This window comes from Punica granatum, chromosome 8, assembly GCF_007655135.1.
Source record: "Punica granatum isolate Tunisia-2019 chromosome 8, ASM765513v2, whole genome shotgun sequence".
Classification (NCBI taxonomy): domain Eukaryota; kingdom Viridiplantae; phylum Streptophyta; class Magnoliopsida; order Myrtales; family Lythraceae; genus Punica; species Punica granatum.
Genome location: NC_045134.1, coordinates 16190481 through 16262373, shown reverse-complemented (window position 1 = coordinate 16262373; position 71893 = coordinate 16190481). Strand labels below are relative to the sequence as shown.

Below are 71893 nucleotides of genomic sequence, written 5' to 3'. Positions count from 1 at the left end.
CATTGGGCTCCGGCCCCACATTTATTTCATTGGGCTTCGGCCCCGCATCGGGCCCCGGCCCCGCATTTACTACATTAGGCTTCGACCTCACATCGGCCTCCGGCTCTGCATTTACTTTTGGGTTTTAGCCCTGCATCGGGTTTCGGCCCCACTTTTGGGCTTGGACCCCGCATCGGGCCTCGGTCCTGCATTTACTGCTTTCGGGCCTCAGTCCTACATTTACTGCTTTCGGGCCCCTGCCCAGTATTTACTGCTTTTGGGCTCCGGCCTCGCATTTACTGCTTTCAGGTTTTGACACCTCGCATTTACTGCTTTCAGGCTCACCTAAAATCCAAAATCGACTTGGATTCAAATTCATCCAAGCGATACTCCGAGGAGCAAGTCTAATCCTTCAACCGCAAAGGATCACAAGCAACAGCTCCGACGAACAGAGCATGGCCCTGTCCACCCGCCGCGAAAGTCACTAGCACGGTCACATCTCCGACCGGAGAATGATCCCTGCCCACCCTCCACTGTGGCCATCGACCAGTCACTGGGGCAACATGCACTCTTCCCTCAACTCTCTCTTACATTTATTCACGAATGGGCTCCAGGCATGAACAAACCCTTCAAGTGGCACTAGGACCATCCCAGAGATGCTCTATTGGTTCTGTCGGACCTATTCGACTCGCCTGTCCTCATAAGACCCGGCTCCTCGAGCCTTCCCTAGGACGGCTGCACATGCCAACCCGTAATCGGGGAAAGTACACCTATGTGGCCCCCAATCACGGTTTGCCCACTCCAGGGTGATGATGACTAAACTCTCGGAATTGAGTGTCCCTCACGCGCGGCACCCCATGGGTCGCATGTTGGACGATGGGACTTCCCATGGGATCACTTTACATTTCTTACCGTACATTCCACCGAACAATCACCTAATGCATCATCTTCTTTGTCATCTCTCAGAGGGACACGCCGGTCACAGGCAAAGAACGATACACGGGTTCACATCTCCCTGAGAATTCCTCTCGGACCATTTCCTCATACTTCGACGAGGGAGGTTTCCGACTAACATGTACCCCCCACGAAGCCGAAGACAGAGACAATCGAACAAACCGTTCAACCTCGACGCGTGCGTCTCCACCGAGATCGAGCGACACCCCGGGGCAAATTGGGCCTTCCCCACTGCACACCCATCACCAACAACATACAACGACAAGTCCCGGGGTAGGGCACGTTCGGCTTCAAGAGCACCTATCCCTCAAAAGGCACCCTCCACGAGAGCGACAATGCACGATCGGGAGAGGCGATCGCACAAGGCGCCCGACACAGATCACAAAGACCGGGGCATCCCCGTCCAACATTCACGCGGAGGCAACCTTGGTCACCCACACTCCTGGGGCAATTTTGTTTTCGTTTTAGACAATAGGGGAAATGACTTGTAAAGTTTGCAAGGACAAAAGACGCGAAGTTCGACTTTCGAGTGCATAAGAATCAGACTTCTGAGAAAACCAGCCATCACAAAATTGGGCTAGGACGACGAAGTACATCAAGTCTCCACGGGGCTAAGCAGACGAAAGTGGCCTCGGCAATGCAAAGTCGAGGAGTTTCAAACGAATACAAGGGGCACAATACAGACCCGAGCTGCAAAAAAAAAGAGCAAAAAGACGCGGGAAAAACCCGCCAACAAAGAAGAGAAGAGAGAGAGAAAAGAAGCGGGAAAAACCCGCCAACAAAAAAATGGGGCAATGCCGAGGTTCACCAAAAGCACCGGCACCCCCAATCCAAAAGAAATGAAATCCCGACGAAAAGGGAAGCAGCAGTCGCAACTCCTTGACGGAGACAGAACGTAATGCACTCGGAGGTCGAATCATTCGAACCCTCCGCCCTTGCAAACTCGAGAGACAAAAAAAAAATCGGGCCCGCTAGGTCGAAAACCCCTCGGGCGACCTAGGCAAAAGTTAGGGCAAAAGAGAGGCACGACTGAAAATCCCGAGACGGGCGGTCGTGGCAAAAGGAGAGTTTGTCCCCTTTAGATTGAGAGGTACGGCCCCGAGGCGGGTCGTGGCAAAAGGAGAATAAAATGAGAGATAAACAAAGCAGTCACCCTGGGCCTTCGCACACTGCGCGGACCAGGGATCCCCAAAGGAAATGGCCAGGTTATCTACTCCAACATGATCCCTGATCGGCTCTCCTACCGAACTCAACCGTCCAAGGCGGATTCTTCTTCAAGCACAGCGGGCGACCAAGCACGAAATCGAAACAGTTCAAGACAACCAACACCAATCGAAGGACGAAAGAGAATGGGGGTACATCTCACGGCAGGCGTGAACCCGTGTATCCTTTCAGTCTTGGGCAACGTGCTCCCCAAACTTTCTCTTTTCTCTTTGTCATTGCACAACTCCAAAATGGGTCACAGCCACCCTTCAATCGGCTACCACAAAGCCAAAATCCTAGACATTTCTTTCCGGGAGTCTAGTCATAACACTCTGGAAATGAGCAGACCGAGGTCTGACTAAATTTCAACAAAAAATGCCCCATGCGGGTTACAAATGCAGCCGCCCTACGACACCCTGATGAGAAGGGTCCTAAGCTCACGAGCGCGTCGAACAACCGATAGAGCCGCTTGGGCACCTTTGAAAACGTCTCGATATGCCCATACAAGGCCAACAGGAGCCCCGGAGGCCTCACATCGGGGCCTTTGAAAGCGGGACCCCCATTCCCATCACCAAAGCAAAAACTCTCTAGGGGTCGCCCATGCGACCCGAAACTGAAGAGCATGCATCGCAAACACTTCCTTTTACCTGTGCTTACAAATCGCTGGTAATCCCATGACTTACTATTGATGTCGAGATCACAGGTACAACAAATGCAAGAACTACGGCGGACTCTGATTTTCGACCCCTCGGGATACGTAGGCGCTCTACCCTAGAGCTCGAGTCCCTCATCGAGCGACCGGGGCATCCCCAGCAAACAAGCAATCGCCCAAGCAGCAAAGCCGGCTTCCGGCAGGTCAAACACACCGCCACCCCAGGGGCAGAGCACCGACGAAGCAATTTCATCGCGATGCGCATGGAACCCCAAGGGGCATCCCCGCCGACGGACCCATGGCTGCCTCGCACGGCAGGTCGTGCCCCCAAGGCGTTGGAAGTCGTCAAGGGATGCGCCACACCATTTGAGCCAACGATGTTCAAAGAAGAACAAATGATAGGAGATCATCATCAGTCACCGCGCATGAGGCGGTTCGAACCCAAACCCCAAGCGAGCCATATCACATAGCGCTTTCCAGACTAGATTCCGGTCATTCAGGTCCATCCTGGTCACATTCGGGTCCATCCCGATCATTTAGGTCTATCCTGGTCACATTCGGGTCCATCCCGGTCATTCAGGTCCATCCTGGTCACATTCGGGTCCATCCCGGTCATTCAGGTCCATCCTGGTCTCACTCAGCTCCTTTCGATCATTCAGGTCCTTCCGGTCTAAATTCCGGTCACTCAGGTCCTCCCGGTCGTTCGGGCTCATTCGGCCTAATTTTCATTCGTTCGGGTCCGCCCGGTCTAAATTCCGGTCATTCGGGTCCGTCCGATCTAAATTCCGGTCATTCGGATCCTTTCGGTCTAAATCCCGGTCACTCAGGGTCCATTCGGTCAAAATTCCGGTCATTCGGGTCCACCCGGTCTAAATTCCGGTCATTCGGGTCCATCCGGTCTAAATTCCGATCATTCGGGTCTATCCCGGTCACATTCAGGTCTATCCTGGTCCATGCATTCGGGTCCATCCCGGTCACATTCAGGTCTATCCTGGTTCATGCATTCGGGTCTATCCCGGTCATTCAGGTCCATCCTGGTTCATGCATTCGGGTCCGTCCCGGTCACATTCAGGTCTATCTTGGTTCATGCATTCGGGTCTATCTCGGTCATTCAGGTCTATCCTGGTCCATGCATTCGGGTCCATCCCGGTCATTCAGGTCCATCTTGGTTCACGCATTCGGGTCCATCCCGGCCACATTCAGGTCTATCCTGGTTCATGCATTCGGGTCTATCCCGGTCATTCAGGTCTATCCTGGTCCATGCATTCGGGTCCATCCCGGTCATTCAGGTCCATCTTGGTTCACGCATTCGGGTCCATCCCGGCCACATTCAGGTCTATCCTGGTTCATGCATTCGGGTCTATCCCGGTCATTCAGGTCCATCCTGGTTCATGCATTCGGGTCCATCCCGGTCACATTCAGGTCTATCCTGGTCACATTCAGGTCTATCCCGGTTCATAGGCATTCGGGTCTATCCCGGTTCTAATTTCCCGCACAATATCCCAATGTATCCAAGCAAGGCGCGAGCAGCCACGGGGGAGCGGCATCAGAGCAGTCGCCGGGCCCCAAAAAGGGGGTGCTTCTTATAATCTTTGGCTACATCCTCTAACCGAGCATGCAACCAAAGAGGGGCAAGCTGTCAGCACCCCATTTTAGCCCACCGGCTTCCTACACGAGAATCCCCGACCAAAGACCGGGTTACTATTCATCACCCGGCAATCAGAGGCGAACGTGCGGTCACAGAGTCATGAACGACAGGAGAAGAGCTGGGTCCATTAGAAAAGCATAAGAGAGCCATCAGAAGAACGAACGAACAAGGAATCCCCAAAACGACGGGGCTGGCACTATGGCACTATTCATCATCGAGTCACCGAAGCACCGAAAGGTGCCCAATATGGGACTCCAAAAATCCCTCTCAGTGCCAAAGTGACCAACGACACGTCCGGACGCATTTCCGGGGCAAGCCACATGAGCCGGGACACCCTGATCTCTCACGGACGCCTTTTCTGACAAAGCTCCCGGGGCCCGCTCCACTGACAAGAAGACGGCCCCCCAAAACAGGTCTACAGGCACCCAGGGACCACCAAGGTTGAGGAACAAGCTTCAGATGACCTTCCGGAACTCGACTCGGTTTCCCGAGGGACGTTTCAGTGGTCATGAACGTCTCCCGGCGAGCCTTCGGGGCACGTCCACGTAGAGCACAGATCACAACGAGCCCCGAGCACCTCAAGACATTCAGAGAACACTGAGAAAACCCCGGTTAAAGTCCCTAGGTCTTCCCGGGCCAACGGTCCTCGACCGAGGGCGACGAGCCAACGATCCCCCACGGGGCAAAAGGATTGCCAAAATGAATGTTAGGATGCACAAAGAGCAATCGGGGACTGGGGACACTAAACTCCGCTCCGAACGTCCAAACAGGGCAAAACCGACTCTCGAGGCGCCGAATCGCCCGGACGTTCGTTCACACAACGCATGGCGATATTAGGCTCATTCAAATTCTCGTCATTCAAGCATTCCAAATCTATAAATTAATTGGACATCGGAGATCGAATGCAAGCTCAATCAAGTTTCAAGCGTTTTCCGGCTTTTCTCTTATTCGAATGGGACCCACGGCTCAGCCAAGCCAAGCCACCAAGCCACGGCTCGCCCACAATCAGCCACGGCTCCGACATGACAGCCCCAAGCCGCGGCTAATCCCTAAGCCACCGCTCAATTCGGTGGCTCCAAGCCCCAATGGCTCAATCCCAAGAGCTTCCCTCAACCACACATTCAAAATATCTTCTTACACCCATCACTTCCCTTCTCCCATCCATCACCTCCCATCAACTTTTCAAGACAACTTCCCCTCCTTAATCCCTCTTAAGAAATTCGGATGCCTTAAGCACCATTTAATTACACTTAACTTCACTCAATCTTGTCATTAAGCTTGCATTTATAAGTCGATTGGGTCATTAACTTAATCACAACTCAACTTCCATCATCTCTCTAGCTTTCTCACTCTAGGAGAACCTCCAAAGCCCTCCCAAACTTCAGCATTTTTCCAAAAATCGTCCAGCTCTCCCTCAGCCCGTCCAAGGCCGAAAATGCCGGAAAACTTAACCGTTTTCCGGCGACCGCCATCCAACCTTAGCCAACTTCAACCAAACTTCATACCCCACATGTATTCGACCTCCCGAGTCCATTTCCGGTGTTAGTTTTACGATTTGAAGCTCCCAGCAGCCCAAACCAGCTCTGTCCAGAACCGGGCTCCTTAGACGGTTTCACGGCTTTCCGGGCTTTTTCGACGCCATTCCTTCCCACGACCAGGGCGAGTCGTGCCATCACTTTCTAAGGGTTCCTCATGACCCTCACTCTCTCCCGTGACGAGGTGGTCACGTGCCGAGAGCCGCTCAACCGCGCAAGGCCGCCCTTTTCCCAATCTTTTCCTTTACCAGGTTTTCACGGTTTTTATCGGTTTCTCTTTGCATTCTCGGTTGAAATCAGTCGTGTGCACACCACGAGCTGGTCATGAACACCAAGAGCAGTCCCTTAGGAATCGGAGAAACTCGAGCCAGCTCGGTGCAATACCCGGAGCCCCCTTTGCAGCCGTTTCTACCCAAACAGCCCAGTCGGGTCTGTCTCTCTGATTTACTTTTCTGACCGGAACTTTGCAGGAGCATACAGGTCAGCTCGGGTTGAATCTCGCTACGAGCCACCTATCACCGTGATCCTCAGTCAGTTAGGAGTCCAATGCCACCGACCTCGCATCAAAAGACCACCGGGAGCCTCCTATGGACCCATTTCTTCATCGCGTGCCAGTCGGGTCTGTTTTGACCCGACTGGGTCTGTCTTTTCGTTACTGACCCTACTTCGTTTTTTATTTCCGGAAAATCTACGCGTGCTCTCCTCCCGAAACCACCGCAGACACGATCCTTGGTCTCTTGAGAATCCAATGCAACTGGTCCCGCACAAAAAGTCCATCCCGATCAACCGGTACAGGCCCGACAAGCCAGACTGCCAGTCGGGTCTGCCGCCGACCCGACTTCACTGATTCGGGTCTGTTCGTTCCAGCCGAGTCTCCCGACTCCCTTCGCCACTTCGCCGACTCTTTCCCGCATCCCGGCGCTAGGTGTAATCACTCCCGACTCAGAGAAGTTAGGACTTTTACGTTTTCTTTGCGTTTGTGGGGCGATAAGGCGGTCCATGACCGATTCACATGCAAGTTTATGTTTTTATGTGTTTTTACATCGTATTATGCATGTCTTCATCGTATATAGTGCTAGCATGTCGGGAAATAGCTTGAATCGGAGTCGAGGAGACATCGTTGGCTCGGGCGAACCAAGGGAGTCTCTCGGCCTCACCCCAAGGGAGGTGGCCGAGAGCCCCTCTTGGCTTCCTCTGGCCATGGATGGCCTCCTTTCCCCGACTCAAGTCATTTCCCGAGTTTTTACATTTTTTGCTTCCCATGAGTCGGTGTCGTTTTATCGATTCCTCTAAATATCATTCTTGTGCTTGTTTACATGTTTAATTGCGTTCCTAAGATCATGGCGGCATCGGCTATGTAAAGATGTACGTTGTCATCGTGTTTGATGTTTTATGCATGCAAGAAACGGTCAAAACCGATTCTTGGAATTGATTGTAATCGCAATTTTCATTTAATCGTTGGCTTCACGTTAATTCGTATGTTAGATGCGTTAGTATCGAACAATCATTCCATTGATCCATAACAATTGAGGTTTGAGGTCTCAATCATTAAAACACTCCACGAACGGGAAATGGGACGTGTCATTCGGTTAATTAAATCACTTGGATTAAATAATTGGACAAATTAAATATTAATTCGTAAACGCATCGATGGTTCATGGAACGGCGGGAATGCCCTTTTCCATTAAAAGCCCACAATTTCAAAACATCGAGACGCGTAACACGAATAGAATCAACGTCTAACGAATACTCGCGTGCTACGACTCGAGTCCGGGCCCGATTTGAGGCGGCTCAAGTCGAAACGCACGAGTCCTCCTTAGACTCCTTCGTGTCACACGATCTTCAATTTACACACGAGCATCACATGTTTTACTATCCAAGGGCATAATCGTCATTCCGTGATTCACCGATACCCTAGGCGTTAGGGGGTTGGAAACACCTTGATTTACGAATGGAAAAGGGCAACCCGTTCGGGTGCAAGTTTCATTCGCGCGGCCCATTTCGTTCATTTTCGGTGTTTCTTTCTTCCTATCGTAGATTCGGTGGGGAGCATTTTATTTCAGCTACAAAACACGAGAAACCGGATTAATCATACATTTGGCCTAATCAAACACTAGATAATGAATAGGAGGAATGATAGATTCCAATCTAGAGTCAAAACACGAGTTTGGATAATTCGGTGAAACCGTAGCGACACTTAACTGAATAAGAGTCTTAAAACAAACACACACATGTAATTGGCTTAGAACCCTATTCTAATCCACCATCTATGTTTGCCTAGGTTAGATACATTGTTTGCTAATCAACCCCGATTAATAACTGATTAAATCACGTACACTCGACTTAATACACCACTTGTCTGTATTCACTGATAGTTGTCAGTTATTTTCTGTATCATGTCAGTTTTATCAGTTTTCTTCTGTTTTATCCTTGCCTATGATGATTTATTGCGGTTCGGGCCCGAACCCATAGGTTACGTGTTGCACGGGGTTCAACGCCCCTAAATCACCGAACACGAGGTCCAACGCCTCTTAATTCACCGAGCGCGTGCAACCCGAGTGCGGAATGGGATCTAGCCTCGAGTCACCATCACACTCCAAATATAGCCTATATGGAAGGCAATTTGGATTGGATGTGTGAAACGTGTTTAGATGTCACCCGGGAGCTCGATCGGTCCAACGGTTACAGTGGGAACTAATCGGTTCTCCTGCAAACCGTCGGTTCGATTGGACCCGACCCCCGGCTCTTTGAGCCCGCGTTGCCTTAATTTATTTATCGGTCATTCAAAACACACGGTGAGCCGGAGCGGAATATTGGCCCAATGCAAACCGATCGGGATCCATTTACTTATTCGGTTACACTTTGTAATTATTCGAGAGAACATTGCGAGGATTTTATCTGTACACTCACTCATTCATTTGTAAGGATCCCCGATCGGCGAGCGAGAGGTCCGAGTGTCTAACTGGCTAAGTCGGTCTATTGTTACCAAGAGGTGAGTAAGCTCGAATACTCGCGGTTTCGGTTCGCGCAGGGAATCGACCATCACGGTTCGATGAACTGTAACGCTAAGATAGTGAACCACTTCCTCGACGCACAAGCCTACTCATCTTTTGGATTCTTGGCCCAACTTGATCAATTCATCGATTTTACGGTGTCAAAACGGGCGAGTCAAGTGCAACCTTAAATCACGCGGTAAATAAACTAAACGGCAAGCCTAGCAAACTAGAGTACCGAAAGGGCGTGCGGGATATAGGCCCGCACGTAATAGAACCCCCGAATTCGGAATTTTCGGTTCCGCATGACCATTGCCTTAGCATTTAGGTGTACCCCGTACCCCTAGACCCGGGCGACTCAACGGCCCTCGACCTACGGGTCGTAAACAGTAAGTGGCGACTCCTTCTCACGTGCGTCCATCGCGCGTCCCCGGGAAGGTGGACACTCCCAAGCCGCGTTGCATAGGCTCGCGCATGCGTGCCCCGACGAGATTAAATTCGGGTGCGCACAATGTTAATTTAGATGGGAAAAAGAAAGCTGAATTTGTCAAGCAGATTCATGAGAAAACAAGACTCAACATTGAGCGAAGAACGGAGCAGTATACAAAACACGCTAACAAGGGCTGTCATAAGTTAATTTCTGAACCCGGAGATTGAGTTTGGTTGCATATGAGGAAAGAGAGATTTCCGGCGCAAAAACGTTCCAAATTGCTTCCAAGAGGAGATGGTCCTTTTCAAGTCCTGGAGCGCATCAATGACAATGCTTATAAACTAGACTTACCTAGTGAGTACAACGTAAGTGCTACTTTTAATGTTGCTAATTTGCTTCCTTTTGATGTAGGTGATGATTTGAGGACAAATCCTTTTCAAGAGGAGGGGAATGATGCAAATCGTAGCACGACTTCAAGGGATCCAGTTCAAGTTCCAATTGGACCGATTATGCGAGCACGAGCAAAGAAGTTTAAAGATGAACTCAACGGTTTGATTCAGGAGGTTCGGGCTCAAGCAAATTCGTGGAGGCCCATTGGACATGAATCACGTGATCAACAAAAATCCATCAATTTGATTCAAGTTATAGAAGATTTCGGACAAGGCTAAATTCAGCAAGTGTTTAAGGAAGCTTCTAGAATATTTGATGATCAAGAGAATATATCATCAGATTTGTTTAAAATTTAAATCTCATGGAGATATTCTAGGGATATTTAGATTTCATATCTTTATAGATTATGTCATATCTCTATCGATATTCTAGGTTTTATTTTCCTTATCTTTAGGAGGAGATATGACCAGATTAGGATTAGTTTATGTCTATATATATTCATCTTAGTCAATTTTTAAAAAGGAACATTCAGAAAATTGTGAGAGTATTCTCTTTGGTTCTTGAAGAACTAATTCGAACTTATCGGAAGTTTCCGTGGCGTTCATCATCGACTTATCAAACGGCTTTCCACTACCGTTTGTGGCGTCTTCATCGACTTATCAAACGGCTTTCCATCACCGTTTGTGGCGTCTTCCTATATACCGACGTTCTTGTTTCGCATTAAACAACGGGTTGAGGTCAGTTATACCAAGGTTCTTGTTTATGTTGTAAACAACGGGTTGAGGTTTTCGTTAATCAAATCTGATTGTGGAACGATCTTGGGTTCCTTTAGTTGTCGGGTCTTGTCATTCTTGGCAGGAATCGCATCACCCCATATTTACACACACATATATACATAAGCTTATATATATACATATATATATATATATATATTATGTAGAAGTTCTGGAAAAAAAAAAAAAAAAGAGGAATGGAGCCATGGGCTCCACGTGGCCCAAATTGTTCCCCTCATTTTCCACCGCCATATTTGTTTCTTTCTTTTCTTCCTTGTCTTTTTTTTCCATTTGTTTCTTCCCTTCCTTCCTTGCCCTGTTTTCTCTGCGGAGGGAATCAAAGAAAAAGAAACAGAGGAGGGAGATAGAGAGAGCAAGGAAAAAAAAAAACGTGAGTCTAGTCCATTCCGAGCTCTGCTGCTTAAACTTGGTCTGAGTTGCACTTCAATTTCTTGCCCGATTCGGGATAGTTGGCCTAAGCTCGATACCTTGTTGTCATATTGATATACGGGTGAGTTGCACAATTGACTCTTGATAGAATTGAGTATATGTAGCATGATTATGGTGATTTGAAATTGAGTTTGAGATAGCAGCTAGGATGGGTGATAATTTATTAATTGACTTGTGTTTGGTTATTCAATTTCGATGGCTGGTAGTGGGGCTTGAGATATAGGCTGAATGGTATATCAATTATTTGTTTGATTTGGGGTCATTTGGAGTGATTTTGAAGGCTTGAGGCCGAGATTGAGAGATGGAATGAGATGCATGATGTTCCATTAATCGATTTAAGCATGTCTAGCTTGATTTTGGAGATATAATGATGAATTTTTGTTGTCGGCTGAATTGCTTGGTACTTGATTCTTTTCTTCCACTTTCTTGCATTGAATTGGATGGACAAAGTTCAAGGGTGTATTTAGTTACGGTTCTTGAGTTGTAGTCTAATGAACAAGGAAGTTAATTATATGGGGTTTATAGCTAAAATTGTTTTTCTTTTCGTGGTTCAGCTATTCTATTAATTCGTAAAATTAGAATTTCCTTTTCTTATTTGGTTACCGCTCTGCTAGTAACTGATTCAATGCTGTCTCTTTGTGATTGATGCTTAAATGGCCAAAGGAGCTTTAAATTGCCTTGTTCTAGAAGTTTGGGTAAATGTTCGTTACAACATATAACTACATATATATTATATATTTCGTGCTATGAGCTGCCTTACATTCTCGGTTGCCGTTTCTTTTAGAGGAATAGGTAATGTACATATTTGAGGAAGTTGGGAGCTAGCTAACTATGGGAGTTGGTGAGGTAGCTGAAGAATAATGATTGTTATTTAATTTGTATCAGCTAGAAATGGTGAGTGAATTCACTTATATATATTGTTGTTGTTAAGTTACTAAAGTTCTAGTATTGCTATTTTAGCTTAGATAAGTTATTATAAATTTTTATAAATAATATTGTGTAGACAATGCTAGGAGATTACGCTTTGCTGCCTTGAGTTTCATGATGTCGGATTCTTGTATAGAGTATTATCTGGTTGTTGCTATTACTGTGATTATATATTTTTGGTCTTTTATGAATCTCCCATTTACCTAGAAATTGACAAGAAACAATTAGGTTTGTTTAAATGGGAATTATGGAGATTGTTTAAATAGTTTTGACATAGATGAGGAATGGACATAATGAATATGATATATATGTATAGCTCGGGATTCATTGGAAATAATAAGTCTAAAGAAGATCGTGGGAGGTATTAAAAGCCTTGTAATGGTGTTATGCTAATTATTCTCTAAACTTATGTTTGCAAATCATAGGGATTAAGGAGACTGAATTCTTGTACTCTGAAGGCCCTACTCAGTGAGCCATCTTTCTTGGAATTGTCGGTGAGTACCTTATTTCATTGTAAAATAATTTATATATATATATATATATGTTAAGTGAGTACTATATTCCTTTGTAAAATGATGTATAATAGTTGTATAATTATTCAATAAGAATGTTATGATAGTTAGATTAAGGAATCGGTCGTGTTATGTAGTGGGAAAGAATTTGAGAGAGATTGTCCTTTATGTTTCACTTTGACTTGAGATATGCAGTGTGATTGTATATGTTAATTGTGTATGAGATATGTGCTGATAATGTGGTACCATTGTAATGTGATTGATATTGTGCTTGTGTATGATGATATATAAGGTGCGATGGCATGATTGTATTTGTTTATGCTTGTGATTGTTGTTTGATTATAGCCATGAGACCACTGATCCGGCGGGATACAAAAAGGGACGCCTAGACTGCTGATCCGGCGGGATACAAAAAGGGACGCCTAGACCGCTGATCCGGCGGGATACAAAAATGGACGCTTAGACTCTTACTGCCGGAGGATAATGGGCAGCCCCCGCGTATGGGAAAGGAAATGAGGAATTTGTGGATATGAGTGCGGGGTCACGGTACCGTCACAACTCTGTTGCGAGGAAATGCAACCCTATGGCTATATTGATTGGTTTGTATTGTATATTGTTTGGCTGGTATGATTGTTGGAGATGTGTTGATTGTTGAGATTGTTGGAGGTGTGATGATTGTTGAGATTGTCTGAAGTTGTTCTATGAAAACCGTGTTGTTGCTAGAGTTGGTGTGAAGCTAGTGCTCACCAAACATGCATATATGCTCATATACATATCCATATGCACATGCATGGTTACATAACACACATGTATATAATATACCATAAATTGTGGCTGAATCTTTAAATGTATATAATATACCACAACTTGTGGCTGGATCTTTATCTATATGAAAAAAAAAACGAAAAAGTGAGAAATCAGATAGAGATGAGTGTAGAATGGGCCAAGTGGCCTCCTCTTCAGCAGCCCTTTCCTTCCCATCGCCTTTGACCATCTTTGACCACCTTCTTTTTCTCCTTTTCTTCCTTATTTAAGCTATACCCTCCCTTGCTCTATCCCTTGGCTAAGGAAAAACGAAAATGAACCAGAAGAGAGAGAGAGAGAGAGATAAGTGAGCTGAGTTGAGAAATTCCAGGAGAAGAAGGCTAAGTCCGAAAATATTGATTGTAAGTTGATTGTTTATGATTTAAACATTCATACTCACTAGGTTTGGCATAGGTTATGGCTTTCCTTCCATTTATTCCAGTTGTTTTGGTTGAGAAGTTTAGTTGCTGAGATTGGTAGCTTCTCTTAGCTAATATAAGTTGAGTTGGATATATATTTGGAGTTAGTCTTATGTTGTGTTGGGATGAGTTTGGTCACCTATATGATCTAAATAATTCGGTTGTGAGGCAGATGGCAAATTCCTTGACATAATTAGTAGGTTTCTTATACACACAGCTATGCCCTTCTGAAAATCTATATATATATACATAGATGTAGACAAGTGTGTGTACATATGTATATATATGCATATATTTTGCTCTTTGAACTGACTATGGATTAGAAAAGGGATCTGATTTGAGAATTTATCATGCATTATAATGATATCATGTGATGGATTGATTGAATAAGCTCTTGTTTATTTGTATTTTGGAACCAAAGAAATACTTAGAATTCCTTGCACTCTTCTTGAATTTGGCTAATCAAATTGGTCATCCAGTTGATATATACTGCAATGAATCCTAAGTTGATATAATTTGAGGAATACATGTGCATCTCATTTTGTATCGTTCCCTATTTAAAGAGTTAGGTAGAAATCAAAAGAGATAGAGAAGGAGCATTGTTAATTATAAACGTCTTACATTATAGCTATTTCGATGAAGTAACACGGTGATTTAACTGATGCATATTTTCAATCTTATTTAGTATATTATCTAATCTTCGTGCTTGAATTGAATAGGGGTTGGGGAGACTGAGGTTTTACCTCCGGAAGGCTCGACTCATTAAGTGGTCGTTTCAGGGGTGTTTGTGAGTACTTTCTTCCATCGTAAAATGATAATAAATATATATATATATATATATATGTATGGTTATAGAGGTGATGGTGGCTGAATGATTGCGGAACATAGTTGATGTGTATGCTTAGTGTGCTTGTGATGGTTGGACTATAGCCATGGGATCGCGGGACCCGGCGGATTATAAAAGGGGCCTGATCGGCCGCCGAACCCGGCGGAATATAAATAGGGACTTGATCGGCCGCTGGACCCGGCGGAATACAAATAGGGGCCTGATCGGCCTCTGGACCCGGCGGAATACAAATAGGGGCCTGATCGGCCGCTGGTCCAGGCGGAATATAAGCAGGGGCATGATCGGCCGCTGGACCGGCGGAATATAAATGAAGGTCAACTCTTACCGCCATAGGTTAATGGGCGGCCCCCGCTCATGAGACATGGATATTGGGAGTTGAGGATGATATGAATGAGGTGTGCGGGGTCACGGTACCGTTATAACTCTGTTGCGAGGAAATGCAACCCTATGGCTATATTATTGTTGTTTGGATTTGGTTGCCATATGAGTTGTGTGAAAGTATGATCTTGGTATTGGATTCCATATCTGGTGGAATATGTATATAAATAGATATATGATTGATTGTGGTGAATTGTGATGTTAACATATTAATTCATTTTACGTTGGAATATAGTACTCACTGAGATGCAGCTCACCCCCTGCATACATTTTTTCCAGATGAGCTAGGAGCTGGACTAGCCGCACAGGAGGACTTTGGATAACGGGGATCAACGCAAAGGATTTTGGCAAGTAGGCCCACCCATAGTATAGGTAGTAAGTGTTCGTAAATGTTACAATCCTGTTACGACCTGAAACTTTTGTTAGTTGGTTTAGTGGTATGGTTGTAGCTGAACACACTATTGAGAGCATATATGTACATTAGAATCCGTTAGATTGATTATATATTCTTGTAGAGCATGCCGAGTTAGTTAAAGGTTGGATGTTGATGCGAACCTCACGAAGGATTGTGAAACCCGACGACCAACTTGAATCGATTCCCAGATCGCCAAACTCAGATTTAGATAAAGAGGATTATTGACCCGTTGTTTATAGAGAAACAAGAACCAACAATATCAAGACAAGGATTATTGACCCGTTGTTTATGAAGAAACAAGAACCAATAATATCAAAGTGTACCGAACAATCACAAGCTGTCACACTTGTTCGTTCGAAGGAGTTCAATGAAGAACAAAGGAGAAAAAATCTCACCAAAATACCAGAATAGTCTGCCATGATCAGCTACTCAGCCTCCTTTATATAAGCTTAGGAGAAACTGGAAACTAACAAACTAGGCAATTGGAATATCCTTAGTTTCCTAAAGCCAGAAATAACAGAGGAAACTAAATAAAGGCTATCTAGAATAGTTGGCAGTCTTTTATTCCATCTTCAGCATCTCATGGCAAGTCAAGTGAATAAAGGCCTTTGGAGACCCAATTGAATTAGACTCCTCTTAGTCCAAAAAGCCCATCAGCAAGCTCTCCATAGCTTGTTGGATTTGTTTGGCCTTCGCCCGTGTGATTGGCCCACTCGGAACATGCAAGCCTCCAAGATCTTGTGCTTCAATGTTTGCTCGAATCAGAGCTATTTCCATCTCTTTGTGGTAGTCTTCCACGCTCCTCGTCCCTTGCCTTAGACTTTGCAATTTTAAATGCAAGTCCCGATAGTAATACGAGGGAACAAATCGCCTCCGCATGACAGTCTTCATCTCCTCCCAGGTCTCAATAGGTCTTTCATGGTTCCTTCTTCTCTCCTTAACCAATTTGTCCCACCAAACGATGGCATAATCAGTGAATTCCACCACTGCAAGCTTCACTTTCTTCTCTTCCGAGTAATTGTGGCAATCAAATACAAGCTCCACCTTCCTCTCCCATTCGATAAAAGCGTCAGGGTCATTCCTCCCTTGAAAAGGTGGTATCGTCATTTTAATACTCCCAATATTTCTATCTACTCCATCTCTAATTGCTTGATCTCGCCTACCATGTCTTCGCCCCTCATTCCTAACTCCTCTGGCTCTCCTCACACTTCTCACGGATGCAATTTCATCATCTTCCCATAATCTTCATCTTCTTCATCGTGAGGATTTGCTGGCTGGCGGATTAGTCTCCTTGCATTGGGAACTTGCACATGCTGCCTGGGTTGCTCCCTTTGCATTTGATCAATTCGTTGATCTTGCCGGTCCATTCTATCACGGAAATCTCCAAAAACAACTTCCAATCTCTCGAATTGTTGCTGCATGGCTTTCAAAGTAAAAGCAACATCTTGCTGGCCGGCATTACTTCCATCCCCGGTTGTAGATTCATTGCCTTTTCCTGCGAAGCTCATGTTTGCACTATGAAAAGAAAATTGGTGTTAGGACCTCACAACCACTCGCTCACGTGTTTGCCCTCAAATTATCGTCACTCAACACTCGTGTTTCGCTCAGTTCAATGGCTTTTTCCCTCTGATATGCTCACCACTCTTGCCTCTTTCCACTCTAATTTCCTCCTCAAAGTTCTTTAAAGAACTCAGCAACTCACAAATCAAAGGTAACTAGCTCATAATAATTCAAAACGCAATTAATATATTGGCCCTAACTTGGACACAAACTAACAGGGAAATAAATGGTTAAAGGAAAGTTAACCAAGGAAAGATTTTGGGAATGAAGAAAGGAATATCAGAGTAATATATGGATGGAAAGATATGGAGGATGATATAGGGAAGGGAATATGGAAGATCAAGTATTGGGTAATTATGGGAGCAAAATCAACGCGGATCAACAAGGTAAATAGCAACTTTAGAATGATCTGATGCAAGGAATCCAGATCAAATTCACACCGACGGCTTCTTTCTTTTCTTTCTATCTTTTTTTTTCAGCTCTATTTTTTTTTAGCCGAATTTTTTTTTTTTTGCGCTCCTTTTTTTTTGCTCTTTTTTTTTTGCTACTAATCAATCCAGAACGAACAAGCTAGATGGAATGAAATTCAACGAATTGAAACGTAAAGGATAGGATAAACCTGATTTGGAGCCTGATGCTCTGATACCAAAATGATGCGGACCTCACGAAGGATTGTGAAACCCGACGACCAACTTGAATCGATTCAAGTTAGTCGTCGGGTTTCACAATCCTTCGTGAGGTCCGCATCAGATGTGTTATAGAAGTATACTATATATATATATATATGAAAACTTTTCGTTCAGTCTGTGTTACAAGACGGTTGCAACTGAGTAAGCTTTGAGGGTTTTATGCATATATCAGAATTAGTTAGGAGGTTATATGTTATATAGAGTTTGCTGGGTTGGTTCAATGTGTTGGGAGTTAGGAAAACAGATTACACATATATGAGTTGCGTATATGACAATGGATATTAAGGAATAGAGGGGAAACTCTGCTATAAGTTTCGGGTCGTGACAGTTGGATCTGTCAATTGATTGTGTTGTGAGTTGCTATGGAATGCTAATGAATGAATATTTGATGTTTATGTGATATTGGGTGTTAGAGAAACGGTTGGAAGGGTTGTGTGAATTGGTTAGTAGAACTTAAATTTAGTTATTATATTTGATATAATTATTATTACAGTTTGTGTATATATATATATACATACTGTGTATGTATGCCGAGTGAGTTGATAGTTGGATTGGATGTGATGATATTAGTTATTTGATTATTTAGTTATTTGCAATTAAATATTTATTTAAAAATGTCATTTTACTCTGGAATATAATATTCACTGAGATGCAGCTCACACCCTGCATATATTTTTCCAGATAAGCTTCTAGCTGCGCGGAAGAAACACTTTTTAATATTGGGGATCAGCTCGGAGAACTAGGTAGGGACCTTAGTTATTTGATAGATATCCTTTTTGGTATAGAATGGATTTGAAAATGTTACGACCTGAAATTTTGTTTAGTTATATTACTGATATGGGTGCGAAAAAGAAAATTTTTCTCTTTTGAGATGTATATACATATTAGAGCTTACTAGGTTGGTTTTATATTTTTGGGAATTTTATGGAAAGCCAGTTTTAGGTGAATAGTTATGTGGTAATGGATATCGAGGAAAGATAGGGAAAATCCAGCTGAAATTTCGGGTCGTGACAATTTTGGTATCAGAGCCTAGGTTAGGAGATCCTGTAGACTTAAGTTGATGCTTGATCCCCGAGAAATTTTTGATAATTGTGGAGATTTTGGTAGGATTTCTTTGAATTCCACGCTCGTTAAGCACGCGAGTTATTTATGCTTTGGATTTGTTAGGAGAACAAATGGAGTGACTTAGATATGCTTGTTAACAATTTATGCCTCAGTTGATGAATACGTATAGGACTTAGCTTGTTAATATTTGCATGAACGTTGCATAGTAAATGAGTTGGTAAGTGAAAAGCACTTCAGGTTCCCCAGAGGTTTAAGTTACTACAAAATTCGACCATGGTATTTCGTATGCTTAGAACACTATTCAAGTATGGAATTATAGAGGATGAGTCGTCGACAGGTATTTTAGATTCTGCAGATCAGGTTCCACGGGTTTTCTTCCCATAAGTTAATGCAAACCTTTTCGAATATATATACTACTTTATTTTATGGGGTTACAAGTGGTTTATATCTGATGGTGGTTGACAAGGGTATTCCATAATGGCTAATAATATGGTCTACTGTTCATCTTTAGCTGAACTATTCTTCATTGTAGTATCTCTGTGCTATATCTGATGGAAAGAGTAATTTAGGACCTAAGTTATTATACTTATCATCGATTTCATCATGGGTACATTATTCTAATTATTAGTGCTACGTGATTGTGGCATGAATTTAATTATTCTGAGTCATCAAGTGTAGCATTATACTTTGGATGGATTTATTATTTTATCATTATCTCAAGTTCGACTGGCCAATTCTACCATCGGCAGGGGCATATATCAATCTTTTGATCATCTAAAGCAGATTTGGAGTTTATTTCAATTTGTATAACAGAGCGACATGGCAGGAATTCGATTAATTAGGTTTTGGACAAGTTTTCGGAATTCAAACTCAGGAATATTAGAGGTATTGATTTCTATCAAAAACACTGCTGGAAGCCTTGAGAATTATTTTACATTGAGAGGTGCAATTAAGTGCAGGTCAGCTTATTTGATCTTTGGGTTAAAAAGTTGGTTGCCTTGCTAGGAACTTTTAATCATTTTCTTCATGGTGGCTTTTGAGATATAGATTTGGATATTTTATTAGATTTGGCTTTTGAGATAAGATTTGCATAAAAATTCTTTTGTTTTCTCTTTAATTTTCTCTCAATGGTCGAATTTTGATTTTCTTTATCTCTCTCATTTTTCTCGGCCTCTCTTTGATTTTCACTCGTTTTCTTTTGTTCACTCTCTTTTTGCAATCTCACTTGATCCTCATATACTTGCTGCGGTGTCAATGGTACAAGAGTAATTGATCGTTGATTAAGTACAAAGGAGTATTTGTTCGTAAAGCCATCATGCTTTACACGCCTATCAAATTGCCATGGACGTCCGAGCAACAAATGTCCCGCTTGCATCGGTACTACATCACACAACACTTCATCTTCGTATTTGCCGATTCGAAATGCAACTAACACCTACTTGTCCACCCTTATCTCACCACTATCATTTAACCATTGCAATTTGTATGGCTTGGGGTGCTTCAGCTTGGGTAGTCCCAATTTTTCCACCATTGTTATGCTTGCGACATTAGTACAACTACCATTATCAATAATCACACTACATACTTTGTCTTTGATGTAGCACCTTGTGTGAAAGATGTTCTCCCGCTTCATTTCTTCAACTTCTTTTATTTGCAAGCTCAATGCTCTCCTTGCCACCAATGTTAATGCATATGGAGCTAAATATTCCTTCTCGAAAACGTCCTCCAATGGGGGCATGTTATCGGGATCACTCTTTCTTTGGAACGATGGGAATTTCATCTTAATACTACCCAAGTTATTGTCTTCCTGATTCCTATCTTCTCTAAATCGCCCTCCATGTTTCCTATTACTAACAACTGAATCTTGATCATCTTCATCAAAACCAGCCCCATAATTCTCTTCATCTTCAACCTTCACTTCCCTCGGTTGAACTCTTTCCTTCCTACTTGCATTAGGAGCGTTTTGTGGCTACTCCACACGTTTATTCTCCATCAGATCTATCCAGTCATGAAACTGCTCAAACTCCAACCTCATCACACGCCTCATCTCACTCATCATGGCCTCTATAAGTATTTTTGAATTAGCCAATTCCGTAGCACTTTCGGGAATACTCTTAGCACTGTTGTGAGACATGATTGCTGCAAAATAAAGTTAGAAAAAAATGGACCTCACAATTCTCTCCCTTACGTGTTTACACTCAAGAATGTGAATCACTCTACACTCGTGATTTCACTCAACAAAATATGTGGCTTTTAACCCTCTAGTGTTCTCACCACTCTTGCCTTTTTCCACTCAACAATTCTCTTTCACTTCTTTTGGAACTAAACAAACAACTCCAAATTTTCCAGCCACAATTCACCAAGAACTCATCAAGGAAAATTAATGATCAAAGGAAATTTCAGGAAGAAAAGAAGCAAGAGAGAAGGCAAACTACTATGAAGGATTAAATAAACCAGAATGTTATATGAAATTATGGGATCAGAATCAATACAGATCACAAAGAACGAGAAATAACAACTTTAGAATGGTCTGATGTAAAGAATTTGGATCAAATTGACAACGATGTCTTCTTTCTTTTCTTTCGATCTTTTTTTTTTCAGCTCTGTATTTTTTTTTTGCCGATTTTGTTTTTTTTTCATCTCTGTTTTTTTTTTGCTGCTAACAATCCACAAAGAACAAACTCGACGAAGCGGAACTTAGCAAATTGAAACAAAAAAGGATAGGATAAACCCGATTTGGAGCCTGATGCTTTGATACCAAATGATGCGATTCTCGCCAAGAATGACGAGACCCGACAACTAAAGGAACCCAAGATCGTTCCACTATCAGATTTGATTGACGAACCTTCGACCCGTTGTTTAAACATAAACAAGAACCTTGGTATAACTGACCTCAACCCGTTGTTTAATGCGAAACAAGAACCTCGGTATATAGGAAGACGTCACAAACGGTGATGGAATGCCGTTTGATAAGTCGATGAAGACGCCACAAACGGTGGTGGGAAGCCGTTTGATAAGTCGATGATGAACGCCACGGAAACTTCCGATAAGTTCGAATTAGTTCTTCAAGAACCAAAGAGAATACTCTCACAATTTTCTGAATGTTCCTTCTTTCATTAAAAATTGACTAAGATGAATTTATATAGAAATAAACTAATCCTAATCTGGCCATATCACCTCTAAAGATAAGGAAAATAAAACCTAGAATATCGATAGAGATATGACATAATCTATAAAGATATGACATAATCTATAAAAATATGAAATCTAAATATCCCTAGAATATCTCCATGAGATTTAAACTTTAAACAAATCTGATGATATCTTCTCTTGATCATCAAATATTCTAGAAGCTTCCTTAAACACTTGCTGAATTTAGCCTTGTCCGGAATCTTCTATAACTTGAATAATGTTGATGGATTTTTGTTGATCACGTGGTTTATGTCCAATGGGCCTCCACGAATTTGCTTGAGCCCAAACCTCTTGAATCAGGCCGTTGAGTTCATCTTTAAACTTCTTTGCTCGTACTCGCGTAATCGGTCCAATTGGAACTTGAACTGGATCCCTGGAAGTCGTGCTACGATTTGCATCATTTTCTCTATATTCCCTCGATATCCATTATCACATAAACTATTCATATAAAACCTGCTTTCCATAACTCTCAACAACATATAACCAATCTAGCTTGCTCTCTCTCTCTCTCACACACACACACTCATATACTTTGTTGAGGGCAATCATAAAAAAGAACATGAAAACATGGGAAGAGTGTTTACCACATGTCGAGTTTGCTTATAACAGATCCGTTCATTCCGCTACTAAATTTTCACCATTTGAAGTTGTTTATGGATTTAATCCTCTAACTCCATTAGATTTATCTCCTTTACCTTTGACTGAGCATGTTAATTTAGATGGCAAAAGGAAAGCTGAATTTGTCAAGCAGATTCATGAGAAAACAAGACTCAACATTGAGCGAAGAACGGAGCAGTATAAAAAAACACGCAAACAAGGACCGTCATAAGCTGATTTTTGAACCCGGAGATTGGGTTTGGTTGCATATGAGGAAAGAGAGATTTCCGGCGTAAAGACGTTCCAAACTGCTTCCAAGAGGAGATGGTCATTTTCAAGTCCTGGAGCGCATCAATGACAATGCTTATAAACTAAACTTACCTGGTGAGTACAATGTAAGTGCTACTTTTAATGTTGATGATTTGCTTCCTTTTGATGTAGGTGATGATTTGAGAACAAATCATTTTCAAGAGGAGGGGAATGATGCAAATCGTAGCACGACTTCAAGGGATCCAGTTCAAGTTCCAATTGGACCGATTACGCGAGCACGAGCAAAGAAGTTTAAAGATGAACTCAACGGCCTGATTCAAGAGGTTTGGGCTCAAGCAAATTCGTGGAGGCCCATTGGACATAAACCACGTGATCAACAAAAATCCATCAACATTATTCAAGTTATAGAAGATTCCGGATAAGGCTAAATTCAGCAAGTGTTTAAGGAAGTTTCTAGAATATTTGATGATCAAGAGAAAATATCATCATATTTGTTTAAAATTTAAATCTCATGGAGATATTCTAGGGATATTTAGATTTCATATCTTTATAGATTATGTCATATCTCTATCGATATTCTAGGTTTTATTTTCCTTATCTTTAGAGGAGATATGGCCAGATTAGGATTAGTTTATTTCTATATAAATTCATCTTAGTCAATTTTTAATGAAAGAAGGAACATTCAGAAAATTGTGAGAGTATTCTATTTGGTTCTTGAAGAACTACTTCGAACTTATCGGAAGTTTCCGTGGCGTTCATCATCGACTTATCAAACGGCTTCCCACCACCGTTTGTGGCGTCTTCATCGACTTATCAAACGACATTCCATCACCGTTTGTGGCGTCTTCATCGACTTATCAAACGGCTTTCCATCACCGTTTGTGGCGTCTTCCTATATACCGAGGTTCTTGTTTCGCATTAAACAACGGGTTGAGGTTAGTTATACCAAGGTTCTTGTTTTTATAGTAAACAACAGGTCGAGGGTTCGTCAATCAAATCTGATCGTGAAACGATTTTGGGTTCCTTAAGTTGTCGGGTCTCGTCATTCTTGGCGGGACGCATCATGTGGGCTGATTTAGTGAATTGAATTGTTACCTCAATATATACACACGTTATGACGAATTATAATCTTCATAAATTGCCTAGAGTAAGAATCTAATAATAAGAATTTTGTTGTTGTCTTATATTGAGTGTTGGATTACTAGTGCTATTGTTGTGTTCATATCTTAGTTTTGTTGATCCTCCAAGGCCATTGCAGGACGATTTAGTATGAGAATTAGTGGAGAAAATAATTGTTAGGCATAACTTGTTTTTCAGGCTATACTCATGATTGATAGGAGTTGAGGACATTGATTGTGCACCCTCAAGGTCAAGTTTGGAGAAATATTTTTGGTTATTCGGTGAGTACTTCATTCCATTGTGAAATGATATATATATATATATGTATGTTATGTGAATATTTTATTCCCTAGTGAAATCATGTGTTATAATTATATAAACTATTTAAGATGAATATAGTGGTAGTTAGATTAAGGAATTGGCATTGTTATGTTATGTGAAAGGATATGAGAAATATGGCCTTTTATGTTCCACCTGGACTTGGGACATGCAGTGTGATTGAATATGTGGATTGCGTATGAAGTATATGATGATAATGTGATTTAATATGATTGGAATTGTGGTTGTGTATGCGGAGATTGCGATAATTTGGGAATAAGAATTGGTGTGGGTATATGATATGAGATGGGGTGGTTGTAGTTGATTGTGCTTGTGTTTGTTGCGTGATTATATAGCCATGAGACCGCTGGACCCGGCGGATTACAAATAGGGTCTGATCGGCCGCTGGACCCGGCGGAATATAAATAGGGGCATCATCAGCCGCTGGACCCGGCGGAATATAAACAGGGGCCTGATTGGCCGCTGGACCCGGCGAAATAGAAAAAGGGGCCTGATCGGCCGCTAAGACCCGGTAGAATACAAATTGAGGTCAACTCTTACCGCCAGAGGTTAATAGGCGGCCCCCGCTATGAGATGTGGATATTGGAAGTTGAGAATGGTATGAGCGAGATGTGCAGGGTCACGGTACCGTCATAACTCTGTTGCGAGGAAATGCAACCCTATGGCTATATTGATTTGGTTGTGTTGTATATTGTTTGTTTGGTTGGATTGCAGTAAATGTGATGATTGTTATGATTGTCTGAATTATTATGTGGAAACCGTGTTGTTGCTAATTTGATTTAGTTAGGCTATGAGTTCAAGATGATGTTGGGTTAAATGTTAATCCTAATAATAGTTTTATATGGTTATAAGGGAAAGTGATTGTTGATGAATGAACTTAGTAATCATTTGTACGTATTGTCTAATATGTCGTGTTGGTGAATTAATTGATAGACTTGGTTATGCGACTACTATCTATATGAATATTTGGTTGTCTAAAATATATTTATCACTTAATATTATTCATTTTGCTTTGGAATTTAGTACTCACTGAGATGCAGCTCACACTCTGCATACATTTTTCCAAATAAGCTTCCGATTGCGCAGAGGAACCACTTTTTGATATCGGGGATCGGCTTTGAGGACTAGGTAGGAACCTTAGTTATTTGATAGATATCCTTTTTGTATAGAATGGACTTGAGAATGTTACGACCTGAAGATTTTGTTTAGTTGTAACACTGATGTGAGAACGAAAAAGAAATCTCCAGAAAAGTGTATATACATATTAGAGTTAATGGATTGGTTATATACTTTGGAAATTTATTGGAAATCAGGTTTTTATGTGAACAGTTCTTATATGATAATGGATTCGAGGAAATATAGCAAAAATTTTATTGTAATTTCGGGCCATGACATTTTATTTAGTATCCTTTGTTATTTCTAGCTTTAGGAAACTAAGGTTATTCTAGTTGCCTAGTTTATTAGTTTTCAGTTTCTCATAGGCTTATATAAAGGAGGCTGAATAGCTGATCAGAGGTAGACTATTTTGGTATTTTGGTGAGATTTTCTCCTTTGTTCTTCATTGAACTCCTTCGAACGAACAAGTGTGACAGCTTGTGATTGTTCGGTACACATTGATATTATTGGTTCTTGTTTTTTCATAAATAACGGGTCAATAATCCTTATATTGATATTGTTGGTTCTTGTTTCTCTATAAACAACGGGTCAATAATCCTCTTTATCTAAATCTGTGTTTGGCGATCTGGGAATTGATTCAAGTTGGTCGTCGGATTTTACAATCATTCGTGAGGTCCGCATCACACTTCTTGAGAGTCCCTCATCCGGTTGAATTTTCCTTCCGACAATGTTAACTTCAAGTATAATTGAATTAACTGAAATAATAAGATCTCACATGCCGATAACATCAAATCAATTGGGTAATCGGGAGCGTACCTGGATTAAGTGCGAAAGCCAGAGGTGAGCAAAAGATAGGTAGTATGGTCTTCCAAGTCAGTACGTCAAGACGCGGGCTGTTTCTCTGTCCGAGTAATGAGGCCTCATAAGAGCATCTTTTAAAGTACGACTAGGGGACCATAATCCCTTAATTGCATCTAAGTGCCTGAGATTATTGTAATTTATAATCTCACCCATCATCAAATCAGAAATTACCTTATTGTATCTACACATTAGATCCCATATATACCGAGATATCGTTAAGACCAACTACTTAAAACTTTAGTAGATCTCTTAATCAGGCCATAACAAAGATAGCCATAATACATGACTAATTAATATATATGTTGGACCACAATTATTGATTAAAGTTCAACAATCTCACACTTGGGCCAACATTTATATCACCATACAGTTATTGATTTACTTCAGATTGCCGCCCAACACGTATTCAAATTTTCGGGTCTAAACGCATATTCTAGATGACTTCGGAATAAGAATTTAACTTAATTAGATATTAAGTTTCTGATATTGCTATAATATAATTTCTCTTAATTAGATATTATTTCATATGTTAGCTTGAGTTAGTAATCTTAAGTTTCCTATGCCATATAGTTTCCTTATTCTATTTTAGGAAAGAAATCTATACGAGAATATATGTCAATTTCTTATTCTAGAGTCAAGGGAGGTGTCTTCCCTCTATATATATATGCTAGAAGGAGATCTCAAAAAGACGAATTTGATGAATATTTGAATGAAATTGCTTAGAGCGTTTCCTCTATTTTCTTATCCAAACAAGTCCCTTGTTTAGTGGCAAAAATCTCAATTCTTATCGTTCATCATTGAGCATGGCGAATAAACCCAACTTTTCTTACTCGTGGCGAGTCATCTTATCGAGTGAGTTTTGTTGGTTCTACCATCCACCCTTCTTTCTTACCCAATTCTGGTTCGTGAGCCTATCATTTGGTATCAAAGCGAAGGTTCTATCCATGTTGGCTGAGTGAAACACGTGAACACACGTGTAATTGAGTAGATTTTGCTAAATATGCGGAGATAATGGCTAAAGACCACCCAGAACTAGTTCCAAGAGGGCTTACCTTCGACCAAGGCCTGCTCCCCACATTACAACGAACAGAAAAAATTTTAGCGTGGCTGGAGCGAGTTACCCAAACCCTTGAGAGTTTAGAATGGGTGCAGGAGGATTATCGCCCAAAGAGAATCCTGACTTTCAACGGAAGCATGAATGCCGAGGAATTCTGGGCGTGGATTTCGGATGTAGAACGATTCTTCAACTATTATGGCATCCCCGATGATGGAAGTCGAGTTGTTAGAGTTGTTTATTGGTTAAGGGGCAAAGCGTCTACTTGGTGGGAGAAATTGGAAAATAATCGTCTTCAAGATGGCAGGAATCTAGTATTTACGTAGAGGCGCATGAAACAACTCTTATAGGTCATATTCTTTCCTTTGGGATACGAAGAACGCCTCTATGAATCCGAAGACGATTGCATGAAGTCTACCTATCCTCTTAAGAATGGAAAAACGAATGCTTTTCCTATGATGATTGTTGATGTTGAGAAAAAAGTACAACTTGAAAATGCTTTTATGAAGGGTGACAAATTTAAAGAAGAAGAAGCGGAGTCCAAGAATAAAGCAGCTCAAGCGTCACAAGAGAATAATATTTTGGTCAAGAAGGATTTAGCGATTAGTAAGATTCTTCGGAAGGAACTAATTTCAAACTCTTAAGAGAAAGTTCAGGCTGAACTGTTTTTAGATCCAGGCCAAGTGGAACTTCAAGAAGAAATTGCTATTAAAGATTTGTCGATGGTGTTTCATCCAATAGAGGCAAAATTTGCCAAAGCATATACGACTCTACCAGGAAAGCAGCAGTAGTTCAGGCAACGAGTTGGTTGGCGAGGAAGACAAAAGAAGTCGATCTATGAAGAATTACTGGAGAGAGTTCGGATAGAAAAGTTGGTCATTAAATGTGCTTCAGATTGCCGCCCAACACGTATTCGAATTTTTGGGTCCAAACGCGTATTCTAGATGACTCCGGAACAAGAATTTAGCTTAATTAGATATTAAGTTTCCGATATTGCTATAATATAGTTTCTCTTAATTATATATTATTTCATATGTTAGCTTAAGTCAATAATCTTAAGTTTCTTATGCCATATAGTTTCCTTATTCTATTTTAGGAAAGAAATCTATAGGGGAATATATGTCAGTTTCTTATTCTAGAGTCAAGGGAGGTGTCTTCCCTATATATATATATATATATATATATATATATATGCTAGGAGGAGATCTCAAAAAGACGAATTTGATGAATATTTGAATGAAATTGTCGAGAGCATTTCCTCTATTTTCTTATATAAATAAGTTCCTTGTTTAGTGACGAAAACCCCGATTCTTATCGTTCATCTTTGAGCGTGGCGAAACAACCCAACTTTTCTTACTCGTGGCGAGTCATCTTATTGATTGAGTTTTGTTGGTTCTACCATTCACTCTTCTTTTTTATCCAGTTCTGGTTCGTGAGCCTATCAGTTATGTATTACAATATCGTAGGAGTGCTTTTAATTGCTATCTTTATCAAACATCTCAAACAACCTGGTCCATTGAACATATCAATATAGGATCAAAGCGATCTTTGTCACATATATGTTGTGACTAGACCCATCAATGATTACATACATCCATATATTCAATGACATAGATCAAGTATGAACGCACAATATGGAAATTACATACAATGTGATCTAAACATGCCTATTTCCATTTGGTCTATTGTAATCCTTAGTGAGATTAAACAATATTTAACTAGAGTGGAATGTCCCATAAATTGTATTCCTAACAAAAACGGTAATCAAGGCCATGTAGCCCAAATGGAATAGCCCAAACCGTTGAGAATTCTGATCATAGTTGAGCCGAAGTGATGAAAACAGTGATCAAGGCCGTGTAGCCCAAATGGATAGCACAACCCGTTGAGAATTCTGATCATAATTGAGCCAAAGTCAAGAATTACAATAAATAAGTGGGTGCGGCATGATCAATAAGTGCTCTGTCTTCTGTAAATACCATAAAACTTGTTTGGCTACATTTCAATGATCCACACCGAAATTACTTGAATACCTACTAAACATGGCAACTATGTACGCAATGTCCAGATGCGTACATACTTGTGCATGCATCACACTCCCACTGCATATGCGTAGCAAATCTGCTATAACTTTATCTGTTCAAACCTCGAGGCACTAATTGAGATTGAATTTGTCCCGATATGTATCAGAACTCAGATAATCTATATTTACTAGAACTCGGCGTAAATTATTCACAAATCCATATTTGCTGCATTAACTATTAAGGTTTACATGTATATGTAGAGAGTATGAAATCTAAAACTATGTATAATCCGAAGTTCCAGACGAACAAACAAATAACAGGCCCCGACAGTTTGAGCTGGCATCAGACTCCAGCTGTCTCTAGAATAATAGCCAGTGCTTTTTTCTGGGTTTTCTCATCGGAACATCTGCAAACAAAGGGAAATGTCTTTCGACATTCAATTGGGAAGAAGATAGAATCATCGGAATGCATCGCAGGTAAAACAAAACGTTTTTATGTATCGTTACCTCCTCTTTCATAGAGTGAGTTGTAATGGACTTCACTCCAAAAGCTCAGCCACAGCTCTGGAGACAGAACGATTAGTGGTAAGCCACCCAAGTTATACATCAAAGAGAAGGGAACAGCAGTTCTGTTCTGCTCAAAGGAAAAAGTTTGACACCAACCCTAGCAAGTAAGTACGTGAACTGAGAGGACAAGGATCCGATGGCAATCTTTGGTAATCTCATGGAAAGTATGAAGATTAGCTATATAGAGCCCAATTCCAAATGCGTGAGAAACAAGAACATGACATCATCAAGATCAGCTCGATGATACTGTTACCCCCGTGAGAAACAACCTCCTCTGTTCATTTGCCTAAAAGGAAGCCTCCATCTCACAACAGATCCCCTCATGTCCCTTACCTCGATCAGATGGAGATCTCATCTCTTCCCTTTTGTCTTTTTTTCCCCCATTTATTTCTACTAAAATATTGCTAGATTAAAAATAAAAAAGAAAATCAATAAAAAATTAATTTCGAATGTGATATGGTATGGAAGGCGTAAACCAACCTTTGCTTGTAATTTTCAGGACTCAAATTTACAAAAAAAGGTTAAGATGAATCAGAGCACGCAAAAGTTGAGGACTGAAAACTGTATTCTCCCCGTAAACCCATATACGTATTTCTATAACGAAAGTAAACCCAAAATTGACGTCTAATAGAGCAATGAGGAATTTAATCATCTATAATGCTAATACTTACGTCTAGTAGGAATCATGCCGTTTGGAGTAATCTCGATGTAACCACTGTCTCTAAAAGAGGTGACCAAACAAATTTTGGCTCCGAACTGCAGGAAATGCAGATAAGCCATATAATCAACAGAAACCTTTCACTAACACACCTCACAGTTTTCTAAAGCTACATCAGAAACCAGATTGCAAAAGGCCAGTTTGGAAGGTAAAAGAAACAATGAGAACACTATATATTAAGTTAGAGGGATGCTAGACAATGAGAAGTAATGAGGAGACATCATGCAACTCAGAAATGTATTCAACCTGCAGCATGGATGAAAGCAACCAACTCTATCTCTAAACCAGGACAACTTATTTAACAACCAAAGAATAAGAAAGTCATTAAAAACCCTATTACCTTCACCGACAGCAAGATGACATACATATACAATTGATAAAAATCCCACTGCATCATATGCTGCTCTTTTTTTTTGGTCCGATACAATGCCACCCCATTTAAAGAAATTGCGAAGAAGAAATTATTGAGATGATGCTGAGGATTTGTCACAATGATTTATTATTTACATTATATCATCACCAAGATTTTCTGGAATATAAGGGTAGTAAGAATTAATACATGTTATACTCCGAAAATCTGAACTTACATGATCTGCAGCTGCTTGCAGAGTCACATGATCGCCCCATTCTCCTGATCTACCAACAAAAAACACTTTCAAGTTAACTGAATTACAATCGCTAACAAGGATAAAACAGAAGGCGCTACTTCAGATGTCTGACTTTTTCATTTTCTTCACGTAGCTTCTGTACTTCATTGGGACATATCCTTCATATAACTTTCTATGGTGCTTCAACTGGACAGAAAAAATGGACAAGAAATTACACGTCATAATCTTAGAAAAGCAGAAATATTTCAACGAGCGCACCATTAAGGCCACATTGGCATTAAAAAGTGGAAAAGTACTAGAAATTGCAGAAAAGATTATTGCATCTTATTCAGTGATTCTCTCCAAGATCCTTTCCCTTACTTTGAGCAAAATGTGGTAAAAGGTCAGAGTCTGACAGGAATGAAATATCATAATAGCAGAATACTGAAAGATACTGGGAACAACTGATATTTTTCTCTTGTCAAGTAAACAAAAAGAAAGAAGACATTGCAATTCTCAAAGTCTGAACTCCTTCTACAACAACAGAGTAGTTGTATTGCTATCTCCATCTCCAATCTAATAGTTATAGTGTCACTTTATTTCTAAACCAATTCAAGCACATACTACGAAGGTAAGATTCAATGAGTGTTAGTGCACTATGGGATTGTCAGAGTCGAGCACTCATGATGCACACAGCAAACATTGTTGACCAAAACTTTTCTGAGATGAAAAAAGAGTTAGATGGGCATGGGATCATCTCAAGAATCTCGAAAAATCCAATCAAGCACATAGAGAGCAAAAGGCATAAGAATTAATGTGTGGTGTAGCAAAGGCTATTGTTCAATATGATGAGCGGCAAGTGCGATATTGCAGACTTCAATTATCAAAAAGAAATAGATAAATGAGTATCGATACAAAATTTGAAGTTATATCAATTCATGGAAAATAGTAACATTGACATCGTTTCTCCAAGCCTAACATGTGTATGTGTTTGTGTCTCCGAGCCCGATGGTTGAGAGTATCTGTAGCGGAACCTGTAGAGAGCATAAATGAAGTACTCAACTGTAAAAACGAAGAAAAAAAGGCACAGGAATGACAGGAATACCTGCTTCACAACTTGCTTTCTCACAGCTTTGTGATACTCTGGGTTGCGGAATAACTGATCAGCTAAGGCTCGAAACTGCACTTTCAAATAGAAATTACCATCACCTCTTAACAGTGAAAAATAGAGGATGTAAAAAGACATCATCACTGTAGCCAAACCTGACAATTTCCATCACCCTCCATTTGTAGTTCTTCTAAGTCATATGTGGCCAACCTAAACACGAGAAAAACTGCAACCACTTTAATTCGATATCTCTGATAAAGGGGGGTGGGGGGGGGGGGGTTGTTGGGGTGGAGGAATCATTTGCAGGCCAAATGTATATGTGGATTTAAGAAGTAGAGGATACATGAAAATGCAATATACAGTAGTCACGTATGGTCATATCTTTGGATAAAAAAATTATACTCCTATAATCAGATTCATCGGAGGCATGACACAAAATGCTACAGCATGCAAAGAATAACATTAATATGAGTCAATTTCATGAGCAGTATTTCTATGATAATCTTAATACCGATGAAATTTTTAAAAAAAATGAAAGAAAGAGAATTACTGTACTCTATAGACAAGGTAAGGGAGCAAAATCTTTAATCAAGAGCCTTGACAGGTAATTCAGGACTGTATGAATAAATAATCATCCACATTGAACAGATGGCAAGAATAACAAGAATGACCCAGGAAAGATTCAATAGTTGAATTTCATGCAGGTCTTAAAGTGGATCATGACCTTTCAGAAAGTCGCTCATGGTCCAACGTAGCTTCATTCACATCAGGAATCTCTGTAATAACCCGGGGCGTGTGCTGTAATTGGAGATTAATTAATATATGGTATGTCTGATCGGTTGCACAGTACGAGAGTATAAGTAACAAGAATTCGCATAGAGATAAAAGAACCATATGTTCATGTTTGTGTTTGCAGTAAGTCTCTTCATTGTAGAGAGTCTTATCCCAGAGGATTCAAGTATGAGCAGCTAGTCACTTTCAGTAACTACTTTTAGCATAAGAATATAGGCAACACTACTATATCACAACTCGCTTAGGAAGATATCGTGCATTTTTTATGTCCTTTAACCTCCAACATGAACAAAGATAGCCGAATTCTGAATAAAAAGTTTATGGAGTATCCAAAGTTCCTAATGTAAGATGTCATTGCATAATTGATGGGCATCTATAACATTGGAAGCCATTGCAGTCTTGACGATCACGGCAGTTTTTTTAATAATGCATACAGTTGTAATCCAAGTGACACAGGAAACAAATATGAGGGGCTATTTCGTAGTAGTTCTGTCATGCTTGATTCGAAAGAACAGAAGATGATGTAGCTGAATGGGCAAAACCCGGTAGCAGCTGACATCGTGATTCATTCAGTTCTATCCTCTTTCAATTTCACTCAACTAAGTGTGACGATAGATGATTAGAGATGCTCATGATGGCAACGAAAGACATGTTACTCAATCAACATTGTCAGGATGATACTGGCCTAAGACACAAAACACGGGCTAAAAACAAGGAGCCGAGTCTTACTCCACAAAGGTTTCTTGAAACGACCAATCGACCAAATATTTCTATGCAATTCAAAAAGGCAGTAACAATTTCGGGAAGCATACAGGGATAGAATCCAAATGAGAGAGCCTTCTCCCGAGCCTCCCATCGAGCTTAGAGGTCTGCTGTTCCTCGGCCAAGATGCTGGCGATGGTATGGTCATCCTCAGTATCCCTGAAGCTGCTGTTCAGACTGGAACTAGAGCTTGCGCTTGCGCTCGCATTGCTGCACCTCTCCGTCATGTTCAGTCACACCCCCACCCACAACCTTAATAACCAGGAAATTGCACCTGCTGAAGAAGATCACCAGCCGGTCATTCCTGTTCCAGAAAACCCTCAATATCATCCTTGTAAAGCTGAAGATTGAGTGGAACAAAGGGATGTCTTACCGATTGATTGATTGATTATGGATTGAGTAAACGAGAAGTCGATGGATGGAAGTATTCTTCTTGGAGAGGGTAGATGGATGCGTCCAAGGAAAGGAATGGGATTGGGATTGCGCGATGACGATGACTACGAGAGAAGTCAGTAGTCTCGTCTTGAGCTGCTCTACGCTGGCAGGGCGAGTGCCGTGGCATTTGTTCTGATCTTTGTCTTCCTTTTCCCATCCTACAAGGGAAAGGAAAAGCGAAAACGGCAGCGTTTCTCTATCTCAGCAGGTGGGCAGGCGGGCAGGGAAACTTCAATTGACAGTAGAAGACTGCCGTGAGCTTTGACTTTTCAGCGGTTTTTAATAATATTTTTATGACCCGGTAATGACAAAGATTAATTAATGAATTGTAAAATCACGTACATATATTTTATTTATAATCCCACAGAAGTATGAATTTTCAATTTTTTTTTGTAAATCACAACGCATCATATTTCTACGAATCTAGGCACGTTGTTAGTCTCTATTGATTTTTTCCCCGTTAATTATGACGTGACATTAGTTAATTTTATAAAAAGATAGTAAAGAAATTGAAAAGTAATGAAAGTACAAATCTATATCTATATATAAACTTAACTATGCCCAAATAAATAGGGGTAAAGTAGTAAATCTTTTAGTTTGCATTTGGTTTTGGAGCAGAGTTGTTACTTTACTTGACTCTACTCCATTTTAAGAAACTAAAAATAAAATAGGAGGGAAAATTGATTATAATAAGTGTTAAGAAAAAAAATATATGAGAGAATTTATTATAAAATTGAAGAAAAAGACAAAAAAATAAATAGTTCAGATAATTTAGTATTAAAATATTAGTTGTAATAATAGTTAAAAAAGTATGTGTGAGAATTTATTATTAAATTGGAGAAAAAAGATAAAAAAAATTATGATTACATTGTTAAATTGAGGAAAAATAAAGTTGAGTTGAATGGAGTAAAACCATTATTTGAAAAACAATATATGAATATAAGGAAAAAATTTCAAAAAGTACAAAAAAATACTTCAATAATTTTATTAATAAATAGATATATTTATAATTTTGAGAAAATAGAAAATCAGTTATAATTATATAAACTTAAAATTAATTTAATAAATTTTAAGATTACATTTATTCTTACAAAAGCTCAATTCAGTAAATCTTTTATCCAAGTAATTGGCTAAAAGTATTCAAATTTATAAAACTTCATTATCCAAGCATATATTGAAACATAAAAGTTTTGATAGGTAATAAAACTATTAATTTTTCATCAAATAAAACTAAGTTTTATCTAAAAGTTTTAAATTCTGAATTGTCCTTATAGAAATTAAATTTATAATTGCAATGATGTATATATTTTGTGAATTTTTAGTCAATAACTTTTGACATATATTTTATATATATTCTTTTATCACAAGTCCCACTTTATCGCATTAAAGTTTATATAATATAAAAAATAAACATTTCACATGTTAACCTAAACTATGAATTCATATTAATTATTGCTTTCATTTTAAATATTTCTCTATAAAATCCGTGCAATGCTATAAATATTTCACATGTTAAACATTTCACATTTCTTTATGTAATATATATATATATATAGAGCACTACAAAAAAAAGATGATATATAGACTTTCTAAAGATATCATGATCCTAAAAAAGAAAAAAAGTTATAACATAACGCTATTAGTTGATAAAATTAAAATGAAAATTTTAAGATAAGGATGTTATAGACAACGTTCTTTAAAACAAATATATATTCTAATTACAAAACTTAATATATTTGTTAAATTTATATTAGCAGTTAATTTAAAAATGTGATGCATATTAATTGAAATAGAAATTATTATTATTATGATAGGTTTTATTAAAAAATTAGTGAAAATTATTATTCGAATATTAAAATTTTGAAATTGAAAATTGTTACCATTTTGTATAAGAACATTCATGTTTAAGAATGTAAATAATTATGATAAAATCAAATCAATATAGAGATGTATGGACATGAACTTGTGCAATGCACGGGAAAAAAACTAGTGTTGTATTAAAAATTGCAAATATTAATAATTTTAAAATGAAAGATTTTATTGATTTACAAAAATTGTTGAAAGTTCTCTAGAAAATAGTTAAATACAACTTAAATAAATTCTAGAATCCACGCAATGGCGGCATGTACTTTTCTAGTTTATACTAATGACTAAAATTCAGTTAATAGGCTTTATTTCTTTTTCACATCTATACTATTATAAGGGGAAAAGATTTTCCAGTGCAAAATTTATTTTTCAAAATTACCCAAATTTGATATACTCTAATTTATATCAAGAGAAAACTAGCAAAATAGTTATTGAAAGATTTTAAAACTAACAAATTACTACCTGAAAGAATTTTTCGAACAAAATGAACATTCAAAAATCAAAATCCATAATGTAATAATACCGTCAAAATTTCGTTAGTGTTGTTACGGAAAAATGACATGGACAATTATGTGTCATCTAGTGGACAAACGGCATTGATTAACGTGGCATTTACTCTGGAGCGACGCCGTTTGTTCTCATTCAAAAAACTACTGTTTATTATACAAAAAAAAAAGGTTACCTACCTAAAACGACGCCGTCCTCGCTCCACTCCCCTCCCCCAACCAAACGACGACGTCGTTCCTCTCCCCCACCCCTACCGAACAACATCGTCATCATCATCCATTCTCTCCCCCATTTGCAATCAAAATTAGGGTAAAAAATCAAAATTAGGGATTTCCTGCCTCTGTTCTTCACTATTGCAGGTTGAAGAGGCTCTGATAGGGCACCGTCATTTACTCACTTGTACCAAAATCGACAAGAGCAAATGACGGTCTGGTTTGTCTGCTTCGAGGTTAGTCGACCTTCACTTGATTTGGCTTGATTAGAGCTCGCTTTCTGGTTGCTCAGTGTCTTTGTCCATCAGGCCATCTTTGCTGATGCAAATCGTAGCACGATTTCAAGGGATCCAGTTCAAGTTCCAATTGGACCGATTACGCGAGCACGAGCAAAGAAGTTTAAAAATGAACTCAATGGCCTGATTCAAGAGGTTTGGGCTCAACCAAATTCGTGGAGGCCCATTGGACATGAACCACGTGATCAACAAAAATTCATTAACATGATTCAAGTTATAGAAGATTCCGGACAAGGCTAAATTCAGCAAGTGTTTGAGGAAGCTTATAGAATATTTGATAATCAAGAGAAGATATCATCAGATTTGTTTAAAGTTCAAATCTCATAGAGATATTCTAGGGGTATTTAGATTTCATATCTTTATAGATTATGTCATAACTCTATCGATATTCTAGGTTTTAATTTTCTTATCTTTAGGAGGAGATATGGCCAGATTAGGATTACATTATGTCTATAGATATTCATCTTAGTCAATTTTTAATGAGAGAAACATTCAGAAAATTGTGAGAGTATTCTCTTTGGTTCTTAAAGAACTAATTCGAATTTATCGGAAGTTTCCGTGGCGTTCATCATCGACTTATCAAACGGCTTTCCACCACCGTTTGTGGCGTCTTCATCGACTTATCAAACGGCTTTCCATCACCGTTTGTGATGAGGATCATGGGCATGACAATGAGGCTGATGCACATGAGCTTGGAAGTCGGACTCCTGAAGAGGGAGCTGAAGCACAAGATCTTGGAGGCTTGCATATTCCGAGTGGGCCAATCACACGGGCGAAGGCCAAACAAATCCAACAAGCTATGGAGAGCTTGCTGATGGGCTTTTTGGGCCAAGAGGAGTCTAATTCAATTGGGTCTCCAAAGGCCTTTATTCACTTGACTTGCCATGAGATGCTGAAGATGGAATAAAAGACTGCCAACTATTCTAGATAGCCTTTATTTAGTTTCCTCTGTTATTTCTGGCTTTAGGAAACAAAGGATATTCCAGTTGCCTAGTTTGTTAGTTTCCAGTTTCTCCTAAGCTTATATAAAGGAGGCTGAGTAGCTGATCAGGGCAGACTATTCTGGTATTTTTGTGAGATTTTTTTCTCCTTTGTTCTTCATTGAACTCCTTCGAACGAACAAGTGTGACAGCTTGTGATTGTTCGGTACACTTTGATATTATTGGTTCTTGTTTCTTCATAAACAACGGGTCAATAATCCTTGTCTTGATATTGTTGGTTCTTGTTTCTCTATAAACAACGGGTCAATAATCCTCTTTATCTAAATCTGAGTTTGGCGATCTGGGAATCGATTCAAGTTGGACGTCGGGTTTCACAATCCTTTGTGAGGTCCTAACACCAATTTTCTTTTCATAGTGCAAACATGAGCTTCGCAGGAAAAGGCAATGAATCTACAACCGGGGATGGAAGTAATGCCGGCCAGCAAGATGTTGCTTTTACTTTGAAAGCCATGCAGCAACAATTCGAGAGATTGGAAGTTGTTTTTGGAGATTTCCGTGATAGAATGGACCGGCAAGATTAACGAATTGATCAAATGCAAAGGGAGCAACCCAGGCAGCATGTGCAAGTTCCCAATGCAAGGAGACTAATCCGCCAGCCAGCAAATCCTCACGATGAAGAAGATGAAGATTATGAGGAAGATGATGAAATTGCATCCGTGGGAAGTGTGAGGAGAGCCAGAGGAGTTAGGAATGAGGGGCGAAGACATGGTAGGCGAGATCAAGCAATTAGAGATGGAGTAGATAGGAATATTGGGAGTATTAAAATGACGATACCACCTTTTCAAGGGAGGAATGACCCTGACGCTTTTATCGAATGGGAGAGGAAGTGGAGCTTGTATTTGATTGCCACAATTACTCGGAAGAGAAGAAAGTGAAGCTTGCAGCGGTGGAATTCACTGATTATGCCATCGTTTGGAGGAACAAATTGGTTAAGGAAAGAAGAAGGAACCATGAAAGACCTATTGAGACCTGGGAGGAGATGAAGACTGTCATGCGGAGGCGATTTGTTCCCTCGTATTACTATCGGGACTTGCATTTAAAATTGCAAAGTCTAAGGCAAGGGACAAGGAGCGTGGAAGACTACCACAAAGAGATGGAAATAGCTCTGATTCGGGCAAACATTGAAGAAGATGAAGAGGCAACTATGGCCAGGTTTTTATGTGGTTTGAACCGAGAAATTGCTAATGTGGTGGAGTTGCAACATTATGTGGAGATAGAAGAGATGGTTAGCATGGCCACGAAAGTAGAACGGTAACTCAAGAGAGGGAGACCAGCCAAGCATGAGGGTGGTTCTTATTCGGGATCTTCAAATTGGAAGTCAAAATGGGGTGCCAGCTCAAGACCAACAGAGAAACCTAAATCGAATGCTGAAAGGAGCATGAGCAAGAGCCAAGGGGACAACAAGGAGAGAGGTAACTCTACATCCCAACCTCAAAAGAATAGAGATATCAAATGTTTTCGGTGTTTGGGGTCTGGGCATATTGCTTCTCAATGTCCAAATAAAAGGGCAATGATCATGCTGGATAGTGGGGAAATTGAAACTGAAGAGGAGGAAAGTGATTCAATGCCAACACAAGATTATTCTAGTAGTGATTATGAATATGCTGCTGAGGGGAATGCCTTAGTAATCATGCGAGCACTGAATGTACAAATTAAGGAAGAAGAGAGAGATGATGTGCAAAGGGAAAATATATTCCACACTAGATGCCAAGTGAAGGATCGGGTATGTAGTTTGATCATTGACGGGGGTAGCTGTGTGAATGTGGCTAGTAAGTTACTTGTTGATAAGTTGGGATTGCGTACGTTGAAGCATCCTAGGCCATATAAGCTGCAATGGTTGAATGAAAGTGGAGAAGTGAAGGTGAACAAGCAAGTTCTGGTTTCCTTTACAATTGGGAGATACAACGACAAAGTTCTTTGTGATGTAGTGCCCATGCATGCTAGTCATATGTTGCTTGGGAGGCCATGGCAGTTCGATAGACAGGCAATACATGATGGATATAAGAATCGATACTCTTTTGTCAAGGATGGTAGAAAGGTGACACTTGTTCCATTGACACCTTATCAGGTGTATGAGGATCAACTCCGAATCAAGAGATCAATTTGTGAGAAAAGTGGGGTAGAAAATGAGATTGAAAGAAAAAAAGAGAGTGAGCAAGTGAGAGAGGAAACTGGTAAGACTAGAGAGGAAGAAATTCGGGATAGTAAAAAGAAAGAGAGTTTAGCTATAGATGAGAGGAAAGAGTTAGTTGAGAGAAAAGAGAAAAAAATGAGTTTCTATGCAAAAGAAAGAGAGATCAAGAGTGCATTCAAAGCTAATCGCCCAATGATCTTATTTGTTTACAAGGAGGCTTATTTCTCTGACCTTAATTCTTCTTTGCCAAGTTGTGTTACCTCTCTTTTGCAGGAGTTTGGGGATGTCTTTCCCATGGAGTTACCAAATCGTTTGCCACCAATAAGGGGAATAGAGCATCAAATCGACTTTGTGCCAGGAGCCGCAATTCCGAACCGGCCAGCATATCAAAGTAATCCGAAGGAGACAAAGGAACTTCAAAGGCAAGTGGACGAGCTTTTAGCTAAAGGGCATGTGCGTGAGAGCATGAGTCCTTGTGCGGTCCCGGTGTTGCTGGTGCCAAAGAAAGATGGTACTTGGCGAATGTGTGTTGATTGCCGCGCTGTAAACAAAATCACGGTAAAGTATCGACATCCCATTCCTCGATTAAATGACATGCTGGATGAATTGCATGGTTCCACGTTATTTACAAAAGTAGACTTGAAAAGCGGATACCATCAAATTAGGATGAAAGAGGGTGATGAGTGGAAAACGGCTTTTAAAACAAAACATGGCTTGTATGAGTGGTTAGTTATGCCATTCGGGTTAACTAATGCGCCTAGTACTTTCATGAGGCTCATGAATCATGTTTTGCGTGCTTTCATTGGAAAATTCGTGGTTGTATATTTTGATGATATCTTGGTGTATAGTAAGAGCTTGAAGGATCATATTCATCATTTGCGATGCGTGCTTCAGGCATTGAGACATGAAGAATTATATGCTAACCTGAAGAAATGTACATTTTGCATAGATCGAGTTGTGTTTTTGGGATTTGTTGTTAGTTCCAAGGGTATTCAGGTTGATGAGGAAAAGGTGAAAGCAACTAAGGATTGGCCGACGCCGAAATCCGTAACCGAGGTATGAAGTTTTCATGGTCTAGCTAGTTTTTATAGGCGATTTGTGCGGGATTTTAGTACTTTGGCTGCTCCATTGACGGAAGTGGTTAAGAAAGATATAGGTTTCAAATGGGGAGTAGAGCAAGAGCAAGCATTTAATTTGATTAAGGAAAGGCTTTGTTCTGCACCTTTATTGGTTTTACCTAATTTTTCGAAAACTTTCGAGATTGAATGTGATGCTTCCGGGATTGGTATAGGTGCTGTTTTGATGCAGGAAAAACGGCCGATTGCCTTCTTTAGTGAGAAACTAAGTGGAGCCGCTTTGAATTATTCTACATATGACAAGGAACTCTATGCTTTGGTTCGCGCTTTAGAGACATGGCAGCACTACTTGTGGTCGAAGGAATTTGTCATACACACGGACCACGAATCATTGAAGCATTTGAAAGGGCAAAACAAGCTGAATCGGAGACATGCCAAATGGGTCGAATTCATAGAGATGTTTCCCTACGTGATTCAGTACAAGTAAGGAAAGGAAAACGTGGTAGCTGATGCATTATCACGGAGGTATGTACTTATCTCTACTCTAAATGCTAAATTTCTTGGGTTTGAACATCTTAAGGAGTTGTACATGCAAGATTCTGACTTTGGTGCTATATATAGTGCATGTGAAAAGGCTGCATTTGGTAAGTTCTATAAGCATGACGAATTCTTATTTAAGGAGAATAAGCTCAGCATTCCTAATTCTTCTATGCGTGAATTACTTGTTCTTGAGTCGCATGGGGGAGGTCTTATGGGTCATTTCGGGGTGGTTAAGACTTTGGATATTTTGAGAGAACATTTCTTTTGGCCGCATATGAAGAGAGATGTGGAGAGAATTTGCTCTAAATGTATTACTTGTAAGAAGGCGAAATCAACAGTCAAACCCCATGGAATGTATATGCCTTTACCTGTTCCTAATGAGCCTTGGACTGATATATCCATGGATTTTATCCTAGGAATGCCTAGGTCTAATAAAGGACGAGATTCCATTTTCGTAGTTGTTGATCGATTTTCTAAGATGGCTCATTTTATTCCATGTTGCAAAACTGATGATGCCACACATATTGCTGATTTATTCTTTAGGGAAGTAGTGCGATTGCATGGGATACCTAAGACCATAGTTAGTGATCGGGATGCTAAGTTCTTGAGTCATTTTTGGCGCGTCCTGTGGGGAAAGTTAGGAACTAAATTGTTATTTTCAACTACTTGTCATCCCCAAACGGATGGGCAAACCGAGGTGGTTAATAGGACATTGTCCACTCTTCTTCGTACAGTCATAAAAAGGAATTTGAAATCTTGGGAAGATTGCATACCGTTTATTGAGTTTGCTTATAATCGTACAGTACACTTTTCTATTAACTTCTCACCATTTCAAATTGTGTATGGTTTTAATCCATTAACACCTTTGAATCTAATCCCTTTGCCTATAAGTGAGATTTCTAGTCTTGACGGGAAGAAAAAGGCAGATATAGTGAAAAAGATTCATGAAGAAGCGAGGCAACATATCTTGAAGAAAAATAAACAATATGCTGAACGTGCCAACAAGGGACGGAAGAAAGTGATTTTTGAACCAGGAGATTGGGTGTGGGTTCATATGAGGAAGGAAAGATTTCCAAACCAACGAAAATCCAAATTGAGTCCACGAGGAATTGGACCATTCCAAGTCGTAGCCAAGATAAATGATAATGCCTACAAAATAGATTTACCAGGTGAATATAATGTTAGCCCAACTTTTAATGTTTCTGATCTTTCTCCGATTGATGTAGGTTTCGATTCGAGAACGAATCCTTTTGAAGAGTGGGAGAATGATGAGGATCATGGGCATGACAATGAGGCTGATGCACATGAGCTTGGAAGTCGGACTCCTGAAGAGGGAGCTGAAGCACAAGATCTTGGAGGCTTGCATGTTCCGAGTGGGCCAATCACACGGGCGAAGGCCAAACAAATCCAACAAGCTATGGAGAGCTTGTTGATGGGCTTTTTGGGCCAAGAGGAGTCTAATTCAATTGGGTCTCCAAAGGCCTTTATTCACTTGACTTGCCATGAGATGCTGAAGATGGAATAAAAGACTGCCAACTATTCTAGATAGCCTTTATTTAGTTTCCTCTGTTATTTCTGGCTTTAGGAAACTAAGGATATTTCAGTTGCCTAGTTTGTTAGTTTCCAGTTTCTCCTAAGCTTATATAAAGGAGGCTGAGTAGCTGATCAGGGCAGACTATTCTGGTATTTTTGTGAGATTTTTTTCTCCTTTGTTCTTCATTGAACTCCTTCGAACGAACAAGTGTGACAGCTTGTGATTGTTCGGTACACTTTGATATTATTGGTTCTTGTTTCTTCATAAACAACGGGTCAATAATCCTTGTCTTGATATTGTTGGTTCTTGTTTCTCTATAAACAACGGGTCAATAATCCTCTTTATCTAAATCTGAGTTTGGCGATCTGGGAATCGATTCAAGTTGGACGTCGGGTTTCACAATCCTTCGTGAGGTCCGCATCAGTTTGTGGCGTCTTCCTATATACCGAGGTTCTTGTTTCGCATTAAACAACGGGTTGAGGTCAGTTATACCAAGGTTCTTGTTTATGTTGTAAACAACGGGTTGAGGGTTCGTCATTCAAATCTGATCGTGAAACGATGTTGGGTTCCTTTAGTTGTCGGGTCTCATCATTCTTGGCGGGAATCGCATCATTTGGTATCAGAGCATCAGGCTCCAAATCGGGTTTATCCTATCCTTTTTTTTGTTTCAATTTGCTGAGTTCCGCTTCGTCGAGTTTGTTCTTTGTGGATTGTTAGCAGAAAAAAAAGAGCTGAAAAAAAAAATTCGCCCAAAAAAAAATACAGAGCTGAAAAAAAAAGATCGAAAGAAAAGAAAGAAGACATCGTTGTCAATTTGATCCAAATTTTGTACCTCAGACCATTCTAAAGTTGTTATTTCCCTTTCTTTGTGATCTACATTGATTCTGATTCCAGAATTTCATATAACATTCTGATATACTTCATTCTGGTTGCATTTTCTCTTGCTTCTTTTCTTCTTGAAATTTCCTTTGAACATTAATTTTCCTTGATGAGTTCTTGGTGAATTGTTGCTGGAAAATTTGGAGTTGTTTGTTTAGTTCCAAAAGAACTGAAAGAGAATTGTCGAGTGGAAAAAGGCAAGAGCAGTGAGAACATTAGAGAGTTAAAAGCCACATATTTTGTTGAGTGAAAACACGAGTGAAGAGTGATTCACATTCTTGAGTGTAAACACGTAAGGGAGAGAATTGTGAGGTCCATTTTTTCTAACTTTATTTTGCAGCAATCATGTCTCACAACAGTGCTAAGAGTATTCCCGAAGGTGCTGCGGAATTGGATGATTCAAAAATACTTATAGAGGCCATGATGAGTGAGATGAGGCGTGTGATGAGGTTGGAGTTTGAGCAGTTTCATGAACGGATAAATTTGATGGAGAATAAACGTGTGGAGCAGCAACAAAACGCTCCTAATGCACGTAGGAAGGAAAGAGTTCAACCGAGGGAAGTGAGGGTTGAAGATGAAGAAAATTATGGGGCTGGTTTTGATGAAGATGATCAAGATTCAGTTGTTAGTAATAGGAAACATGGATGGCGGTTTAGAGAAGATAGGAATCAGGAAGACAATAACTTGGGTAGTATTAAGATGAAATTCCCATCGTTCCAAAGAAAGAGTGATCCCGATGATATGCCCCCATTGGAGGACGTTCCCGAGGAGGAATATTTAGCTCCAGATGCATTAACATTGGTGGCAAGGAGAGCATTGAGCTTGCAAATAAAAGGAGTTGAAGAAATGCAGCGGGAGAACATCTTTCACACTAGGTGCTACATCAAAGACAAGGTATGTAGTGTGATTATTGATGATGGTAGTTGTACTAATGTCGCAAGCATAACAATGGTGGAAAAATTTGGACTACCCAAGCTGAAGCACCTCAAGCCATACAAATTGCAATGGTTAAATGATAGTGGTGAGATAAGGGTGGACAAGCATGTGTTAGTTGCATTTCGAATCGGTAAATACGAAGATGAAGTGTTGTGTGATGTAGTACCGATGCAAGCGAGACATTTGTTGCTCGGACGTCCATGGCAATTTGATAGGCGTGTGAAGCATGATGGCTTTACGAACAAATACTCATTTGTACTTAATCAGCGATCAATCACTCTTGTACCATTGACTCCGCAGCAAGTATATGAGGATCAAGTGAGATTGCAAAAAGAGAGTGATCAAAAGAAAGAGAGTGAACAGAAGAAAGAGAGTGAAAATCAGATAGAGGCCGAGAAAAATGAGAGAGAAAAAGAAAATCAAAATTCGGCCATTGAGAGAAAATCAGAGAAAAAACAAAAGAATTTTTATGCAAAAATGGGAGAAATTAGGCAAGCAATGTTTTCAAATCAGCCGATGATTGTACTTTTGTACAAAGATGCATTTTTCAATACTAACGAACTTGATATCGCTCTGCCTAGTTCTGTTGTTTCTCTTTTGTAGGAGTATGAGGATGTATTTCCCGAGAAAACACCACATGGGTTACCTCCAATCCGAGGGATTGAACATCAAATTGATTTTGTTCCCGGTGCAACAATTCCAAACCGACTAGCATATAGGAGCAATCCTAAGGAGACAAAGGAGCTTCAACGACAGGTAAGTGAGTTGTTGGAGAAAGGGTACGTGAGGGAAAGCATGAGTCCATGTGCCGTTCCGGTTATACTTGTACCTAAGAAGGATGGGACGTGGAGAATGTGCGTTGATTGCCGAGCAATCAACAACATAATGGTAAAGTATCGTCATCCTATTCCTCGCTTAGATGATATGTTAGATGAGCTACATGGTTCTTGTGTATTTTCTAAAATTGATTTAAAGAGTGGTTATCATCAGATTAGAATGAAAGAAGGAGATGAATAGAAAACTGCCTTTAAAACAAAATACGGTTTGTATGAATGGTTAGTTATGCCTTTTGGTTTGACTAATGCTCCAAGCACTTTTATGAGACTTATGAATCATGTTTTGCGTGCATTCATGGGTAGATTTGTGGTTGTCTACTTTGATGATATACTCGTTTACAGCAAAAACTTAGATGATCATAAGGTACATTTGAAATCTGTTTTAGATGTGCTTAGGAAGGAAAAGTTATTTGCTAATATGAAGAAGTGTACTTTTTGCACCGATAAGCTTGTATTTTTGGGATTTGTTGTTAGTGCACAAGGTATACAGGTTGATGAGGAGAAGGTACGTGCAATCCAAGAGTGGCCTAGTCCCACAAGTGTAAGTAATGTTCGTAGTTTTCATGGACTTGCTAGTTTCTACCGGCGGTTCGTGAAGGACTTTAGTAGCATAGCAGCACCACTTACTGAAGTGATCAAGAAAAACGTTGGATTTAGATGGGGAGAAGAACAAGAGAAGGCGTTTCAGCTAATCAAAGAGAAGCTGACCAACGCTCCTTTATTATCTTTACCTAACTTTTCTAAAACTTTTGAGATTGAATGTGATGCTTCAGGTATTGGTATAGGTGCAGTTCTCATGCAGGAAGGACGACCAATTGCTTACTTCAGCGAAAAACTAAGCGGGGCAGCCTTAAACTATCCAACTTATGATAAAGAGTTGTATGCATTGGTTCGAGATTTAGAGACGTGGCAGCACTACCTATGGCCTAAGGAGTTCGTGATACACACCGATCATGAGTCCTTGAAACACTTGAAGGGCCAACACAAATTAAACAAAAGACATGCCTGATGGGTGGAGTTCATTGAGACGTTTCCATACGTCATTCGGTATAAGCAAGGTAAGGAGAATGTGGTCGCCGATGCACTTTCTTGCAGGTATGCATTACTCTCTACACTTGATGCAAAATTGCTTGGTTTTGAGCACATTAAAAATTTATATGCTGATGACCATGAATTTTGTGAGGAATATCGGGCTTGTGAGAAAATCCCTTGTGGTAAGTTCTTTAGGCATGATGGGTTTCTGTTTCGAGAGAATAAGTTATGCGTGCCTAATTGTTCCTTAAGAGAGTTATTAGTGCATGAATCACATGGTGGGGGATTAATGGGACATTTTGGAGTTGCAAAGACTTTAGCTATTTTGTAAGAACACTTCTATTGGCCACATATGAAAAGAGATGTTGAGAGAATTTGTGGTAGATGCATTACGTGTAGGCAAGCTAAATCCAGAGTGCAGCCTAACGGTTTGTATACTCCTTTACCAATTCCTAGTGAGCCTTGGATTGATATTTCAATGGACTTTGTGTTAGGATTACCTAGGACTAAACGTGGGAGAGATTCAATTTTTGTGGTTGTGGATAGATTTTCTAATATGGCACACTTTATTCCATGTCACAAAACAGATGATGCTTCGCATGTTGCTGATTTGTTCTTTAGGGAGATTGTGAGGTTACATGGCATGCCTAGAACAATTGTTTCGGATAGAGATGCTAAGTTCTGGAGCTATTTTTGGAAGACTTTGTGGTGTAAGTTAGGTACTAAGCTGTTGTTTTCTACTACTTGTCACCCACAAACTGATGGTCAAACTGAAGCAGTAAATAGAACTTTGTCTACTTTGTTGAGGGCAATCATAAAAAAGAACATTAAAACATGGGAAGAGTGTTTACCACATGTTGAGTTTGCTTATAACAGATCTGTTCATTCTGCTACTAAATTTTCACCATTTGAAATTGTGTATGGATTTAATCCTTTAACTCCATTGGATTTATCTCCTTTACCTTTGTCTAAGCATGTTAATTTAGATGGCAAAAAGAAAGCTGAATTTGTCAAGCAGATTCATGAGAAAGCAAGACTCAACATTGAGCGAAGAACTGAACAGTATGCAAAACACGCCAACAAAGGGCGTCATAAACTGATTTTTGAACCCGGAGATTGGGTTTGGTTGCACATGAGGAAAGAGAGATTTCCGGCGCAAAGACGTTCGAAATTGCTTCCAAGAGGAGATGGTCCTTTTCAAGTCCTGGAGCGCATCAATGATAACGCTTACAAACTAGACTTACCTGGTGAGTACAATGTAAGTGCTACTTTTAATGTTGTTGATTTGCTTCCTTTTGATGTAGGTGATAATTTGAGGACAAATCATTTTCAAGAGGAGGAGAATGATGCAAATCGTAGCACGATTTCAAGGGATCCAGTTCAAGTTCCAATTGGACCGATTACACGAGCACGAGCAAAGAAGTTTAAAGATGAACTCAATGGCCTGATTCAAGAGGTTTGGGCTCAACCAAATTCGTGGAGGCCCATTGGATATGAACCACGTGATCAATAAAAATCCATTAACATGATTCAAGTTATAGAAGATTTCGGACAAGGCTAAATTCAGCAAGTGTTTGAGGAAGCTTCTAGAATATTTGATAATCAAGAGAAGATATCATTAGATTTGTTTAAAGTTCAAATCTCATAGAGATATTCTAGGGGTATTTAGATTTCATATCTTTATAGATTATGTCATATCTCTATCGATATTCTAGGTTTTAATTTCCTTATCTTTAGGAGGTGATATGGCCAGATTATGATTACTTTATGTCTATATATATTCATCCTAGTCAATTTTTAATGAGAGGAACATTCAGAAAATTGTGAGAGTATTCTCTTTGGTTCTTAAAGAACTAATTCGAACTTATCGGAAGTTTCCGTGGTGTTCATCATCGATTTATCAAACGGCTTTCCACCACCGTTTGTGGCGTCTTCATCGACATATCAAACGGTTTTCCATCACCGTTTGTGGCGTCTTCCTATATACCGAGGTTCTTGTTTCGCATTAAACAATGGGTTGAGATCAGTTATACCAAGGTTCTTGTTTATGTTGTAAACAACGGGTCGAGGGTTCGTCATTCAAATCTGATCGTGAAACGATCTTGGGTTCCTTTAGTTGTCGGGTCTCATCATTCTTGGCGAGAATCGCATCATTTGCCGAGAGAGACTTTGGTAATTTTGACCGGTTGGTGTTGGTCGACACCATGTTGGAGCAGTGACAAACATGGTGTCGACCAACACCAACTGGCAAGTGAGTAAACGACTGTGCCCTATCAGAGCCTCTCTAACCCGTAATCGTGAAGAGTATGGACAGGAAATCCCTAATTTTGATTTCTTGCCCTAATTTTGATTACAGATGGGGGAGGGAGGGGATGATGGTGACGACGTTGTACGGTGGGGGCGGGGGAATGGAACGACGTCGTTGTTTGGTTGGGGGAGGGGAGTGGGGAGAGGACTGCATTGTTTTGGGCAGGTAATCTTTTTCTTTTTTTTCTTATTTATTTATTTTTATTTTTACTTTTTTATAAACGGTCATTTTTTGAATGAAAACAAACGACGTCGCTTCTGAGCAAGTGCCACGTTAATCGGAGTTGTTTGTCCACTAGATGCCACATAATCGTCCATGTCATTTTTCCGTAACAGCACTAACGGAATTTTGACGGTGGTAGCAAAACGTTATGGATTCTAATATTTGAATGATCGTTTTGTCCAAAAAATTCTTTAAGGTAGTAATTTGTTAGTTTTAAAATCTTTCAATGACCACTTTTTGCTAGTTTTCTCTTATATCAACCACTAAAATGGTGTTATATAAGCAACTACTCACTACTTCCCCGTTCTCTCTATCCCCCCCCCCCCCCCCCCCCCCCCCCACCTCTCACTCTCTCCTCACTCTCACTCCTCCCATCCGTGGTCTTCAGTCCCCCCCCATCATTCTCATTACTCATTTTCTTTTTCCCTATTAATTATCTCAGTCTATAATTGTGTTTTTAATTTCACATTAAAAATGAAATACTCTTCTATATATAAATCTTTCAGAAAATCATATGATTTAATATATGACGTGCATAGAACGGATCAATCTCTAGTATTATGCCCATAATGCAGGCGATAATTCTATCGCGTAGATAGCAACAACGGAGGAACCATTAATTATCGGTCCAGCCCAGCCCAGCCCATTAATAATCACCGGACGAGGGAACAGAGACCTTCATCTGAAGCCCAACAGGGCCCATATCGGCCCATCCGAACCAGTTAAAAGCCCAAAGCCCAGAGCGACACCATGCCGGAGGAAAGACTAGCTAGGGTTTATCACTCTCTCTCCCCCCACGCCCCTCTTCCTACCTTCTGTTTATCAGATTGATATAAAGCTAGCTCTCTCTCTCCCTCTAGCAAAGTCGAGGACGCCAGCCACGAGAGAGAGAGACGGGTGAGTGTGGGTGGGTGGGGAAAGATAAAGATGGTGAAGTTTCTGAAGACGAACAAGGCGGTGGTACTGCTGCAGGGGCGGTACGCAGGGCGGAAGGCGATGATCGTGAGGTCGTTCGACGACGGGACGAGGGACAGACCGTACGGGCACTGCCTGGTGGCGGGGATAAAGAAGTACCCGAGCAAGGTGATCCGGAAGGACTCGGCGAAGAAGACGGCCAAGAAGTCCCGGGTCAAGTGCTTCGTGAAGCTCGTCAACTACCGGCACCTGATGCCCACCCGCTACACCCTCGACGTCGACCTCAAGGACGTCGTCACCGCCGACTGCCTCCAGAGCAAGGACGGCAAGGTCACCGCCGCCAAGGAGACCAAGAAGCGCCTCGAGGACCGATTCAAGACCGGCAAGAACCGTTGGTTCTTCACCAAGCTCAGGTTCTGAAAACAGCACAACCCCCAATCCAGTCCCAATCCGAGAGACTTTCATTTCATCATCCTCTTGAGGAATCAACCTATCGCCATTTTTTTTTTTGGTTACATGTCGATTTGAATTAGTAGGAGGGTTATTGTTGGTTGTTTAATGCCCAATGGATGGAGGCTGCATTGGCGTCGATTCAATTTTGAGCATACTGTGCTGCCATTTTGCTTTCTTTCACCGTTGTTGGACCTTGACATCTATCTATATTGTTCTATAATTTCATATTCAGCGTGGCATGTTAACCCTTTTCTCCGACCGAGCATTGAACGGTTTGGTACTCGTCAATTTCCAGTTTCCTACGCCTACAAACTTTAGAATGAATGAATATCAGGACCAATCTTTGATATGGTTTCCGGTTCGACATGCCAAGTGGTGCCACCCTACCTCGACAAGCATCCTTGCGACCATTGACTATGTGAGCTTTTTTACGTTGCGAGTAATATCTCTTCGCTTCCGACTAAATGAGGAATTCAAACTAGGTGGGTTAGCGATTCAGATGCTTAAAAAACGCATGGGAGTCACAAATTAGACAGTTAATCTATGCTGCTACAGGTGAAAGTCTGGAGCTTAGAATACGTTTCTAACATGGTAGCCAGTGGCCCCCATCCATGGCATAGCTCAGAAACATGGTAGCAAGTGGCCCCCACCCATGGCATATGAGCTCCTAATATGTCTAAATTTTGTTCCTTTTCAAAGCATTCATCCTGGAGTTTGAGGTTTTTGATGCATACGAGTATATCCATATTTGCGTAGAGGCTCAACAATTTGCATTCAATTGTTTTAGATGATTCTCTTATTGATGCTAAACTTTGAATTGAGCCACTATTATTGGTTGGGATTACTCTAAAACGTAATACTCAGGCCTGCATTGATTATTCATTCTTTATGATGACGTTATCGCGAGGAAACATAGCTTGAAATTTTTATCATGACCAAGAGACCTCTTTCCAATACAATCACCAATCAATCGTTTCATTAACCATGAACGTGAAGATGGACATGGCAAAGGATCAAGTATAAGCTATAAGAAATCCAAAACATTCAACCAATCACATGAATTCATATTAAAAGCTTGTTTGGATGGGAGGAAAAGGGAGGGGAAGGGAAAGAAAGTTACATAGAATTTAAAAATCTCCCGTACTCCCCCAGACAAAACCCCCACACACACACCCCCCAACCCATTCTCCGTTTCCCTCAATCCAAATTTAGGTAAGTATATCAGCTATCTCCACAGACTAGAGTGCAGGAACCACTTAGGGAAAGGAGTAAGTTTTCTTTACAGTGAGGTTGATACACCTATCGTGTTCAATCAGAAGCCATCGCTAAAATCCTAAGAGGTAAGATGGGTGGGAATAATCAGAAACTATTGAGCCACCATCTGAAATCAGTATAAGAGCATGTGCCTGAAAATCACAGAATTAAGTTTCGCAGAACCAAAACCAGGCACAAAAAATGATACCGGCAGACTATCTGCAAGAGTTAAACAGCCAAACACCAAAAAGTGAGTAGTAAACAGCGGCATCTCTAATTGCCCACAAAAATAGAAATTAAAGGCTCTAGTCTTCAAGTTGTCATGCTCGCTCCTGTGCCATAGGAAAATCTCGTAAGCAGCGAGGAACAAGTGACAAATAAACAATCTTCCATATAAAACACATATCAGTTAATCTAAATGGATTTCGATTGTAGTAATACATAACAGATGGGAAAATAAAATCCAAGTCCAAGGCATACTGCGATTTTGCAATTATATATTGCAAGACTGAAGTATATGCACACTAATACCTGAGCTTTTCTTATCTCTGCAAATTTTACTACCGCATAGGCATTGGAAGGCATTCAAAGATTGATCCTCCCCTTCAAAGTCAATACCATAGTCCTGTGATATCAAGAACGAAACTACTGATAAAGATATGGCAAGAGTATGGAAGTGTACACTGAGCAGCATGTCAATTTTAACAAGTATAACAGAGTTGCCAAGAACCAATAATAAATAAAAGGACAAAAACAATGAAGTTGCAGATGCAAATGAGATGAAATCTTGATATATACCAAAAGAAGGAGATGAATCAATGGGGAAAAAAAAACATGAAAAGGACTTTAAATGTGTTGCAATATGTTGCAAATTGCCTAAAATTAGCTGACATTTGTTCTTAGTTTTCCTAATTATAATAATGTTAAACCAATTTAATTTAGAAGTAGAAAATAGAGCTTAAACAATTACGAATGGCCCTGCCTGTCAGATATACAACCATCTTCCAGTATGGACCTTCTAAACTTAGGCAAACCCATAACCCATATGGTTCCTCCCATCTCCATGCCCACCAACAACAATTTTCACAATAAAAGGAGGTAATCTCCAGCAGTTCGAAGAAAGTGAACTTGACAAGACTTGAATTTGAGGTTTATTACATCCCAAGTAGATTACAGAATAACTTCATTCAGACTATTCTTTCTTTTTTAAATTATTGCAAGAATGTAAGTTTAGCAGGCAAGTTTGCAGAAATTTTTGAAGAACAAAGCAACATGTTGAAAAACCCAAATGCATGGCTAACCTACTAGACGACTAACATCCTACTATCACTGGTTCAGGTGTCCTGCCTTCTATTGTCACCTGGCCACTCAGTGGTGAAAAAGCTTGCTTAAGAAAGAAGCCACTTCGAGTTCGGAAATATGTTTCTTAACTGACAGGGAAATTGGCAGCATTACAAGATCCCACATCAGTTTCTAGAAAACTATAAAAGGGAAAATTCTGTATAGCACTAGATTAGTAGCATGTCAAAATAACTCCTCATATTTTTATTGCCTGACAGCTATTTTCATTCATCAACCAAAGAGAACTCTAGTTTCCCAGATTTTTCACTTGCCCTTTCTGAGGAAGCACTCAAGAGTTGCAGATTATATTTTTCTTTAACAGAGACTATAACACATCCTCACTTGGTTATTTATAAAGGATCCATCCTCTCTATATCCCATGATCCTGTGACCTTTCCCTGTGATTTCTGTTAATGCTACTTTCAGCACAAAATTGACAGACTTAGAGTTATGTTCTTTGATTATTGGGTTTCAAGTAAATTATCAATTGGAAACTTGAAAAGAAATGCCATTCAAAGCGTAATTTCAGGAAGTAATGCATCAAACAATGTCTTTTCTACTATTACGCTTCAGCTTCTAAACTACTTAGTTTTCACAGGTACATACTGCTGCAAAAAACGGTTTGTATTTGACTTGACTTTTTTTTCTACACCTTCACTTTTTGATCTTTCTTTCTGTGTCCCTCTCTTTTTTTCTTTTTTGGGCTCACTATATACCTTATTCCTTGCAAAAGAAAGCTTGCATCAAAGTTCCTAATTGCACATAAAAAATTTAACTAGATTGTTAAAATATCACTGCGGGGAGCAAGAATGATGTAAAGTCTGGGCCCAAGTGAATGACTGGAAAAAGGATTAATCAAGAAGAGTACATGATCCATGTCCACGATGATATTGTCCAAATGCTTATTTATAGACATGCATATATGCATGCATAAGAAGAAATATATATCTGTCCAACATCGACGATTAAACACAGACATTTCATAAGTTTCTCCTTACATTACAAGTGGTGGCTGAAATAAACAATGAACGAGCAAATTGAAACCTACTCACCCAAGTCAGCTCTTCCAATGCTTGAACTTTTCTAGTTGTGAAGAAAGCAAGCTGCAGAAGGAGAACTAGATATATTTACAAATAGTCACTTCTACAATATAGTAATGTGAATTTCATGGAGAAAGAGGAACAAGGACGAGGAAAGGCTTTTAGTTTTTCTGTACATGATAGTAGTGATGCTTCGGGCTCTCCACTTCGACAGGTATCTCAATCAGATTGGCATCATTACATCTAGAAACACAAAAAGTTGAAACATCAATAAACTACAGAATGATCCTTCTTAAGAAGGTTCACAAGTCAATCAGTAGTAGACTATCTGAAGCAAACCCATATGCTCGGGAGAAAAAATATATATATTGTTACATATATAGAAGTCAATAGATTAGGGACTTAAAGGTAAATAGTCTTTACTTTCTATTCTTTGTGCAATTAAGTCAGTAAAGTATATAAATTGAGGTGTGTGGTTGATCCAACACATGATTCTTTCTCCCAATCTCTATGTTCTTCGTGGTATTAGAGCTGGGGTTGGGGGAAAATCGCTAACTTAGCTGGAGCTTCCGATTATGGAGCTGGAGCTCTAGTCGGCAAATCCTCCTTGTCTTCAGGTTAGTCGTCTCTACTGGTTCAGCCCTACCGGTTCTGTTTCTACTAGTTCGGCAACCTCTCTTGTTCGGTCATCTCCACTGGTTCCGCTCCTGTGGTCTGGTCTTGGTCATTTCTACCGGAACAGAGACTGAATTGTTGTCTCAGTTGCTGCTTGCTTCTCAGTGTTTCTTATCTTTTGGGTTTTCTTTGGTAAGGTATGTCAACTTCTCATGGTACTGTGGGTGTCTTTCCAATCTATGGGAGCCCCGTAATCTCCACCGTTAAGTTGAATGGAAAAAGCTTCGCTGATTGGAAAGCTTCTATTGAGTTATGGTTCTTGGGTAGAGGGCACATGCAGCATCTCATCAAGGAATCTTCAGAAATTGAACAATCGAAGAAGGCAACTTGGATTCAAATTGATGCATATATGTGCACTCTTCTATGGTAGTCCATTGACCCATCCCTAATGTCTATGTTCTGCCTTATAGGACATATAATACCCGTGATATTACTAGGGTCTATGATGCCCTTTCCAATTTATTTCAGCTGAAGCTTTTAGACACTGATATGCACACACATTTGGCCCAACTCCAAAGATTATTTAGTGAGCTCGATGAGGTCATGCCCTACACTATTGACTTGAAGGAACAACATGATAAGACAAAGACGATCATCTGCCTACAAAGTGTCGGGGCTAATATGAACCTGTTCGAAATCAAATTCTCAGTGGAGAGTCAATCCCTCCATTGGCTGATGTGATTGCTCGTTTGATCCGAGTGACTGATATTTCCCAAACCCCAAGTGCAATTGAGGAGAAGGCGACGCTTGTCACCGAATCCAACTCATCTAGTACAGCCTCTAGTTTAGCCGGTTTTACTTATGCTCACAAGGGAAATCATGAATTTAAAGGTGGAAAGGGCCGGGAGAATCCCCCAACTTGCCCTTACTGTGAAAGACGTGGTCACAGTCATGATAATTGCTATTCACTGCAAGGGTTTCCTCCAAGGTTGCTAATGCTGCACAGATGCAAGTATCGGCTGATATTGATGGTAGCCCTGCATCATACAAGGGGACAACCACTGGATAGTCCTCTTCTGTGGTTATTTCAGCCAAGGAATATGCTCAGTTTGCTCATCTCCTTCAGAACTAGACAGTTCAACAAGCATCTCAACTCGTTTCCTTCGCATAGTTCAGTCAGCCAGTGGCATGTCTTACCAAATCCTCTCTATTAGGCCCCTGAGAGACTCAGTTGTCTCTCATCATATGTCTGGTAACTCTAATTTGTTATCCCACTTCCATAATTCTAGTTATTGCCCTCTGTAACTTTAGCTTATGGCTCTATCACCTCGGTGAGTGGCCTTGGAATGGCTCAACCTTTTGCTTCCATTCCCTTATCCTTCGTTCTATATCTTCCTAAGTTTCCCTATAACTTAATATCTATTAGCAAACTAACCAAAGATCTCAATTGCATTGTAACCTTTGACTCAAACTCGGTGGTAATTCAAGACTCGAGGACAGGAGGAACATTTGGAACGGAGCGTGAGTTTCCAGGCCATTACCGACCATCTGCTCCAAAAACATCTGAGATATCTACTGCCTGTACCACCGCTGCATCTCCAGAGCAGATTCATAGTAGCCTTGGTCATAATTCTCTAGCTAATTTGAAGCAAATGGTTCTGAGTTTGTCCAAAGTCAGTCAATTAGAGTGTCAATCATGTCAGCTAGGAAAACATAGTAGGGCCCAATTTCCAAGTAGAGTTGGTAAATGTGCTAGTGCACCTTTTGTTTTAGCTCATTTAGACATTTGGGGTCCTTGTCCAGTTCCTTCAAGTCAAGGTTATCGTTATTTTTTAACATTCATTGGTGATTATTCCAGAATGACATGGGTTTATCTATTGAAGAATCGTTCTGATCTATATTCCACATTTGTGTCCTTTTGTGATGAAATCCAAACACAATTTGGTGTTTGGATTCGTACCCTTCGCAGTGATAATGCCTAAGAGTATTTCTCAGCATCCTTTCAATCATATATGTCCTCTCGAGGCATGATACATCAGTCTTATTGTGCTTATATTCCATAACAAAATGGAGTTGCTGAGCGAAAGAATAAACATCTTGTTGAGACCCTACACACTCTCTTGATACATATGAACGTACCTATCAAGCTCTAAGGTGATGCACTTCTCACTGCATGCTATTTGATCAATAGAATACCTTCTAGTATCCTTCATGGTCAAATCCCTTTTACAGTCTTGTTTCCTCATGATGCAATTTATTCATTGCATCCATGTATCTCTGAGTGTTTTTGTTTCGTCCATCAATTGCTTCCAGGCTCATCAAAATTGTCTCCTCACTCTTTAAAGTGTATTCTTGAGATATCCTCATGGGCATAAAGGATATAAATGTTAATCTCCAGAACAACGTCGATATTTTGTGATTGCTGATGTCACCCTTTTTTAATCCACTCCTTTTTTCTAAGCATCTCTTAATCAATCTGAGTTACTTTTCGAATCATTGCCTCTCCCATCTCCATATGTAATTGTCCTGTCTAGTGTTTCATCCACAGCCACTCTTCCTCCAGAGACACCTGAGATGCCATCTACTTCCCGACCAACCGAACCACGCGAGTTGATTACTTATTAGCATAGGAAAAAGGTACCTCCTATTGAATCACAACTGGTAGAGAGAGTACAAGTGACCTCTCCTAAGGGACCAGAGGACTACCTCGGTTCCAGTCGCACCTCCAACCTCTGATCTACCATTAATGTCTTCCGAAGAGCCATATTTGCCTATTGCCAATAGAAAAAGCACCCGTTCCACTTCCAATCCTTATCCTCTATATAACTCTCACTTATAGTTATCTATCTCCTCCCTATACTGCCTTTCTTTCTTCTTTGGATTCTGTTTATATTCCTAGGGAGGCATTGTCACGTCCTGGCTGGTGGGAAGCAATGGAAGATGAGATGTTTGCTTTGCATGCCGACGACACTTGGGAACTTGTATCTTTGCCACCTGGAAAGACTATTTTGGATTGCCGATGGGTGTATATAGTGAAGATGTCCCCAAATGGTCGTATTGATCGATTAAAAGCTCGTCTAGTTGCTAAGGGCTATATACAGATTTCTGGACTAGATTATGGAGATGCCTTATCTCCTGTAGCCAAGGTGGCCTCTGTATGTCTATTATTGTCATTGGCGGCTATCAACCATAGGTCGCTCTATCAATTGAACATCAAGAATGTACATGGAGACTTAGAAGAGGAGGCTTATATGGAGCAACCACCTAGGTTTGTTGCTCAAGGGGAGTACTTTGACAAGGTATGTAAACTCTGCAAATCTTTGTATAGGCTAAAGCAGTCTCCTTGAGCATGTTCGGCTGTTCTTAAATTTGGTCTAGTGAGAAGTCAATTTGATCATTCGGTGTTCTTCAAACACTATGGAGGAAGACATATTCTCCTAGTTGTATATGATGATGATATTGTAATTATAGGAGATGATGTAGTCGGCATCTTTCAACTGAAAGCTTATTTGCACTCACAATTTCAAACTACTGACTTGGGAGACTTGAGGTACTTTCTTGGGATTGAGGTTGCTCAGTCTGAGCGTGGTATTTACATATTACAAAGGAAGCGTGTGTTGGATATCTTAGAGGAAACGGAATTGCTCGAGTGTAAGCCAGTTGATACACCGATGGATCCTAATGTCAGCACCAGGAGAAGGGGAACCCATTTTAGATGTTAGGAGGTATGGCAGATTGGTTAGTAAGCCAAACTATCTCACAGTTACTAAACCAAGACATATCTTTCGCAGTGAGTGTTGTCAGTCAATTCCTAAATTCACTAACTGAAACTCATTGGAATGCTATAATTCGGATTATAAAGTATCTTAAGGGTGCTCCCGGTAGAGAATTGCTATATCAAGATCAAGGTCATAATGAAGTAGTTGGATATACTGATGCAGATTGGGTCGGTTCAAAATCAAATAGAAGATCCTCAACAGGTTACTGTGTATTGTTCGGAGGGAATGCAATTTCCTGGAAGAGTAAGAAGCCAAATGTTGTTGCTTGATCAAGTGCCGAAGTTAAATATAAGGCAATGGCCCTAACCACTTGTGATCTGTTGTGGGTGAAACAATTGCTTGGAGAGTTAGGAGTAGAACAACCTCGTCCTATGAAGTTATTTTGTGGTAATTAGGCCGCATTACACATTGCGTCGAACCCAATTTTTCATAAGAGGACGAAACATATCAAGGTCGACTGTCACTTTGTTAGAGAGAAGTTACAGTCTCACGATATTATGACAGCCTTTGTTAGTTCAAATGATCAATTGATAGATATTTTTACTAAAGCTCTTAGAGGTCCTCAAGTATATTATATTTGTAACGAGCTGGGCATACACATTATATATGCTCCAGCTTGAGGGGGTGTGTTAAATATATAAAAGTCAATAGATTAGGGACTTAAATGTAAATAGTCTTTACTTTCTATTCTATCTTGAAAAACAACATTTTAGCTTGAATAGGTAAAGAGACAAAGGAGCACAAGAAAAGAAGATAGCTAGAAACTTAAACTAATTCAAACATGAAATGAAATATAGCATATCAGTTGCTTGGTGTATGTCGGGAGGAAAAGGATAGGCTACAAAAGGAAAGGGTGCATGGTGATTCGTTAATGCTTCATGGGATTTCATTGTTTGGATAAAATATTTCCATAATACTTATCATTCAGCAGAGACTTGATGCCTTACAATCAAAAGGTAAAAGATAATAAGACCCCAAATATTGCATAATATGATCAAGGTTGTTTTTGACAGCTATAATGAAGCAGTAACAAGACCAATCAAATAGACAAATTGCAGCAGTCATGAAATTAAGGAATTACCTGTGATTGATAAATCTAGCAACATTTGCGTAGCATGTAGTATCCAAACACAGAGCTTCATCATCCTTCAACGATGCAGCATCCCAACCTGAATCAAGGAAAATCCTGTAGGTCTTCCTTGCACCTTCCATAGTGTTCATATTTCTCTTCTGAACTTCATTAATAGTTAATATTTCTCCAATGTACTCGCACACAAATGCACCCTTTGGCAGGTCAACAAGCGTACGGAGGCCCCATCCCTTTCCTTCAGACGTCATAAAGACCTGATATACAAGTAAACCATCAGGTGCTGCCTCTGTGAGTGAGCCTTACCGGGAACTTTCTTTCACATAATAGAGATTCACTTAAACCACGAAGGACAGAAACTTAAACCATGAATCACATACGAATATAGAGCCAGCAATATATATTCATGTGCCAGAAAATCAATTATCGAGCATTGGCATACCTGCAAACTGCAACTTATGCCCCGCTGAACCACCCGATTGCCACAGCGCCTGTTACAGCCACACTTCCTCCAGCACTCCTTGATAAATTTCTTTTTTAGGTGGCCATTGCAGGCTTGTGGAGCACCACCTTTTGATCTTACAAGGGGGCAATCTTGGCAATGGAAGTGGGAACGCCTTCTAGGCTCACGAGTCATAGCAATACACTCTTCCAAAAAACTTTCCTTCACAAGGCCTCTTACTGTATATGCAAACTCACCTCCATTTGCACAAGCACAAGCACAGGGCACAGTTGATGACAGACAATTAACACTGCAACTTGGACAACAGCTTCCATTATCTATGTGAGCAAGAGAAAACCTGACAGATGCACCTTCATAAACTAGGCTCTGTGGTGTATAACGAAAGGAGGGTGGGACCCGATTATTGATCTCATTGATCCAAGAGATATTGGCTATTTCTTCCCCATTGGTGATATCATCTCCTTTAAGGGGAGTGGGTTGGACACCAGGAGTTGCTTGACAATGTGGAATTATCAAGCGATAAGGAACAGTGCCTTCAGATTGTGCCAGTTGGGTACTCTCAGTAGATCGAGCAGATCCATTGGAGATAGCTTCCTCAATGCCTTGTGCCGATTCATTACAACGATCAGATGTCACAGATGGCACGGGAAGGTTTGCTGTATCATTTCCAACATTACAAGCATCCTCCATGACAGGTATATGCAACACATCCTGCACTGGCCCCATATCAATTGTTTTGTCGCCTGAGTCATTACAGTCCTTTCCTAATTCCACAAAGCACTGGCACATATCTTTCATCAGTTTCATGACAGAAAAATTCGGGTCAAGGATTTTATATGATCGGAGACATTTATCTTCCATCATCTTTAGGACTTCGTCTAGACTAGGCATATGAAACTCTGATCTCCCAAGGGTAGAGTTGCAGCTTATAGTTAACTTTACCTCTCCCAAGGACGACGAGGCAATCTCTAAGTTGGCTGCAAATTTCATGGGGACATCCGCAACCTCGCACTTCTTGTGTTTCTCAGTTTCTGATGCTTGAAGACCTGCCCCATTATTGTCTCCATCTACATTTAAGGAAGTCGGTGCATCTGCATTCGTTCCACCAAGTTTCTGCTTACCAGTTGAAGTTTCATTCTGTGATCGCTCTGTCAGATTTTAACATTAAGATATCAAATAGACTGACAAAACTGATCCAGTGGATCTTCACAAATAACATTAGTAGCAGATCTAACAACAATTCTACAGAGAATTTATGTAGAAGCAGAGCAACAAAGACATTCTTTTGAATCAGATACATCATATTCAGGATATGGTAATAAAATTTTCTGCTGTATTAGGCAAAAGAGAGACCATTCATACTTTTATATAGAATGTCAAAGCATAAAGAATTAGTAACAAAGATATCCTCTTAAATGTTAAGCAATTATAGACGAGCTCCATCATAAACCATCCAGAAAAATTTCCTTGAAATGCTAGAATTTCTTCCATATCATGATGGCCAGAAAGAGATGGTCATAGATATGCATGATACATATTCCAGTCAAAGTATCAAAGGGACAAAATGAACTGCAAAAATTTAGTATCATCCAGTACAAGAAGTAAAACAAGATGTTTTATTTACAGATTTTAAGTCAAGAAGTCATAGAACCCAGTGAAAACGTTCATCTGGCGAACGTTCTATGGCTAGGGATAAGATACTACAATTGGTGTGACAGTATATCAAAGGTATAAAAGCTGGTCATAAGGGATAAGATAATAAAAGAAGACAAAATGGAAAACAATAGAAAATCGACAGAAAATGTGCAACAACATAGACAAGAGCAGCAAAAAAATTTCTAGAAAATGGCAAAAGAAAGAATATTAGTGTAAAGAGCCAGAGGATAACAGCAGGAATGTAACCTTAAGGGTTTATTTGTTTTGTCTCATCAAAACTCTTTTCGGCTAAATAAAACTTTTTATCAAAAGAGATCTCCAATGTAAAGACAGCTTTCGTCCTCATCCAAAAGTATGTATAACTTTAATAATCATCAGTTTTGTAAATGGTAATGACTAACATTTAGTGATAACGCTGAGAATCTCCTAATCTAACCCAATATAAGAGAAAGCCAACCAAGATTATACATAATACTCATTTCACTGGGAGGATATAAAATTACCAGGATGGATCACTGCAAGAGGAGCTTCATCTAGGAGTCTGTCATCAGTGAATTGCTCATCCTTGGGTTTCACTGTTAACTGATTGCTAACAGGAAGAATCTGTTTGGGCAAATGAACTGTGCCTGAATCAACATTAGCCTCCCTGATACGAATTTCACGAGATGGTCTCCCTGATGCAACCATTGGTCGAGACTGGTTTCCTTTTTCGTTCAGATCATTCGAAATAGGTCGTTTCCCTTTGTTTCGCTCATTTAAAATGGCCTGAGGAGGGTAAAACTCCTCCTCCTCTTTAGGCTGTACTAGAGCAGCTTCACCTATTCTAAGATTTGAATTATCAGGAGAAGCAATGGACTGGTTTTCTTGGTTCCTACGCTTGAGCCTTTTCAAGGGGCGTTGAAGCTCCTGCGTTTGGGCTTCTTCCTCTTCCTCCTAAGATATCAGAAAGGGGTCAAAGTCCAAAGCAAACCGAAACAGCAGATACAGGTCAAGAAAGGATAGAGCAAAAGTAAGCAGAATCAAGTACCTCGGAATGGCTTTTTCTCTTTTGATCTGCAACCTGATGAATGACACAACATAGAAATTTAAGCAAAGAATTGTCAACCAAGACAAAACCTGTATAAAAGCTCATAAGATACCACCAATCAAAGCAGAAAGCTGCACCTTATTGTCATCCTCATCAAATATCGCATCTATAAGAGCCCTGTAATTTTCTTCCTCAATCAGCTCCCAGTTCTTATCGTAAACCTTTAAGAGCTTCTTTAGAACAGGTTTCACTTTATCTTCACTGATTCCAAGAATCTTCATTGCCGAAAAGGCTGCTTTCACTTTGGGATTTGGCGCCATTTACGCACATAGGAGCAAAAAGCTGATTCTCAATGCGCCTACAGTGTCCAAGAACGATGAGTAAAGACGGTGGTAAAGTCACGTGGAGAAAAAAAAAGTGACTTAATAATGCAAATACCTGAATATGAATGATAAATACTCTCTTCTCACTGTTAAAAAGGAAAATGAAAGAGATAATAGCACCGACAGATTGATACGCATTTGGAGCATTTTAAACAAATAACTGCAGCCATTGTGAATCTTACCAGACAAGTCTTAGAAATTGAATTTTAACCAAATAAACCCAGAAAATTTTACCCAAAAAGATGAAATAAACACTACAACGGCGCAGCCACTCGTGTTGCAACAAAGCAGTAGAGCAGTAATTTTCGGTAGTTTAGAATGAGTAAGGTTAAGGCTGAAGGCCACTTCCAAAGAGCCTCTTGGAAACAAAATTTAAGCAACAGAACCCACATAAATGGTTTACAGCCTGCTGGGGAGCAATTTGGCAAATGTTACTACTAGGACGGTGCCTAAACGGGTCACAGAGATGATCAAACACCAATCAACCCAAAAGTTTCACCCATGAACAAGCCAGACAGGGGCAAGACAGGAGCAAGAACCCTAGTAAAACCCTCCGAAATGGACAAGCTTGATGACACGACAGCAACCCAGTTAGCAGTATGGCTTCAGAGACAAATGCAGACTCCAATTGGAGTTAAAATGGACACCCCACACACGCACGCACAGAGCAAACTAGTGGCTAGACCTCGGAGAGGTTTCAGAAAACCCAGAAATGCTGAACAATCATCACTCGCTTTGATCGTCGGTGCCATCACGAGAACATGAGAAGGAAACTGAAAGGAAGGAAGGAAGGAAGGGAGGAAACGCTCCGAGAGGAACTCACCGGCCGGAAGAAGATCAGAGCGGCGAAGTGGAAAGGGCGGGCTACAAATAAAATAGGGCAAAGCACAATGAGTGAGCCGAGCAGCTCAATCAAGGGGTAGGACTCGGGTCGGGAGCGATTTTCAAATGTTCCCCCAAGCCAACACTTTTCCCCGGTGAAAGAAGAGAGGGTGGGTGCCCATGGCGGATCGGGTGGCATCTTCTCCAATTTGGGCGGGTCCTATTTTCAGAGAAAAGTCTGTAATTATGAAAAAATATTTGATTGAGTAGTACATCTAACAACCAATCAGAATATTTATAAGTAAAAATTTATGACCCAGTAAATATATATGTGTATTACAGTGTAACCCGCACTACGTGCAGTACTAAAATAAAATTTAGTTTGCATTTTTTAATTATTATGCTTGGTATTATGTTAAAAATTAATCTATAATATAATTGTGACAATGCTTTTCTAAGAATAGTTTTTATCATTGTTATCTGGCCGGTTCGACCGGTCGGATCGGGAACCGGCATCATGTCCGGTCCGGTTCGCCTGAAAACCCAAAATGCACATTTGAACCGTCGGACCCATAGAACCGGCCGGTTTTGAGCAAAATTCCATTGAACCGACCGGTTCTATGAGTTTTATGGGTTTACTATTTATTGTAAAAATTGTTTGGTTGTGTAAGAATTTGAATTTATGACCTCTTACTTCTTATACTAGTATACTACCAACCAAACAACCACTACTTTCTTGTTCTTTTAACTCTACTTTTAAGTACTTATTAAAATTCAATATTTATTTTGAAGTAAGAAATATTAAATATATTTATATTTTCTTATACTATTCTCATATATCTTTGAAATCATCATACTTCTATCTTAATTATCATAATTTTTTTAACAATATGAATATTTATTTTATTTTAATTAAACGTGCGGTCCGACCCATCGAACCCCCCGTTTGACCCATAAACCCATGAACCCATACCCCTTTAGATTCATCATCCGATCCGGTTCTGATAACACTGGTTTTTATACTTATATATTAGTAAAGAATAAAAAATTAATTTTTAAAATTATTATCAAATAAAATATATATCTTAATAAACTAAACTCTTATTCACATATCCACATGTCAATTTTTTTTTTTATTTTTCCATTTCCTTTCTTTTGTTTGTAAATATTTCTTTTGCTTTTTCAATGCTGTTAATTTATATTTTAATCGATAAATTACTTAATTTTGTTTAAGATGTTTATATTAACTATTTTATTATATTATAATTATTATTACATATAAGATAGTTATTATCATTATTATCAGAACCGGACCGGACCGGCCGGTTCGATCGGTCGAACCGGAAACCGGCACAATGTCCGGTCCGGTTCACCTGAAAATCGAAATTGCAGCTTTGAACCGCCGGACCCATTGAACAGGCCGATTTTAAGTAAAATTCCATTGAACCGGCCGGTTCTATGGGTTTCCTATTTAATGTAAAAATTGGTTGGTCATGTAAGGATTTAAACTCATGACCTCTTGCTTCTTATACTAGCATACTACCAATCAAGCCACCACCACTTTTTTGTTCTTTTAACTATACTTTTAAGTACTTATTAAAATCATTTTGAAGTAAGAAATATTAAATATAGATATTTTCTTATACTATTGTTATATTTCTTTAAAATGATCATACTTTTATTTTAATTATCATAATTTTTTTAATAATATGAATATTTATTTTATTTTAAATAAACGTGCGGTCCGACCCATCGAACCCCCGGTTGGACCCATAAACCCATGAACCCGTACCCCTTCCGGTTCATCATCCGGTCCGATTCTGATAACACTGGTTATTATAGATCCCTGTATGGGCCACGGGAGCAAGTGGGGATTTCTTCCCCCATCTCGTCCCCCTTTTTTACTTGTGAATTTCCAAATTTTTTTGATTTCTTCACCTTTTTTCATATTTTTAAATCCGACCCGAATAATATATTACCTAACCTAATCGATTTGTTATGACAAATTATTAGAAATACTTTTTCCATTTTCAACTTTTTAAATTCCCATTTTTTAAAAAAATTTCCATTTTCTATTTTTCCAATCCGACCTGAATAAGGTTTCAGATCGTATGGTGTAATTATAGGTCTCTATATGGGCCATGGGAGCAAGGGAGGATTTTTGACCCACTCTCCTCTTTTTATTTATTTATTTTATTTTATTACTTTTAAATTTTTTAAATTTCTACCCCATTTGTTTTCGTATTTTCAAATCCAATTCGAATAACATATCACGTAATCTGATCGATTTGTTATGACAAATTATTCGATCGTTATGGTTGGATCACTTACTTCTAAAAAAGAATATGTTTTTTTTTAACTTTTTAACTTCCCAAGATTTTTTTTTTTTAGTTTTTCCATTTTCCATTTTCTCAATTCGACACAAATAAGGTAGATAATATGGTGTACCAAATGGGCCAAATGATCCGATTATTATAGAAATACCACTTATTTAAAAAAATCCCCCAATTTGTATTTTAAAAAATCTGAAGAAATTTTGTATCAAAAGCACTATATATATACACGCAATATTTTCTTTTTTTTCAAATTTTAAATTGCGAGTAGGGAACATTTTCCTTGTCCCATGTGTCTTTTTTATTTGAATTTTCTCCTTTTGTCCAATGTTTTAAATTCGAGCTAGCAAGATAACAGCGTACCCCGGTTGAACAGTCAGATTTATGTGATCCGATCATTATGGTTAGAAGCAAACTTATGGAACCAAACCTCAAGCGTTCATAAACCTCAAGCGTTCATAGCTTATCAAAAAAAAAAACTCTAGCGTTCATAAGTAAATAAAATGGCATGTGCTATTTTGATATTTTTTTTCTTGATCATTATAAACTTTACGTCATGCAACTCGAATAAGGTATTAGGTAATTCGGTCGACCCTTTATGCCGAATAATCCGATTGTATAGTCAGATCACCTATTTCCAAAAAAAAAAATTCCCAAACTTTTATTTGGAAAATTCAAAAGAAATTCCATATTAATAGTGCTAGATATACAAATTAGGATATATGCAATTCTTTTTTTGTATTTTAGATTGCAAGTAGGGAACTGTTTCCATCTCATAGATGTCTTTCTTTTTGTTTAAATTTCCTTTTTTAACCAATGTTTTTAAACCCGACCTAACAATGTAGCAGTGTAACATGATTAACTCGTCAAGTCAACTGACTCGATCATTATGATCGGATTAGTTATTTTTGAAAAAATATTTCTTTACCTTTTCTATTTAGATTTATTCCTATTACATGCAAGTTCTTCATTTTTTTTTTCGCAAGTACTGTATAAAAAATAATCACCTGTGAAAGTGAATATTTAGTGATGCAAACCTCGACGAACCTGCTACTAGACCTAACAATAATAGAAATTAATCAAATTCGGGATCGTCCAATGAAAGTTTCAAGGATATGGAATATTGAATCGCTGACTATAAAGAGCCAAAAACCAATATTATAAAATGGAATATTAACCCGTTAGCTATAAGGATCTAGAGACCAATATTATAAATGTCGAGAATCCCAAGTCATCACACTTGTAATATCCGCGAAGTTGCTAAAGAACAGCTCAGAGAAAATCTCTCTCACGAGTTGAATAAAAACTGATATATGCTTCTCTACGGAGGCCACATGTCTATTTATATGTCACGACCCGAAATTTCAGCTGAATTTTCCCTATATTTCCTCGACATCCATTATCACATAAAAACTTTTCACATAAAAACTTACTTCTCATAAATTTCCAAAGGATATAACCAATCCATCAACTCTAATAGGTATATACACTTTTCCGGAGATTTCTTTTTCGCTCTCCCATCAGTGGTACAACTAAACAAAATCTTCAGGTCGAACATACAACTACTACAAATGCTCTCGTATATATATATTTATATAAGTACGATTCTAGTAAAACTATATTGCTAAACCAACTAGACAAAAATTTCAGGTCGTGACATTCTCAAGTCCATTCTATACAAAAAGGATATCTATCAAATAACTAAGGTTCCTACCTAGTTCTCCAAGCTAATCCCCGATATCAAAAAGTGGTTTCTCCGCGCAATTGGAAGCTAATCTGGAAAAATGTATGCAGAGTGTGAGCTGCATCTCAGTGAGCACTAAATTCTTAAAGCAAAATGAATAATATTAAGTGATAAATATACTTTAGACAACCAAATATTCATATAGATAGTAGTAGCATAAGTAATTATTCACCAATACGACATATTAGACAATACATACAAATGATTACTAAGTTCATTCATCAACAATCAATTGCCCTTATAACCATATAAACTATTATTAGAATTAACCATTAACCAAACATCATCTTGCACTCATAGCCTAACTAAACCAAATTAGCAAACAACACGGCTTCCACACAATAATTCGGATAATCATAATAATCATCACATTTACAGCAATCCAACCAAACAAACAATATACAACCCAACCAAATCAATATAGCCATAGGGTTGCGTTCCCTCGCAACAGAGTTGTGACGGTACCGTGACCCCGCACTTCTCGCACATATCATTCTCAACTCCCAATATCCATATCTCATAAGCGGGGGCCGCCTATTAACCTCTGGCGGTAAGAGTTGACCTCAATTTGTATTCCGCCAGGTCTTAGCGGCCGATCAGGTCCCGTTTTCTATTCCGCCGAGTCCAGCGGCCGATCAGGCCCCTGTTTATATTCCGCCGGGTCCAGCAGCCGATCATGCCTCTACTTATATTCTGCCGGGTCCAGCGCCCGATCGGGCCCCTGTTTATATTCCGCCGGGTCCAACGGCCGATCATGCCCCTATTTATATTCCGCAGGGTCCAACGGCCGATCTGGCCCATTTTGTAATCCGCCAGGTCCAGCGGTCCCATGGCTATAGTCAAACAACAATCACAATCATGATCAATTGTAACCATACCATCTCACGTCATACATCATTATACCCAAGCATAATCCCAATCACATCACAATGGCAGCACATTACCATTACATATCTCATACACAACCAGTAAACACAATCACACCACGTTATCTCAAATTAAAGTGAACATACAAGACAATATCTCTCAAATTCCATCACGGAACATAGCACGACCAATTCCTTAATCTAACTATCACAATATTCATCTTAACAATTTATATAATTAGAACGCATCATTTCACAAAGAACTAGAATATTCACATTACATTCATACACACACACACACACACACACATATATATATATATATATCATTTCACAATGGAATAAAGTACTCAACGAATATCCAAAAATATTTCATTGGGTCGATTCTGCGAGATGCAAAGCTCAGTCTCCATAATCCCTATTAATTATAAGCATAAAAATCAGATAACACACAATACAATAGTTTAAGTACGCATACTGGTGATATTATATTTTTCTTCTTTCCAAAAGAAAAACCAACATTAACGCTTCCATACTCGATTTAGCTTTATTATCCCTCTGGTCACCCATTAATGTGAAATAAATAAATGAAAACGTAACCTCTCCTACATCCTCCAACTTTTACCGAACACTACTTATATAAAATTCTAGGGAAGCCTCTCTTACAACGACATATCGTATCATCATTTAATAGGTTGATCTCTTCCAATTCAATCCAAGTATATACATAGAAGCCAATGACTAGCAATACAAGGAAATCGGAAATAACGCCTAACACCATCATCATCATCATCATTTTTTTTCCTTAAATCAAAACCCCATATCTCACCATATTCATGGGATTATCCACAAAATTCCAGCACAAGCTCCGAAAAGCCAAAACAATAAAGAAAACAAGGAAAAACTCAGCCTAACCAGAGAGAATGCATGCTTGGAGAAAAACGAATTTGAACAGAGAGAAGAGAAGGGTCACTGACAGAGATGGGGCGGAGGACAACATAAGACCATCGCCATCATCCTCACCGTCATCATCCCTCTGGTCTCCGTTCTTCCCGAAGCTCCATCTCGAGCTCTCTGTTCCTCTATTAATATTTCTCTCTCTCTCTCTTTCGTTCTCTCTAGTTCTCTCATGCTCTGTTTCTTCCTTCCCCCTTTCAGCAATAAACAGAGTAAGAAAGGAAAAGGAATGGTCAATGGCGGTGGGTTGCTAGGGGAAGGGAAGAAGGCCACGTGGGGCCCCTTTCTTTCTCCCTTTTTTTTTCCTGACCTGATGCTCCAGCAATATGTACGTAATATATATATATATATATATATATATATATAAACATGTACATACATACATATACTATTTGAAATTAAAAAAAAATGTCAGGTCTCACATTATATAGAGATACTAGCTGATAACCTAAATGGGTTAATGGACTTAGCTAAAATAACTCCTAAGTGTAACGAGCCCAAAATGAAACAGGTCCAACTTATTAAAAGCAACTAATTATGTCTTAGAACAAATAGCCCAAATTTAGCCCTTTGAACTTGGATCATCTTCTAGATAGACTTCTAGGATATTAATAGTCGAGGCTTCATGTTCCACATGCATCTCGCTTAAGAGCTCGACGTCTCCTCCAAGGACGTGCGATAACATCCTTTGCATGGCTTGTTGGATTTGTTTGGCTCGTGCTCTTGTATTTGGTCCAGCTAACACATGCATGTCCCAATGCTCGACTTTATGCCACACCCCATCATCCTAGGATTCTTCCTTATGCCCATGCAAAGGGTCCCCTAACTAGATTATATCATTCCCTCTCTCCTAAAAAGGATTCGTCCTCGAATCTGCACCCACATCAAAAGGAGAAAGATAAGAAACATTTGGAGTAGAATTCACTTGAAACATACTCAGAAGATCCAACTTGTATGAATTATCGTCAATTTGATGCTCAATCCATTTGATTGGTGGCTGTCCCGGGGGCATTTGCTCGAGAAAAACATCTTTGAATTCTTGCAAAAGAGATGTAGTAATGTAGGGTGGCGAAGAATCGAGGTCAGTAGTAAAATGATAAGCCTCTTTGTTAAAGAACAATATCATTGGCCTATTTTCCTTAAGCGCATTCTTGATCTCTTTCTTTTTTGCAATGAAACTCAATTTATCTTCCTTTTTCCTTACCATGGCTGAACTCTCAATCTTTTTCTTTTCACCTCTCTCTTTTTCCTTCTTCACTTCACTTTCTTTTCTCTCATGTTCACGCTCTTTTTCTCTTTCTGTTTCAGCCATACTCTCATTTTCCTTTGAATTGGAAGCAACAGACTTGAACTGAAGTTGCTCCGCATACACTTGGTGAGATGGAAGTAGCACAAGTGTTACGTTCCGACCATCATTTTTCGGTCATTGAAAAGCAATATAACCTTTATTTCTGTTGTCGGCTTGAAACTTGGCCATGCGTTTCTCTCTTTTTGACTTCAAGGCTACGTACTCTTCTTGCTTCGAAGAAGAACCACACTTCAATTTACTAGAAGATGAACCAGAAGCTTCATAGCCATCTATCAACTGTTCAATCTGCTTATCTCGCCTTTCCAGCCGA

The 71893-nt window shown here is 39.7% G+C and overlaps 3 protein-coding genes and 2 long non-coding RNA genes across 13 annotated transcripts; 3 read left to right on the top strand and 2 right to left on the bottom strand.

Moving 5' to 3' along the window:
* Positions 1-10844: 10844 nt before the first annotated feature.
* On the top strand, positions 10845-15224 carry LOC116187145. Of its 2 annotated transcripts, none has more exons than XR_004152002.1 (5): positions 10845-11068; positions 12360-12428; positions 12792-13045; positions 14389-14456; positions 15174-15210. It is a non-coding gene; the product is annotated as an uncharacterized LOC116187145 (long non-coding RNA). The 2 variants fall into 2 exon arrangements; XR_004152001.1 differs by having other exon boundaries at positions 10848-11068; positions 12792-12992; positions 15174-15224.
* Positions 15225-17906: 2682 nt separating this feature from the next.
* Positions 17907-18478, top strand: LOC116189241. The gene is made up of 2 exons (XR_004152362.1): positions 17907-18000; positions 18240-18478. It is a non-coding gene; the product is annotated as an uncharacterized LOC116189241 (long non-coding RNA).
* Positions 18479-29115: 10637 nt separating this feature from the next.
* On the bottom strand, positions 29116-34301 carry LOC116188541 (OVARIAN TUMOR DOMAIN-containing deubiquitinating enzyme 11). 4 transcript variants are annotated; one of them, XM_031517973.1, is made up of 10 exons: positions 34099-34301; positions 33776-34029; positions 32896-32969; positions 32327-32381; positions 32169-32243; positions 31197-31270; positions 31064-31112; positions 30430-30514; positions 29699-29755; positions 29116-29618 (listed from the first exon to the last, which is right to left on the bottom strand). In XM_031517973.1, the coding sequence occupies exons 2-10, from the start codon at positions 33950-33952 to the stop codon at positions 29587-29589; spliced, it is 678 nt and encodes a 225-aa protein (XP_031373833.1). In that variant the 5' UTR covers positions 33953-34029; positions 34099-34301; the 3' UTR covers positions 29116-29586. The 4 variants fall into 4 exon arrangements, with proteins under 4 accessions (XP_031373833.1, XP_031373831.1, XP_031373832.1 ...); XM_031517971.1 differs by having other exon boundaries at positions 29116-29598; positions 33776-34002; positions 34099-34299; XM_031517972.1 differs by having other exon boundaries at positions 29116-29598; positions 33776-33999; positions 34099-34299.
* A 16042-nt stretch (positions 34302-50343) lies between these two features.
* Positions 50344-51158, top strand: LOC116189650 (60S ribosomal protein L27-3). Its single transcript, XM_031519409.1, has one exon. It carries the CDS (start codon positions 50467-50469, stop codon positions 50872-50874), a length of 408 nt encoding a protein of 135 aa, XP_031375269.1. The 5' UTR covers positions 50344-50466; the 3' UTR covers positions 50875-51158.
* Positions 51159-52176: 1018 nt separating this feature from the next.
* LOC116188103 (probable inactive histone-lysine N-methyltransferase SUVR2) lies at positions 52177-64540 on the bottom strand. 5 transcript variants are annotated; one of them, XM_031517249.1, is made up of 10 exons: positions 64376-64539; positions 63307-63527; positions 63170-63202; positions 62646-63075; positions 60466-61634; positions 60018-60280; positions 54719-54785; positions 54555-54605; positions 52693-52786; positions 52177-52493 (listed from the first exon to the last, which is right to left on the bottom strand). In XM_031517249.1, the coding sequence occupies exons 2-10, from the start codon at positions 63487-63489 to the stop codon at positions 52474-52476; spliced, it is 2310 nt and encodes a 769-aa protein (XP_031373109.1). In that variant the 5' UTR covers positions 63490-63527; positions 64376-64539; the 3' UTR covers positions 52177-52473. The 5 variants fall into 5 exon arrangements, with proteins under 5 accessions (XP_031373109.1, XP_031373111.1, XP_031373110.1 ...); XM_031517251.1 differs by having other exon boundaries at positions 52177-52786; positions 60466-61197; positions 61429-61634; XM_031517250.1 differs by having other exon boundaries at positions 52177-52786; positions 60466-61266; positions 61429-61634; positions 64376-64538.
* Positions 64541-71893: the final 7353 nt, after the last annotated feature.

What these genes read in the sequence shown, in the direction of transcription:
- LOC116188541 (XM_031517971.1), bottom strand. Translation starts at nt 33,952, where the DNA reads ATGACGGAGAGGTGCAGCAATGCGAGCGCAAGCGCAAGCTCTAGTTCC. An exon ending in CTCATTTGGATTCTATCCCT is followed by an intron (nt 32,970 to 33,775) that starts GTATGCTTCCCG and finishes CTCCAATTACAG; the next exon opens with CACACGCCCCGGGTTATTAC. An exon ending in CGGCATGATTCCTACTAGAC is followed by an intron (nt 29,756 to 30,429) that starts GTAAGTATTAGC and finishes TTCTGTCTCCAG; the next exon opens with AGCTGTGGCTGAGCTTTTGG.
- LOC116189650 (XM_031519409.1), top strand. Translation starts at nt 50,467, where the DNA reads ATGGTGAAGTTTCTGAAGACGAACAAGGCGGTGGTACTGCTGCAGGGG.
- LOC116188103 (XM_031517247.1), bottom strand. Translation starts at nt 63,489, where the DNA reads ATGGCGCCAAATCCCAAAGTGAAAGCAGCCTTTTCGGCAATGAAGATT. An exon ending in TCTTGCAGTGATCCATCCTG is followed by an intron (nt 61,635 to 62,645) that starts GTAATTTTATAT and finishes AAAATCTGACAG; the next exon opens with AGCGATCACAGAATGAAACT. An exon ending in GCTAGATTTATCAATCACAG is followed by an intron (nt 54,786 to 60,017) that starts GTAATTCCTTAA and finishes TTGTGTTTCTAG; the next exon opens with ATGTAATGATGCCAATCTGA.